Source organism: Mustelus asterias, chromosome 4, assembly GCF_964213995.1.
Source record: "Mustelus asterias chromosome 4, sMusAst1.hap1.1, whole genome shotgun sequence".
NCBI classification, from domain to species: domain Eukaryota; kingdom Metazoa; phylum Chordata; class Chondrichthyes; order Carcharhiniformes; family Triakidae; genus Mustelus; species Mustelus asterias.
The window spans coordinates 124650671-124707810 of NC_135804.1; the positions used below are offsets into that span (position 1 = coordinate 124650671).

The 57140-nt window shown below is 43.2% G+C and overlaps 1 protein-coding gene across 3 annotated transcripts; it reads right to left on the reverse strand.

Moving 5' to 3' along the window:
- Positions 1-7295: 7295 nt before the first annotated feature.
- On the reverse strand, positions 7296-56182 carry LOC144492975 (UAP56-interacting factor-like). 3 transcript variants are annotated; one of them, XR_013497659.1, is made up of 10 exons: positions 55997-56182; positions 48725-48871; positions 46910-47076; positions 46701-46816; positions 41937-42027; positions 38531-38574; positions 33809-33883; positions 30681-30801; positions 9422-9595; positions 7296-8866 (listed from the first exon to the last, which is right to left on the reverse strand). XR_013497659.1 is itself a non-coding variant. In XM_078211713.1 (9 exons), exons 1-9 carry the CDS (start codon positions 56067-56069, stop codon positions 8771-8773), a joined length of 870 nt encoding a protein of 289 aa, XP_078067839.1. In that variant the 5' UTR covers positions 56070-56182; the 3' UTR covers positions 7296-8770. The 3 variants fall into 3 exon arrangements, 2 of the variants coding, with proteins under 2 accessions (XP_078067839.1, XP_078067838.1); XM_078211713.1 differs by lacking the exon at positions 9422-9595 and having other exon boundaries at positions 30741-30801; XM_078211712.1 differs by lacking the exon at positions 9422-9595.
- Positions 56183-57140: the final 958 nt, after the last annotated feature.

The window sequence follows — 57140 nt, forward strand, 5'->3', positions numbered from 1 at the left end:
AGATCCAATTCCCATTTGAAAGTTGCTGTTGAATCTGCTTCCACCACCCTTTCAGGCAGTACATTCACTTACATTTTGTTGCAGATCAATTCACAGAATCACAGAACTGTTGTGGTGCAGAAGGAGACCATTCGGCCCATCGTGTTTGCAGCAGCTCTCCAACTGAGCATCATGACTTAGTGACATTCCCTGCCTTTTCCTATACCCCTGCACCTTGCTTCCATTCAAATAATCATCGAATAACCTCCTGAATTCCTTCAATGATCCTGCCTCTACCACACTTCCAGGCAGTGCATTCCAGACCTGAATCACTCGTGTGAAAAAGCATTTTCTCACATCACATTTACTTCCTATGCAAATCACTTTAAATCTGAGCCCTCTCGTTCTTGGTGCTTTTACAAGCAGGAGCAGTTTCTCTCTATCTACTCTGTTCAACCCCTCATGATTTTGAATATCTCTATTAAATCTCCTCTCAGCTTCCTTCTCTCCAAGGAGAACAGTCCCAACCTCTCCAATCTATCCTCATGACTGAAGTTTCTCATCCCTGAAATCATTTTTGTAACGCTCTTCTGCGCTCTCTCAAATGTGTTCACATCCCTCCGATAATGTAGTGCCCAGAACTGTACACAATGCAGCTGAACTTAATACCCTTGTAAATGTCCCTAACTTTGGACTGATATTCATGCATTATGAGAACATTTACTGATCTCTGGATCATCTGATCTCTTGGGTGCAATCCTCAGTGCAGCTCAATTAGCAATTGATAACCACATTGAACCAAGGGGACTCAATTCTATATACAAGGCTTTGATAGACACTATCTGTTTCTCACAGATCCAGTAACAATAAACTGAGGTGATAAATCTAGCTCCAGCTTATTAAAGTCCACTGGCTGGTGCAGTATGTCAGAGAAAGGCAGTAATTAAAATTAATTTGTTTTTTTTGCATTATTTACATCTTTCTCTGTAGACGCACCTAGAGTTCCATTTAATTACAAAGTAGATCAAGACTAATTTGTTGACTGGTGGTTATCTGACGGATGGCAGCGTTATAACTACGCTGCTAAGGCCTGCTATGTTGTGCTAAATTAAACCCAGTGACAGTGCTGCCTTGGATCCTGAACAGATCTGTTCCCATAGATATCACAGGTCTTGGCAGCTGCATAAACACTGGTCCCAATTTTGCTGTCACAGAAACAGTGAAGCTTGGTGAATTTAATGTCATTAATGCAAAAATGCTGAGGCAACTTCAGATGAGCAGCGAGTGCACGGTTAAATGGCAAAAGTCACCATTCATGTTTTGCCACTCTGCTGTTAAGCTTAGCAAACATGGCAGTTCCCAGGCAACGTCACCATCAGAATGTATTGAATGGCTCGAAGATGTAGCTACAAACTAAACTCTCCACAGAAAGTTGAGTCTGTCATTAATTACTTTTTCTGAATGGAGGTTGGTCACCAGTGGAGTGCCCCAGGGATCTGTTCTGGGACCCTTGCTGTTTGTCATCTTCATAAATGACCTGGATGAGGAAGTGGAGGGATGGGTTGGCAAGTTTGCCGACGACACGAAGGTTGGTGGTATTGTGGAAAGTTTGGAGGGATGTCAGAAGCTGCAGAGTGACATAGATAGGATGCAAGACTGGGTGGAGAAGTGGCAGATGGACTTCAACCTGGATAAATGTGTAGTGGTCCATTTTGGCAGGTCAAATGGGATGGACGAGTAAAATATCAGGGGTAAGACTCTTAGCAGTGTAGAGGATCAGAAGGACCTTGGGGTCTGGGTCCATAGGACTCTAAAATTGGCCTCGCAGGTGGAGGAGGTGGTTAAGAAGGCGTATGGTGTGCTGGCCTTCATCAATTGAGGGATTGAGTTCAGGAGTCGGGGGATAATGATGCAGCTTTATAAGACCCTTGTCAGACCCCACCTGGAGTACTGTGCCCAGTTCTGGTCGCCTCATTACAGAAAGGATGTGGAAGCCATAGAAAGGGTGCAGAGGAGATTTACAAGGATGTTGCCTGGATTGGGTGGCATGCCTTACGAGGATAGATTGAGGGAGCTCGGTCTTTGCTCCTTGGAGAGACGAAGGATGAGAGGTGACCTGATAGAGGTTTACAAGATGTTGAGAGGTATAGATCGGGTGGATTCTCAGAGGCTTTTTCCCAGGACTGAAATGGTTGCTACGAGAGGTCACAGGTTTAAGGTGCTGGGGAGTAGGTACAGAGGAGATGTCAGGGGTAAGTTTTTCACTCAGAGGGTGGTGGGTGAGTGGAATCGGCTGCCGTCAGTGGTGGTGGAGGCAAACTCAATAGGGTTTTTTAAGAGACTTCTGGATGAGTACATGGGACTTAATAGGATTGAGGGTTATAGGTAAGTCTATTTATAAGCCTAGGTAGGTAGGGACACGACCGGCGCAACTTGTGGGCCGAAGGGCCTGTTTGTGCTGTAGTTTTTCTATATTCTATGTTCTAAAGGTGCAAGTACTGTTTTAACAATGTGATAAATGTAAATTATTGCCAATAATCATCACTGAAATTGAAAATTAACTATTAGAACTGAATAGTCTCATTCATTACTTCAGGTATTAATTGTTGTTGGATATTACAAAAAATGTAAAATTTAATTTTTTTGTTTAACATTTTCTTTCTCTTCTGTAATCTAATGTTTCCTTCTCTTTGTTTTTCTGTGCCAGATACAAGACTGAATCCACTCATTTTAACTAAGCTTCTTTCTCCGTCCGTCTATTGTTTGTATCTCAATTCTTCAATCTGGTTGGTTAAGGGGTTACCTTGGCAATTGTTCTGAGTGCTCAGATTCCAGGTGCCCTGTTTTGCTCATCGAGCTGCTATCGGTTTGCACTTGCAGCAAATTAATGGGCAAAAATATTCTATGTTGAAGGGTCGACACCTTTAGGTGCCCTGCTCCAGGAAAATCTGGCCCATTGTAGTTAGAGATGAAGGTGACCAGCACGGCTCATTCTGCTGGGAGAGGACAGTGAGGTTGTTTGGGGATCACTCACTGCATTTCTGTAGCTACGAGTGTGGTTTGTCCACATACAAGTTTTGAATCACAATTGCATAGCAACTGCACAATTGGTTTTTGGGTTCACTGTGGAATCCATTTGGATTCACGACACACGACAACACAGAATCGCTGAGCAGAAACTGATAGCCAAGTTCTGCACACATGAGGTCGGCCTCAACCAGGATCTTGGGTTCATGTCACACTACATGTAACACCCGCGACTTGCCTGGGCTTGCAAAATCTCACTAACTGTCCTGGCTGGAGACAATACACACCTCTTTAACCTGTGCTTAACCCTCTCTCCGCTCACATTGTCACATTTAAGACTTGATTACCTGTTCAAGACTCGCATTCCAACTATTATCTTGTAAATTGAGTTTGTGTCTATATATGCTCTGTTTGTGAAGACAACTCCCTCTCACCTGATAAAGGGGCAGTCCTCCAAAAGGTTGTGCTATCAAATAAACCTGTTGGACTGCAACCTGGTGTTGTGAGATTTCTTACTGTGCTTACCCCAGTCCAATGCCAGCATCTCCACATCATGGAATCCACTTGGCACAGGGTCCCACAGGTATGTTGCTTGGACCACTTCTTTGAATTGTACAGTGTGTGTCAGGGAGATCATTGTGTATATGGTTTGCAATCAGAGGATAAAACAACAAAGGCTCAGTGGTGCCTTTGTCACCTGTATGAACAGGCAGGTTTGTTTAAAATTCCATCCAAAGAATAGCACACCCAACACAGCAGAACTCCCTCACTACAATGAAGATTCAATTTTTTGCTTGATCTGCTTTGGTGTGTCCTGGTAATAATTTCTCTCATGCTGGGGAAGAGGACTATCAGTTGACCAGAGAGCTAACAGAACCTAGGTTAAACACAACTGATGAAATGTCTGGTTAAAATATAATTGTAGAATTAATTTTAATGCTGATTTGCCTCCACTGGATTCCTCTTTGAAGATACCGTACTGACCTCTAGTGGTCATTTCTGAGGTTAAATGTTTGAGTGTTAAATGCAAATGTCAAACCCCATCTTGTTACAGCATTCACATAAATCCATTTCTTATAACTTGCAGCACTAAATACAAAGTAGGACTGGCAACATATGCTGTAAGAAGTTTAACAACACCAGGTTAAAGTCCAACAGGTTTATTTGGTAGCAAAAGCCACACAAGCTTTCGAGGCTCTGAGCCCCTTCTTCAGGTGAGTGGGAATTCTGTTCACAAACAGAACTTATAAGACACAGACTCAATTTACATGAATAATGGTTGGAATGCGAATACTTACAACTAATCCAGTCTTTAAGAAACAAAACAATGGGAGTGGGGAGAGCATCAAGACAGGCTAAAAAGATGTGTATTGTCTCCAGACAAGACAGCCAGTGAAACTCTGCAGGTCCACGCAACTGTGGGAGTTACAAATAGTGTGACATAAATTCTGATTCTAGGATCGCATGATAAAGACTCAGGAGGAAAAAAGCAGAAATATTTATGTGAAATAGTGTGACATAAACCCAATATCCCGGTTGAGGCCGTCCTTGTGTGTGCGGAACCTGGCTATCAGTTTCTGCTCCGCGACTCTGCGCTGTCGTGTGTCGCGAAGGCCGCCTTGGAGAACGCTTACCCGAATATCAGAGGCCGAATGCCCGTGACCGCTGAAGTGCTCCCCAACAGGAAGAGAACAGTCTTGCCTGGTGATTGTCGAGCGGTGTTCATTCATCCGTTGTCGCAGCGTCTGCATAGTTTCCCCAATGTACCATGCCTCGGGACATCCTTTCTTGCAGCGTATCAGGTAGACAACGTTGGCCGAGTTGCAAGAGTATGTACCGTGTACCTGGTGGATGGTGTTCTCACGTGAGATGATGGCATCTGTGTCGATGATCCGGCACGTCTTGCAGAGGACGGCCTCAACCGGGATATTGGGTTTATGTCACACTATTTCACATAAATATTTCTGCTTTTTTCCTCCTGAGTCTTTATCATGCGATCCTAGAATCAGAATTTATGTCACACTATTTGTAACTCCCACAGTTGCGTGGACCTGCAGAGTTTCACTGGCTGTCTTGTCTGGAGACAATACACATCTTTTTAGCCTGTCTTGATGCTCTCCCCACTCCCATTGTTTTGTTTCTTAAAGACTGGATTAGTTGTAAGTATTCGCATTCCAACCATTATTCATGTAAATTGAGTCTGTGTCTTATAAGTTCTGTTTGTGAACAGAATTCCCACTCACCTGAAGAAGGGGCTCAGAGCCTCGAAAGCTTGTGTGGCTTTTGCTACCAAATAAACCTGTTGGACTTTAACCTGGTGTTGTTAAACTTCTTACTGTGTTTACCCCAGTCCAACGCCGGCATCTCCACATCATAACATATGCTGTACCAAAGAACCAAGAAACAACTGAAATTTTCTTTATTCTGAAGTACATGCTATTGCAGTCATTGGGCATTAACCTTTTGAAGATTGAAGAGGTGTTTCTATCTAATTAAGTTAAGAACAAAACAGCCCATCATCTGAGCTAATCACTAAAAGACATGGTACCGGCTTTCTTGAAAACTGATTCTAATCTGAAAACAGGAGGAAAATGTGTTTTTCACTTTAAATATAAAACTCCTTACAAGTCAGACAAATAATAAACTTAAGACAAACAATAAATGGTTAGGATGCCAGATGAAAAGGTGGAAAAGTCCAGAAAAATTAAGGAGTCACACATTTTTAATTGTTTTCAAGTTGAAATTCACTTCACAGGATCGGAGGATTTGTACAGTGCAGAAGGACGTCTAACGGCCCATTCAGCGGAATTCTACTGCCCTGCCACCATGGAATCAGAGCGGATGAGGGGCAGACAACAGAAATGTCCGTTGACCTCAGGTGGGAATTTCTGGTCTCGCTCGAGTGAGTCCACAAAATCCCACCCATTGCGTCTGTTCTCTGAATGAGCAATTCACCTTGTGCCATTCTCCCACCTTCTCCCCATAACCCTGCACATCACCCCTTTTTCAAATAACACTCTAATTCTTTTCTAAATGCTCGATTGAACCAGCTTCCACCACACTCTCAGGCAGTGCATTCCAGACCATTAAACACCCACTGCCTGATAAAGTATTTCTCATATGACTGTTGCTTCTCGGGCGGCTCGATGGCACAGTGGTTAGCACTCCTCCCTCACAGCGGCCAGGGACCCGGGTTCGATTCCTGGTTTGGGTCACTGTCTGTGTGGAGTTTGCACATTCTCCCCGTGTCTGCGTGGGTTTTCTCCGGGTGCTCCGGTTTCCTCCTGAAAGACGTGCTGGTTAGGTGCATTGACCCTGAACAGGCGCCAGAGTGTGGCGACTAGGGGAGTTTCAGTTACTTCATTGCAGTGTTAATGTAAGGCTTACTTGAGACTAATAAATCAACTTTACTATTTTACTTTGCTTCTTTTGTAAATTACTTTAAATCTGAGCCCTGTCACTATCAGTCATTTCACAAGTTTTTCATGTGTTTTTCATTTAAAAACCTTCTTCGCTGAAGCTTTACTGAAGGATCACCAGAAAGTAAGAAAAAATGTATTTCTGTCTTTTGTGACAATCCTTCAGTTTGAGTTTAACAGAAAAACATGTCAATTCGGTGGAATTCAAAAGTTAACTTTGGTAACAATCATCATTCAAAAAGGCAGAATTTGAGAAGATTTTAACATTGGTTTCTAACTGTGGGCAATGGATTCTGTAACTACTCCTGGGACTGGTTCATATTTTACAGGATTTCTTTGCACTACCCTCTTGGGAAGTGTATTTTCCACCTTCCCAGCTTGGTTCAGTAAAACTATGGTTGTTTTGCCCTCAAGGTTCATAAACAAAAAAAAACTACTATACCCATTGAATGCACAAGTAATCTGCTTCACCTCAAAAAAAATTGAAACTTGCAGAATTTTCATTTCAAATAATTATTTGTAAATTAGGAAAAAACCTAATGTGGTGATTGATGCCTTGTCCCAAAATTTCATGCATCAATGCACTGATGGTGCTTTTTTATTCACAATGTTAGACGGTTGTATTCCATAACCGTAAGGGGGAAAGAATTATTTCAGCTTCCGGGTATTCTAATTCTCCTGTCAATCACACCTGGAGGCTGCATTGCTGAGAGAAACTGGGATTGATTTTACGCACACAATTTTCATCTACTCACTGCATGTTGCTGGAACAATCTTCGTCTTTTTATCAGAAGAAACAAAAGCAACTGTGTTACCCACAGAAATTTTGACAATGAGGGAGTTGCAACCATGGAGATAAAATACTTGGACTTCAAGTACAATGTAGCTTAGATCCACTACAGTCCTTCTTTATTTTTGATACTTTACAAGTTTACACGTGTACATCGGACAACAGTGAAAACAACCATAATTTTTTTTGGTTTTTAAACCCATCTCTGTTGCTGGCTCCTTTATCCTGGGGATGGAACAGCCTCTGCATTTGTAAACTGCAGTTACACTGCAAACACATTGTACTTACTTGGCCCTGCAAAGCAATGCTTTTTACTGACAAATAGAATAGCAGCTATGTTAAAGTATGCTCTTTCTGTGTGATGCAGTGAATAAGATCCATATAATTTCAACTTGAACAACAGTTAATTTAAAAATAAATCTATAAAAGGATTCCTTTCTTGTCTAGAAACAGATCCAGGAAATTGATTTTTTACACAAACTGAAGGCCATTTCATTTTCAGACATCATCGAGGACTTGACCTCTTGCAACTACAGTCACCCTATTATCGTATCAGGATCAAGTTACAATCGACTGTATATACACTCTGAACCATTCTGAACTTGTTTAGATTATCAGCTGCATTTTAAAATAAAGCCAAGAAGAACATGGCTGTACTAAATTGAGCATTTGTACTAGAACAGCGCTGATCCCAATTCACATCCAGTTAAACCATAAACTTGCGGCAAAACTAAATGAAACTAAATTTGTGCGCTTGAGCAGAGTTCGAAAACTTTGGGCTTGTATCAACATAGGTGTTAACAACACCTATCGATTGAAGTACATTTTGGTCAGCTGTGACTATGCTATAAGGTTAATTTTAATGCATTTTGTCGAATTCCCAAATCAAGCATTTTTAACACATTCTTGGTCTCAGAGCTATTACTGCCTCTCTCATCAATTGGCAATAACCTCAGCAACTCTGTTTAGCAACCTCCATCTTATTCTTAGACGTGTCCCTAATAAAACAGTACCCTTACTGCTTGTTACACCACGGATAGAGGCTCAGTCATTAATAAATTACCCTACAAAACTTTCTCTTTGTACTCAACCCTTTGCAATACTGTGAGACCTTCACTCTTTGACTGTCAAATGCATTGTTATAGCTGGGTGTCCACTCAACATTAACATAGAACATAACCCCCAGCTATGTGGGCCATTCTCATGTAACAAATATTCAACCACGGTCTCTGACTTTAACTTCAAGATACATCAATTAGACTTAACTATTCATTTTTTTTTCAAGCAAGAATTCTCCCTTATGCTGGTTTATTTAACTTACTTAATTCAAACAACTGGATAAATCAAAGTAATTTGGGGAAAAATGACTTGACAGCACATTTGCTCACTAAAATGGAAGTAATCTGCACAGAGCATTTGAGATGTTCTGTGTGCATTTAAACACTCTGTTTGCATTTTAAATAGTTCATCTAAAAGCATTGCTAATAATAAATAAATAATGTCTCTTTTTTATATATTTGCATTAAAACCATAAGCAAAGCAACAAAGGCAAATATTAGCCCAGAGTGACGGTTCTGCCTCCTCTTCTTGCTGCTGCACTACGCCGACGGATCTTCATGGAGGAGAAACGGTCATTCAGGGTCACATTTGTCTGCAATAAAACATATTCTGTTAGCATTAAATAAACTGGGAGGACAAGTATGTTCTGCTCAAAGAGAGTCAGCATGGATTCACCAACAGTAGGTCACCGCAATAACCTAGTTGAATGTCTGAGCCGGCTAGTGGGTAGAAAAGTATCTGCTGATGTGGCAGCATGAACTTCCTGATGTGCTATCAATTAGGCAAAAGACTACTTGTGTGCCAATACAACTGTAGGCTTTTATTCATTACAGATCCAGGAGCACATCCCAACAGATAACCGACCCGAACTGAACAAGGAGGAGGAAACAGCCACCTTTATACTAGGTGACAAGGGGAGGAGCCGAGCCAGCAGGGGATGTGTCCAGGCATGACAAAAACAACGGTGGTCCAAGCAGGACAAAGGCACAACTGAAGTCCACCACACTTCCAAAAGGCATTTGAAACTTATACGGTGTAACACAGGCGAACAAACTGTAGATATCCAAGGTCAAATGCAGTTAGGAATGTGGTCATTATACAGCAGAACATAAAGAGGAATTTTGTTCCTTTTGGAAGAATATCTGACCTTTTACACAATTCTTCTGTAGATTTGATATCTGTCATAATTTTCCTGTCAATTTTGTGTGATATAAACTCACTAGTTGGAGCAATGGAAGAGAAGCTGATCATGCTCAGTTGTCCTAACGTTGCCGCACTTCACCAGCATCATGGATGGCACTTAACCAGAATATCTGTCCAACTGCAGAGTGCACAAAATGAAGCAAACTTTTGCATTTATGGCTCAGCATCATCCCATTCATAAAGAAACAGAAACATTGCAAATAGAAGCAGAGAAGGCCATTAAGCCCCTCAGTCTGCTCCGCCATTCAATATGATCATGTTTGACTCTCTATCTCAACGCCATACTCCAGTGCTCTCCCCATATCCTTCGAGTCTAGAAATCTATTTCCTTCTTCAACACATTCAGTGACTTGGCCTCTACAGCCATAGGTTTACCACCATCTGGGTGAAGAAAATTCTCCTCAGCTCAGTCCTAAATGGTCTACCCCGTATCCTGAGACTGTGACCCCTTGTTCTAGATAGCCCCAGCCAGGGATAACATCATCCTTTCAGTCAGTCTGTCCAGCCATGCCAGAATTTTAGAAGTGTCTATGATAAGCTCTCTCATTCTTCTAAACTCCAGTAATTATAGGTCTAGTTGGACCCAATCTCTCCTCATACAACAATACCAGGAATCAGTCGAGTGAATCTTTGCTGCGTTCCCTCTATGGCAAGTATATCCTTTCTTAGGTAAAGAGAACTAAACTGCACACAAAACTCCAGGTATGATCTCACCAAGATTTTATACAGCTGCAGTCAGACACCCTTGTTCTGATGATGGCACTTTCCAAAATAGCACTGCAGATATGTCTTCCTTCTTCCTCAATCGTGGTTTTCCACCCACTGTGGTTGAAAGGGCTCTTGACTGCCTCTGACCCATCCCCCAGGCCACTGCTCTCACCCCCTCCCCTCCTTTCCAGCACCAGGTTAGGGCCCCCTTGCCCTCACTTTTCACTTCACCAGCCTCCGCATTCAAAGGATCGCCCTCTGCCATTTCCACCAACTCCAGCACGATGCCACCACTCAACACATCTTCCCCTCAACCCGCCTGCTCCACCCCATCATCATTCCAGAGGCACACCCTGGTCCATTCCTCCATCACACCCAACACCTCACGCCCTGCCTATGGCACCTCCCTATGCAATCGTAGAAGATGCAACACCTGCCCCTTTACCTCCTCCCTGCTCACCGTCCCAGGTCCTAAACACCCCTTTCAGGTGAAGCAATGCTTCACATGCGCCTTCTTCAATCTGATCTATTGTATTCGCTGCTCCCAATGCCATCTACTCTTCATCGGAGAGACAAAATGTAGACTTGGTGACCGCTTTGCTGAACACTTTCGGTCTGTCTGCAAGCAGGACCCAGACCTTTCTGTCGCTTCAACACACCACCCTGCTCTCCTGTCCACAAGGCCTTCCTTGGCATTTTGCAGTGTTCTAGTGAACTCCAATGCAAACTAGAGGAACAGCACTTCATCTCCTGATTGGGCACTTTACAGCCTTCTGGACTGAACATTGAGTTCAACAACCTCAGAGCATGAACTCTCCCCTCCACCTTTCCCCATTTCCATTTATTTTATTTCATTTTGGTTCTTCTTTTCATCTCATTCATCCACTTTTATCATCCTTCTTTCTCTCTTCCATTTTTTCACTTCTCCATTCCTGAATTCTCCCACTTCCCCCATTCACCCCTCCCCGCCCCCCCACCCAAAACCTCCATCAGGCCAACTGCCTTAACCATCTGTACCTCTGTTCTGCCATTCACTCATTCAGATCTCTTAAGGGGTACTTTTAGCTCCTCGCCTAGCTGTCTTTATCCTCATTTATATTCCCTTTGTCCTTTTACAGCCCTCCCCCACTCCCATAGTATAAATCTTTTCTGATTTTCTTTGCCCTTCGCTCTGACAAAGGGTCATCTAGATTTGAAACATTGGCTCTATTCTCTCTCCACAGATGCTGTCAGACCTGCTGAGATTTTCCAGCATTTTCAGTTTTTGTTTCAGATTCCAGCATCCGCAATAATTTGCTTTTACCCTTGCTCCTGTAGTCAACATACCGAGTGAAATTTTCCCAAAATTTGTTAAGAATGTCTGGCTCTGACTGAAAACTGGCCTGTATCTCCCTAGATGCACTGCCAAGCTTTCAAACCAGATCTTGAGCCACTCTGACAAAATAAAATCAATGAGTGGGCAGGATTTCTGCCATCAGTTTGGCAGAATGGAGCAGGGCCTGAGCCTCTACAGAGATCAGGGTGCCATCTTTAAAGGGTGCCCTGATCAGAAATGAGGTTAATCTCCCCCCAGCCCTTCCCACCTTCCTCCCTCTGCCATGAAGGATCAGGAGCTCCCCCTCCCACTGCACAATTATCAATGGCTTTTGCCTCTCCATTGGATAGTTATTGGGGACTTCCCTCCCCCCGCAGCAGTATCACTGACGCTGACTGTCACTGCCAGGGCATGTCCCTCTCTCCACGGAGGCCTGTACTTACTTTGGCAACCCTGGCATGATCCCCTCAATCCCCGCCTTCATAAAGCTGTTGTGAACCTCAGTGAGGGGAATCATGTGATCGGTAGGCCCTTAAAAAATATGCAAATTAATTCAAATATATTTAAGTGAGGTCCCCATCTGGAACCGGCAAGGGGTGGGGAAGATTGGGAAACAAGATTTCGCCAGCAAGAATTTCGATCCCCAACTCTCTCAGGATTATGTGCCAATGTTGCCATTTGCGCTTGTGGTGCTGTTTGCAGGCACAAAATCACCGCCACCATCTCCTTTTCAGTAACTGGCATACAGGGACAACCAGAACGCTTTGTACATCAACAAGCACTGCTGCTTCACAGCTCCCGGGACCTGGGTTCGATTCCCGGCTTGGATCACTGTCTGTGTGGAGTTTGCACATTCTCCTCATGTCTGCGTGGGTTTCCTCCGGGTGCTCTGGTTTCTCCCACAGTCCAAAGATGTGCGGTTTAGGTTGATTGGCTAAAATTGCCCCTTAGTGTCCTGAGATGCGTAGGTTAGAGGGATTAGTGGGTAAACGTGTAGGGATATGGGGGTAGGGTCTGGGTGGGATTGTGGTCGGTGCAGACTCGATGGGCCAAATGGCCTCTTTCTGCACTGTAGGGTTTCTATGATTCTATGATTCTAAAAAAACATTTCCAATTTATCACTACTTAAGTAATACGCTGCTACTCTGTTTTCCCTATCGAAGTGGATAATTTCACATTTATCTGCATTATACTGCATCTACCATGTATTTTCCCACTCACTCAACTTGTCTAAATTGCCTTGAAGCCTCTTTACATCCTCCACACCATTCACATTCCACCTAGTTTTGAATCTCCAGCAAACTTGGAAATATTACATTTGCTTCCACCATCCAAATCATAGATCTCGATTGTGAATACTGATCCGTGTGGACCAACCTGCCAATCTAAAAAAGACCCATTTATTCCTACTCCTTTTCCTGTTTGCTAATCAATTCTCAATCCATGCCAATGTATTACCTTCAGTCCCATAGGGGTAACTAACCTCTCATCTGGGACTTTATCCACTCATGTGGGAGTTGATCAAATGTTTTCTGAAAATCCAAATACACCACATCCACATCCTATGCCCTCAAAAAAACGCAGTAAGTTTGCCAAACATGACATTCCTTTCATAAATCCATGTTGGCTTTGTCTAATCCTATTGATATTTTCTAAATGTCTTACTATCACTTCTTTTGTAATAGACTCCAGCATTTTCCCTACTAACAATGTTAGGCAAACTGGTCTGTAATTCCCTGTTTTCTCCTTGGCTCCTTTTTTAAAAAAATAGCGGGGTTACGTCTGCCACCTTCCAATCTGCCAGGACTGTTCCAGAACCTACAGAAATTTGGAAGATGACAACCAACTTTTTCCATGGCTACCTCCTTTTACCCCTGGGATGTAGCTGATCAGGCCCTGAGGATTTACCAGCTTTCACTCCCATTAATTTCTCCAGCACTGTTTTTTTAAACTAATATTAATTTCCTTCAATTACTCCTTCACACTGGGTCCTTGGGAAAAGATAGGCAAAGATTCTTGACCATTTTGGTGGGCTCAAACTGTAAATTTAATGGGAGTTTGTTGGAACATTTGCTAACTCTGCTGGGATCTGATAACTATCAAATTCAATATACGTGCAAGGTGTACTGACTTTTGGAAAGGTGGAGATGTACCTGAGGAGTTGCAAAATATGAAGAATACTATCACTTACAGAGAGCTATTTGGAGGCGGTGTGTGTGTTTCTGCAGGCCCAACATTCCCACCTACATCCTGAGACTAGCAGCCAAAGTCTATGTTTTCTGTTGGTCTCGAACACGAGTGCTAATTAGATGTTCTCCAAATTCTAGCACTGGGAGATATTAGTGTGCATGATCCTGGCACAAGTGTCAAGAAATAAAATTCACTGACATGAGGGAGCATGAAAGTGTTTATTATTTTATGTTTTTACACAAAGCCGAGTTGTACTGATTGAACTGACTGAGTCTGATTCTCATTGTTACTCTGTAGCTTCACTTGCTTTCCAAGAAATGGAAACAATTTCTATCTGGCCTTGTTCAAGCCAATGCTTTCGCAGTCTCTTTTTGAAAAAATTGGAAAGATGCACAATTATCCAGCAATGTAACAGCTCATCTTCTGTTCTTTCATTCTGCAACAACCTTTGATCAAGAAACAGCAAGGAACATTTGTAATTTCTTTAAAATGTCGACAGAAACTGTAATTGTTTTTTTAAAAATTCAAAAGGGACTTTTAAGTGTTTGCATCAATTGTAAAGGGATCAATTGTAATTTCCTTGGCTAGTAAGAAATACTGTGACCTGACAATCCGTGACCTGGAAGCAATACCAACAGATAGGAAGTTAAGGTACAGGCAGTGTCTGGCCACCTAGACTGTTGTGAACCTAGCTAAAAAGGTTCTGCAGGAGTGTGTGCACTATGTGGATGATAACTATCTCCAGGGGACTTGGAAGGAATGGACCTACTGTTGCCAGTGACTTGAGGGTCAAATCCATTGAGAGAGAAAAGTGAGAGATCCAATGTACCCGAGGCTGAGTTGGAGAGACTGAGATTGCACTTAATGCCACATTTATGTGTGGAGTAATGCAAATGCTTGTAATCTCATGATATAGTCTCTGTTTTAGCTGCTAATCCATGTGTAATTATAGTTCATACTAACTGTAATTATTATTCTATGCTTAATTGACACCAACTCTGATTTGTTTTAAAAAGTAAAATTTCCATTTGGTAAATTTGCTTATTTTGGTTTAGAGCTTTCCCATGGAAATCATGACAATTTGAATCAAATGGACTAGTCCTGAAATCATTTACTATATCCTCTCTATTTAGATTGTAACATCATCCTTAATTAAAATTACCCTTCCCCCTTTCTCTTTAATCTTTGGCTGGATTTTTCCGGGTTGAATTTAATGCAGCCTGTCACAGGGGGTAACATAGCAGTCGTGCCCACTTAATGGTGGGACAAGCCCTACAATAGCACCCCACCAGCGGCAAAACATATCCTGATTAAATCGCAGGGCGGGAGGGACTGACATGAAATTCTGGCAGTGGGATAACAATAGGTTTATTAAAGTGTTAATTGACACCCACAAAGCAATGCAATTTAATAGTGCCTCAGGAATTAAGTGGGGGCCGCAGGGTATCCCTGTGGCTTTGGTAGTCTGTGTCTGGCCAAGGGATCTGACATTGGGAATGGGGGTGGTGGCTGTTAAAAGCCACCCTCCTGCTGTTGCCTCTGGCCCTCTATCACTCCCGCTATCCTCATCCCGCCTGTACTCACATTTTTAAAATTTATTTTCTTGGGATATGGGTGTCGCTGGCAGGGCCAGCACTTGTTGCCCATCCCTAACTGCCGTTGACTGAGTGGCTCGCTAAGCCATTTGAGAGAGTAGTTTAGAGTCAATCACATTGCTGTGGGTCTGGAGTCACATGTAGGCCAGACCAGGTAAGGATGCCAGATTTCCTTCCCTAAAGGACATTAGTGAACCAGATGGGTTTTTCCAACAATTGATGATAGCTTCTTGGTCACCATTATTGAGACTAACTTTACTAATTGACTTTAAATTCCATCAGTTGCCGTGGTGGGATTTGAGCAGTAGACTGTGCTTCCAGATTACTAGCCCAGTGACATTACCACCATGCTATCATCTCATTGATCTGGGGGTTCAACAATGCGCCTGGGCCTCTGTTGGGTGTTAATGCCTCCAGCTGCTGCCGCTCCTGCTGATTTTGATGAGAAGTTTGCGGTCGGCAGTTTTTGGCAAACAGGACTTCAGCCACTGGAGATCTCAATGGCAGGGACGAGCTGATGGTGGCCACGTACCTGATTTACCATTGGATCTCCCCAACAAGACCTGCGTCAGTCCAACAGAATCCCAGCTCTTATCTATTGTTTCTGAAATCACGGTAACCAAGAATATTGGTTCTACTATTCCTGGCCTTGTTTGATCTATGTTTCTGTTAATGCAGCATGTCATAATCCCACGTGGCGACCTGTGACTGCAACTCACCAACCTTCTTTGTTATACTGCGGATGTTGATGTGCTTCCTTTGTACGTTTTGCTATGCGCCTCATTGGGTTCCTGCAATTTTTGGTTTATTTCTAATCTTACCCTCGTAATAGTATCAATTAACCTTTCAGTGTTAACAGTGATCCTCTTTCTTTTCAGCTGCAACACATCTATATTGTACAGGGGCCATTCCCCTAGAATCAGACCCATCGCTGCAAGAATCTGAAATGTCTCTTCCTGCACCAGCTTTGCAATTAGCTGCACTCCTGTTTCTACAATCACTAGCGCACTGCGCCGGGAGTCGTCCCGAGATTACTACTTTTGACATTTTCTTTTCAATTACTTCCTGAAACTGTCCTTAAAGGATCTAAACACATTTTCTACCTATGCCATTGGTTACAATATCTGACTGCTCATCTCTCCAGAGAATGTTCTACATCTAAATAATGTTATCCTTTACCCTGGCACTAGGGAGGCAACATGCCATTTGAAAAATCATATTTGCAATTGCAAAGACGTTTACTGTTTCCCAATTTTCCTGCATAAATGTGTGGGGGGGGGGGGGGGGGGGGAGATGGGGTAAAATGCAAAATCTGCAGAGGAAGTCTAATCATGAGTTATGAGCACTGAGTAAATGAAGAGAAATCCAGAGGAACGTTCAAAACACAATAGATATGATGGAATGCACTTACATGAGCTTAACTAAAAAAATAACAAATACAGCAGACTTTGCGAAGTGCACCAGTGAGCAGGGTTCCCCACTGAGAACACATTCATAAAATCACCCTCATAAATCAATTTACACATCAATGGATTTCACAGCTATGGTATTACAATACATTAGAGCATGGAACCATATGGAGGCATAGACTATTTTCTAAATGGAAAATGCTTAGAAAATCAGAAACATAAAGGGACTTGGAAGTCCTTGTTCAAGATTCTCTTAAGATTAACTTGCAAGTTCAGTCGGCAGTTAGGGAGGCAAATGCAATGTTAACATTCATGTTGAGAGGGTTAGAATACAAATGCAGGATGTATAAGGCTCTGGTCAGACCCCATTTGGAGTATTGTGAGCAGTTTTGGGCCCTGTATCCAAGGAAGGACCCTTGGATAGGGTCCAGAGGAGGTTCACAAGAATGATCCCTGGAATGAAGAGTTTGTCGTATGAGGAACGGCTGAGGACTGTGGGTCTGTGTTCGTTGGAGTTTAGAAGGATGAGGGAGGATTTTATTGAAACTTACAGGATGCTGCGAGGCCTGGATAGAGTGGACGTGGAGAGGATGTTTCCATTCGTAGGAAAAGCTGGAACCAGAGGGCACAACCTCAGGCAAAAGTGACAATCCTTTAAAAGAGAAATGAGGAGGAATTTCTTCAGCCAGAGAATGGTGAATCTGTGGAACTCTTTGCCACAGAAGGCTGTGGAGGCCAGGTCATTGAGTGTCTTTAAGACTCTTTAAGAGATAGATAGGTTCTTGATTAATAAGGGGATCAGGGGTTATGGGGAAAAGGCAGGAGAATGAGGGATGAGAAAAATATCAGCCATGATTGAATGGCGGAGCAGCCTCGATGGGCCGAGTGGCCTAATACTGCTCCTATGTTTTATGGTCTTTATATAATGAACGTGCAGGTGGATAGTAAGAGATGTAATACAAACCGCCATACAACTAATACCTGGAAAACTTTCAACTGCCTTCAATGTTGTGCATCTCTGTTCAATGTTGTATCTCTTCAAACTACATCTATTGCTAATTGTCAACTGCCAAAAACCGCACCCGGACGTATACTCATCTACACATTCAAATGGCAAATCGAGTAACTCAAATCTGTGCAAAAGTCCTTTAAAGACATGCTAGGACTCAAGTGCAAAATAATTTGTCTACATCTCTTTTTCCACATTTGTTAAGTATGCAATTTCTAATTGGAAGTGACCCTTTGAAAAGAACAGCAACAGATGTGACAATTGTTATGATTCAGGGAAATCCACAGCCTCACATGCTCTTTGGTTTGATTGTGGCAGCAGTAGAATGTGACTTTGCTTCTACTTTCGATTAGATTGCAAAACCTTCTTTTATGGCTTGGTGTAAACATTGCCTGCCACTGCTGCCAACATTGTTAGTGTTTCATTGTTTTAGTTTTGACTTTCAGTCTTTGTCTAATTCTAGGTAAAGACTCTACCATGCCCTCAACCACCCCACACTTCTTATATTATTCCCCTCTAACAAATTGTGGTTGGATCCTTCTACAGCTCCCGTCACAGATTTGTTTGTTAAGATTGGGCAGTGTTGCAAAACTTTAGCCACTTTAATTAAACATCAGTTAAGAGCAGAGGGCTGGCACATTAGCAAGTTCCCCCCACCATGCGCCCTGATTTCCATCACCCCCCCCGCCCCACCAAACATGGGCAAATGTTTTGGCCCATCTTCCAGAGAATGCTTAACCTCCATTTCCAATATTCTGTTTTAAAATCTAAGTTGAAACCAAGAGCAAAATTGTAAAAATAAAAGAAACCAAGAAGCAACTTCAACTTTTGTGACAGCAATGAGTCTTTAGCTTTCAACACGTAATAAACATACATCAACATGCTGCCATCACATTCAATTATTGCTGATCTTTACTGGTGTTGTTCAGAAGTAGTGTTGAAAATAATGTTTTAGCCATGGAATTCAGCAGTGTGGCGCTGTTATGCAGGTTACCTTGCTTCCCCAGGGGCAAGAGGTGCAACATTCATGACACTTGCAGCATTCTCCAATGATATGGATGCATATTGTGTAACCCTAATGTCACACAGCGTAGCAGGTTGATGTGATGCCAAGTACCAAATTTGGATAGTGTGGGTCCTGGCAACATCTGCATTATTCACAACTAATAAAAGAAGCATGAAGCAACATTAGCGGCCCTGCAGAAACATTCATTCAAAGTTCAGGTACCTTGTTTTCAGGCTAGCAAAATCTATGGAACTTGTTCTATTGAAGAGTGCCTGAAAGTATTCAAAGAGTATTTTTGCACATGTTTTGGCCCATCTTCCAGAAAATATTGCTGATTCCTCACAGATACAGCAGAGCAGTGTGAGATCTCTTCAAACCTCAAAGGCTCCAAACGGTATGGGGATAGCAGTATAGTGCCACTGGATCCACGCACTGTGGGGTGTACCTACATTATAACAACTGCTACGGTTCAAGGCGTGGAGATGCCGGCGTTGGACTGGGGTAAACACAGTAAGAAGTTTAACAACACCAGGTTAAAGTCCAACAGGTTTATTTGGTAGCAAAAGCCACACAAGCTTTCGAGGCTCTGAGCCCCTTCTTCAGGTGAGACACGGTTCAAGGCAGCAGCTCACCACCACCTTCTCAATGGCAATTATGGATGGGAAATAAAAAAACATACTGGCCTTGTCAGCAATACCCACGTCCCATGGAGGAATAAAACAAACAAGGCAGATGGAGCAAAGTAGTGGGAGGATAGGTAATCTGTCTGCCAAATTAATGTGCCACTGTGCCATCCTCCTTGATAGTGACAGAAGGCAATCTGGCAGGCCAATTTACCCAGCATCTTGTCTGCCACCTTGCGCTCCCATGAACTGGCAAGTGCACCTTTACCCTGGCATAGCTGCAAGCCATTTGTGCCTGGTGACTCATCATGTGCTGATGCTTACTCTATACAAGCTTTCAGGCTAAACACAGTGTCAGTATCTGTGCTGGTGGCTGAGTGTCTGACCCAGTGATCAGGCTTCTTCATCCTTGCTGCGCTGCTCTCTCTCTCTCTCTTCCTCCTTGGGACACTATGATTATGCAAATGCTATTTCTTTGGTGTCTGAAATCAGGAAATAAGAGATAAGTTCTTGTCAGCAAAGCAGGGTGCCAGGTGAGAAGCAAAAGGTCCATGGTCAAACGACAACTTGCTCCCCATTCCAGATAGCAGGGCGAGGGTGAGGTGGGAGTGGTGAAGAAACAAAGCAGGAATACACTGCCCTCCTCAACGTTCTCAGTGATATCAGCTATTGCAGCTAGCACCATGATGGCACAAACCATCTCCGCTGCAGGACTCAGGAGATTCAGTTGTCCTTGTCCCCTGCTGGATCTGCTCGCTCCCTTCTGTTGTATGCCACATTGTCCTGCAAGAGGGCAGAATGTCAGTGGTTGTTTAGGACTGTTATTGGGCGATGTATATGAAAGGTGAGCATGAGGCTGCCAGCATTGGTAAGTGTGAGGGTGAGTTGCAGTATCTAGCTATTAGGCATGAGTCCTCTGTGTCAGAAAGTGATTCTAGATTAATGCTGGGCTTTGAGCAGAATAAGTGGCTGGGTAGATGGCATGAGGTGGTGCATTCATTGGCATTGAAACCCATGTCATTAGAGGTCTTGTGGCTCTGCCTCCAGGTCTTTCTGGCCAGACTCGGGAGTTGACCTTCTTGGTCAGCTGTCTGCACTCCCTTATGGAGGGTGGTCCTTGAGGGTCTTCTGTCACCTTGTGGGATCTTGGCTCACCTGCACCATTAGTGGCTCCAGTGCATAATCCCTCCATGCGCTGTGATGTTCAGACTGTATGAATTTCCATGGCTGTAATCTTCTTTTCCATCTTCCCTTTAAGAGAAAGCAGGCTGCCGGTTGTGTAGCTGCATTGTCAGTGAATCCTGACACATGCAACGTGTTGTCAAATGTTCAGATGAAGAGACCAGAACTGAAGATCTGGAATTGCATGTCTTACCCACCTCTCTCTCAACCCAAAGGGGCACGTCACAAATCACAGTCCTCATGTCCACAAATTAGGGCAAATGACTTTTGTGCCCTCTTGAAACATATAAGATGATTAGAGGTTTAGATAGGGTGGATAGTGATAGCCTTTTTCCTCTGATGGAGAAATCCAGCACGAGGGGGCATGGCTTTAAATTGAGGGGGGGTAGTTATAGAACCGATGTCAGGGGTAGGTTCTTTACCCAGAGGGTGGTGAGGGATTGGAATGCCCTGCCAGCATCAGTAGTAAATGCGCCTAGTTTGGGGGCGTTTAAGAGATCCGTAGATAGGTTCATGGACGAAAAGAAATTGGTTTAGGTTGGAGGGTCACAGTTTTTTTTTTTTTAACTGGTCGGTGCAACATCGTGGGCCGAAGGGCCTGTTCTGCGCTGTAATGTTCTATGTTCTATGTTCTATGTTCTAACTCTGAGTTCCCACTGAATCGGTGGGCAGCAGAGCCTGAATTAGCCAATCTTTGCTAGCACAAGACTAGTTGCATTCTTGAGGAATCAACAGGTGGGATTCCCCACCATGGCATGTTTTACAGCAGCTCGCATTTGGACACTGGTGGGACCTTCCGATCCTGCTGGTGTCTATGGCATTTCATGTGGCCTCGTGCCAGAGTAGAAAGTCCCACCCAATGTCACTGAATTAATGTACATGCTTTATCTATTGGCAGAATATTTACCAAACATTGAATGCCTGTAAAATTCAATCTTTGTGAATACGGTCAATATTTTTCCTTTTTGCATTCATGTGTGTGATGATTAGAAACATAGAAAAACTACAGCACAAAACAGGCCCTTCGGCCCCACAAGTTGTGCCAAACATATCCCTACCTTTTAGGCCTACCTATAACCCTCCATCCTATTAAGTCCCATGTACTCATCCATAGAGAAACATAGAAATAGAAAAACTAGATTCTCTAATTATATTTGGAGCACAATCATCCTAAAATCTTCCTAGATTTCAATCTGAATAATTAGAACAAAGAAATTCTCATTGATACTATAGTGCCATTCTGGAGTTACTTTTCTTACTTCCGTGGTTGGAATTTTTTAGTGAAGGTGGTGACCCCGCCCACTGGCTGAAAAGTCAATGGCGAACCCACCTCAGGCAGGCCAGGAAGCTGCAACCAGATTTTATAGTCAGCAGGGAGTTGACTTCATGTGATCATGACTTCCACCCACTCCATGGAGGATGTCCCACCTCCAGAAGTTGTCAACTAGGGGTAGCCATGGCCAGGACTGGAGTCAGTCTCCAGAAAGGAACAGTGATGGAGGTCAGATAGCCAGGTAAGTGGGGTGTCTTTGCCAAGGCCAGTCAGATAGGCTCTGGTTAGGGGGTGGGAGGGGGGGAAAAAGGTAGGCCAGCCTTTGCTAGTTAATGAGAACCTCCATTGAGCACAGGGTGCCTTAGCAGGAGGGTCACTGACCTGATTCCACAGTCATGTACCTGGTGGGCTCGCCACGTGGAGCGGACATCAACACCACTCATGACCATCTTTGGTAAAATACCAGAAGTAGCAGGAAGAGTCTCTCAAGTGACTATTAATTGGCCCGATACGTGCCCCACAGCTGGTAACAACCCAACAGAGATGGGTAGGCGAAGAGCAAAACAACTAGTCTCCCCACAAACCACAGCCCCATCCGCCTGCTAGTCCACAGCTGGTGGGCAGCACGGTGGCACAGTGGTTAGCCATGGTGCCTCACAGCACAAGGAACCCAGATTCAATTCCAGCCTCGGGGGACTGTGTGGAGTTTGCATGTTTCCCCGTGACTGCATGGGTTTCCTCCGGGTGCTCTGGTTTCCTCCCACACCTCAAAGATGTGCGGGTTAGGTTGATTGGCTAAGCTAAATTGCCCCTTAGTGTCAGGAGAACTAGTAGGGTAAATATGTGGGGTTACGGGGATAGGGCCAGGGTGGGATTGTTGTCAGCGCAGACTCGATAGGCCGAATGGCCTCCATCTGCATTGTAGGAATTCTATGATTCTATCCTATGGTGGGTGAGCAAAAGTCCGGCCTGCATGTCCTAATACCTATAAATAAATGGTGAGGATATCCTTGGATTACTCCTATTTTTGGACATTCCAGAAATAAAGATCCATAAATTCCATGGACCTCAAATCACAGTCAGATTGGTACTCCGTGCCTTTTACTTGCACTAAAATGAAGCCACACCACTCTGACCATCTGACTCTGACTGGGTGAGAAAGGTGCAGTGCAGTGGATGACCAAGGCCTTGATCAAGGCCAGTAAAGGCAGGGTAAAGGAAGGCACGCCCAATTTATTTACACACAAACTGCCGTATGGGTGCGGGAGATCAGTGGGGAGAGTCAGGTGGTCAGAAGAGGGGTGGATGTTCATGGGGGTGATCAGTGGCAGGGATGGTCGCTCAGGGTAATTGCAATTGGGGAGAGAACTTGACAGGTAGGGCATAGTCTGGATGTTGAAAGAGCAGTCAGAGTGGTGTGTGGGGTAGCCAGGGTGTGGAGGGAATTGGCAGTAGATCAGGGAATCCCTGGGGACTCAGGAGGGTAGTTTTGTGGTCCAGTGGGGGGTGGGGTTGGCTGAAGTCAGTGTGGAATTATAAATGGTTTTCATTCTTCTAAAGTTTCCTGGTAACTGTTTCTGTAGGAACCATCCAAGAGAGAGCAATAGAGCAATTTAGAAACATAGAAACAGAGAAAACTACAGCACAAAACAGGTCCTTCAGCCCCACAAGTTGTGCCGAACATATCCCTACCTTTTAGGCCTACCCATAACCCTCCATCCTATTAAGTCCCATGTACTCATCCAGGAGTCTCTTAAAAGACCCTATTGCGTTTGCCTCCACCACCACTGACGGCAGCCGATTCCACTCGCCCACCACCCTGTGTGTGAAAAACTTCCCCCTAACATTTCCCCTGTACCTACCCCCCAGCACCTTAAAACTGTGTCCTCTCGTAGCAGACATTTCCACCCTGGGAAAAAGCCTCTGACGAGTCCACCCGATCTATGCCTCTCAACATCTTATATACCTCTATTAGGTCTCCTCTCATCCTACGTCTCTCCAAGGAGAAAAGACCGAGCTCCCTCAGCCTATCCTCATAAAGCATGCCACTCAATCCAGGCAACATCCTTGTAAATCTCCTCTGCACCCTTTCAATCTTTTCCACATCCTTCCTGTAATGAGGCAACCAGAACTGAGCACAGTACTCCAAGTGGGGTCTGACGAGGGCCTTATATAGCTGCATCATTATCCCCGGACTCCTAAACTCAATCCCACGATTGATAAAGGCCAGCACACCATACGCCTTCTTAACCACCTCCTCCACCTGCGGGGCCGATTTTAGAGTCCTATGGACCCGGACCCCAAGGTCCTTCTGATCCTCCACAGTACTAAGAGTCTTTCCCTTTATATTGTACTCCTTCATCCCATTTGACCTACCAAAATGGACCACTACGCATTAATCTGGGTTGAAGTCCATCTGCCACTTCTCCGCCCAGTCTTGCATCCTATCTATGTCCCTCTGTAACTTCTGGCATCCCTCCAGACTATCCACAACCCCACCAACCTTCGTGTCGTCGGCAAACTTACCAACCCATCCCTCCACTTCCTCATCCAGGTCATTTATGAAAATGACAAACAGCAAGGGTCCCACAACAGATCCCTGGGGCACACCACTGGTAACCGACCTCAGAATATCGGATGGTTCCCAATGCTGGAAGTTTGAACTTCTCAGGCAATTACCATGCGATCCTTCTATGAGGGGGTGGCCACTACATCTGACCCCCCAGGTAAAATACCCCAGCGATCAGAAATTATGGGCCAAAACAGACCTATTTTGACTTCAAACAAATATTGGTGATTGGTTTAATGATTAAAAGGGAACAGTAGCAAAAATAATCAATTTTAAAAATTCATTCATGGAACGTGGGCATCGCTGGCTGGCCAGCATTTATTGTCCATCTCTAATTGCCCTTAGAGGACAGTTCAGAGTTAGCCACATTTCTGTGGCTCTGGAGTCACATGTAGATCAGACTAGGTAAGGACAGCAGACTTCCTTCCCTAAAGGGCATTAGTGAACCAGATGGGTTTTTCTGATAATCGACAATGGTCATCAGTTGATTCTTAATTCAAGATATTTTTTATTGAATTCAAATTCTATCATCTGCCATGGTGGGATTCGAACCCAGGGCCCCAGAACATTAGCTGCCTTTCTGGATTAATAGTCTAGGCGGCATGGTAGCACAGTGGTTAGCACTGCTGCTTCACAACTCCAGGGTCCCGGGTTCGATTCCCGGCTCGGGTCACTGTCTGTGTGGAGTTTGCACATTCTCCTCGTGTCTGCGTGGGTTTCCTCCGGGTGCTCCGGTTTCCTCCCACAGTCCAAAGATGTGCGGGTTAGGTTGATTGGCCAGGTTAAAAATTGTCCCTTAGAGTCCTGGGATGTGTAGGTTAGAGGGATTAGCGGGTAAATATGTGGGGGTAGGGCCTGGGTGGGATTGTGGTCGGTGCAGACGCGATGGGACGAATGGCCTCCTTCTGCACTGTAGGGTTTCTATGATGATAGTGATAATAGCAGTAGGCCATCGCCTCCCCTGAATATGACTGGAATAGTAATCCAGGTGCTTACACTGATGCTGTGGAAACACGAGTTCAAATCTCACCACAGCAGTTGGGCTATTTTAATTCACTTAATTAATGCGCAGCATGGTGGCACATTGGTTAGCACAACTGCCTCACAGTGCCAGGGACCCAGGTTCAGTTCCAACCTCGGGGTCTGTGTGGATTTTGCATGTTCTCGGGGTCATTGTCTGCGTGGGTTTCCTCCGGGTGCTCCGGTTTCCTTCCTCATTCTGAAAGGCTAGGTGCATTGACCTGAACAGGTGCCGGATTGTGGCGACTAGGGAAATAGAACATAGAACAGTACAGCACAGAACAGGCCCTTCGGCCCACGATGTTGTGCCGAGCTTTATCTGGAACCAAGATCAAGCTATCCCACTCCCTATCATCCTGGTGTGCTCCATGTGCCTATCCAATAACCGCTTAAATGTTCCTAAAGTGTCTGACTCCACTATCACTGCAGGCAGTCCATTCCACACCCCAACCACTCTCTGCGTAAAGAACCTACCTCTGATATCCTTCCTGTATCTCCCACCACGAACCCTATAGTTATGCCCCCTTGTAATAGCTCCATCCACCCGAGGAAATAGTCTTTGAACGTTCACTCTATCTATCCCCTTCATCATTTTATAAACCTCTATTAAGTCTCCCCTCAGCCTCCTCCGCTCCAGAGAGAACAGCCCTAGCTCCCTCAACCTTTCCTCATAAGACCTACCCTCCAAACCAGGCAGCATCCTGGTAAATCTCCTCTGCACTCTTTCCAGCGCTTCCACATCCTTCTTACAGTGAGGTGACCAGAACTGCACACAATATTCCAAATGTGGTCTCACCAAAGTCCTGTACAGTTGCAGCATAACCCCACGGCTCTTAAACTCCAACCCCCTGTTAATAAAAGCTAACACACTATAGGCCTTCTTCACAGCTCTATCCACTTGAGTGGCAACCTTTAGAGATCTGTGGATATGGACCCCAAGATCTCTCTGTTCCTCCACAGTCTTCAGAACCCTACCTTTGACCCTGTAATCCACATTTAAATTTGTCCTACCAAAATGAATCACCTCACATTTATCAGGGTTAAACTCCATTTGCCATTTTTCAGCCCAGCTTTGCATCCTATCTATGTCTCTTTGCAGCCTACAACAGCCCTCCACCTCATCCACTACTCCACCAATCTTGGTGTCATCAGCAAATTTACTGATCCACCCTTCAGCCCCCTCCTCTAAGTCATTAATAAAAATCACAAAGAGCAGAGGACCAAGCACTGATCCCTGCGGCACTCCGCTAGCAACCTGCCTCCAATCCGAAAATTTTCCATCGACCACCACCCTCTGTCTTCAATCAGACAGCCAGTTACCTATCGAATCGGCCAACTTTCCCTCTATCCCACACCTCCTCACTTTCATCATAAGCCGACCATGGGGGACCTTATCAAACGCCTTACTAAAATCCATGTATATGACATCAACTGCCCTACCTTCATCAACACACTTAGTTACCTCCTCAAAAAATTCAATCAAATTTGTGAGGTACGACTTGCCCTTCACGAATCCATGCTGACTATCCCGGATTAATCCGCATCTTTCTAAATGGTCGCAAATCCCATCTCTAAGGACCTTTTCCATCAAATTTCACAGTAACTTCATTGCGGTGTTAATATAAGCCTTACTTGTGACTAATAAATAAACTTTTAACTTTATTAACTTAATACATTTGGAATAATCTCAGCAATGATGATCATAAAATGACCTTATTTTAGAATCATAGAATCCTTACAGTGCAGGAGGAGGCCATTCAGCCCATTGAGCCTGCACCAACAACAAACCTACCCACACTGTATCTCCGTGACCTCATGTATCTACCCTACTAGTCCTGATGCTAAGGGACAATTTAGCGTGGCCAATCGACCTAACCCACACATCTTTGGACTGTGGGAGGAAACCAGAGCACCCGGAGGAAACCCATGCAGACACGGGGAGAACATGCAAACTCCACACAGTGACCCCGAGGTTGGAACTGAACCTGAGTGCCTGGCACTGTGAGGCAGCAGTGCTAACTACAAAACCAAGCTGGTTCACAAATATGCTTCATAGCTAGTAATCTGATATCCTGACTTGGTTGGCCCACATGTGACTCCAGACTCATTGCAATGCGTTTGATTCTTAACAACAAAATCACATCCTGCAAGTTGTCCCACAACCACAACAGATGTTCATGGGGGTAATGCCCATGTCCCGGACTCCTCCATCACCATCCCTGGGTACACCTTTTCTCACTGGCATAATAGACAATGAGAGAGAGTGCCACAGTAATACACAATTAGGAAAGAGTGTTCAGGGAGTCCTCCAAAGGACCCTATCAAATCTTGTGGCATCAGGTCAAACATGAGTAAGGAATCATCCCGCTGATTCACACCTACCACAGTGGCACAGCTGATGAATCAGTATTTTTCCATGCTGAACACCACTTGCAAGAAACATTGAGGACAGCCAGGACACAGAATGCATGCTGAGTGGGGAACTTCAATATCCATCACCGAGAGTGGCCAGGAGCACCACCACTGCTGTTCATGCTGGTTGAACCCTGAAAGATATATAATAGACCTCGTAGCTAACATTCATGCCGAGTGCCAGGTAATGGCCACCACCACCATTTCCCATTGACAATCAATGGCTGAATCCATTACCATTGATCAAAAACTAAATTGAACCAACCATATAAATGCCGTGCTACAAGAACAGGTCAGAGAATGGGAATTCTGTGGTGAGTAACTCACCTCCTAACTCCCCAAAAGCATGGTCACTATGATCACATGGTCCATGATAGCCCATAGACATATTTGACTGTTCGAGAGAGAAAAAAAGAGAGAGAGAAAAAAAAGGGAGAAAAAAGAGAGAGAAAAAAAAGCGAGAGAGAAGTGTTTACAAATCTCCACATGAAGCATGGCAAGGAAGCAACCCTCCTTGAAGTGCTACATCTGGTATGGGGATTGAACCTATGTTGTTGGTGTAGCTCTGGAGCACACTCTAGCCATCTAGCTAAATGAGCTAACCAAAACCTGGTCACCGTCCACAAGGCATAGGCCAGGAACATGATTGAATACTCTTCTCTTGCCTGGGTGAGTGCAGCTTCAACAACACTCTGGGGTAGTGCCGGCTGATTGGAAAACAGCTACTGTTACCCCGCTGTTTAAAAAAAGTAGACAAAAGGCGGGTAACTACAGGCCGGTTAGCTTAACGTCCGTAGTTGGGAAGATGCTGGAGTCCATCATTAAAGAGGAAATAGCAGAGCACCTGGATAAGAATGGTTCGATCAAGCAGACGCAGCATGAATTCATGAAGGGAAAGTCGTGTTTGACGAATTTACTGGATTTTTATGAAGATGTGACTAATACGGTTGACAGAGGGGAACTGGTGGATGTGGTGTTTTTAGATTTCCAGAAGGCATTCGATAAGGTGCCCCACAAAAGGTTGCTGCAGAAGATTGGGGTACATGGAGTTGGGGGTAAGGTGTTGGCGTGGATTGGGGATTGGCTATCTAACAGGAAGCAGAGAGTTGGAATAAATGGGTGCTTTTCTGGTTGGCAGTTGGTGACAGGTGGCGTGCCGCAGGGATCGGTGCTGGGGCCTCAACTGTTTACCATTTACATTGATGATCTGGAGGGGGGGACTGAGTGTAGGGATCAAAGTTTGCCGATGACACAAAGATGAGTGGGAGAGCGAATTGCATGGAGGATGCGGAAAGTCTGCAGAGAGATTTGGATAGGCTGAGCGAGTGGGCGAGGATCCGGCAGATGGAATATAACGTTGGCAAATGTGAGGTTATCCACGGGAAGAAATAATAGTAAATTGGAATATTATTTAAATGGAGCAAAACTACATCATGCTACTGTGCAGAGGGACCTGGGGGTCCTTGTGCACGAATCGCAAAAACTCAGTCTGCAGGTGCAGCAGGTGATCAAGAAGGCGAATGGAATGTTGGCCTTTATCGCGAGGTGGATAGAATATAAAAGCAGGGAGGTCTTGCTGCAACTATACAAGGCACTGGTGAGGCAGCAACTGGAGTACTGTGTGCAGTTTTGGTCCCCTTATTTGCAAAAGGATATATTGGCCTTGGAGGGAGTGCAGAGAAGGTTCACCAGGTTGATACCGGAGATGAGGGGTGTAGCTTATGAGGAGAGATTGAACAGATTGGGTCTGCACTCGTTGGAGTTTAGAAGGCTGAGGGGTGATCTTATAGAGACATATAAGATAATGAAGGGGCTGGATAGGGTAGAGGTAGAGAGAGGTAGAGGGAAACCAGAACTAGAGGACACAACCTCAAAATAATTGGGGGCTGGTTCAGAACAGAGTTGAGGGGGAACTTCTCTCAGAGGGTAGTGAATCTCTGGAATTTTCTGCCCATTGAAGTGGTGGAGGCTAACTCGTTGAATATGTTTAAATCACGGGTAGATAGATTTCTGATCGCTAAGGGAATTAAGGGATATGGGGAGCAGGCGGGTAAGTGGAACTGATTCGCTTCAGATCAGCCATGATCTTGTTGAATGGCGGGGCAGGCTCGAGGGGCTAGATGGCCTACTCCTGCTCCTATTTCTTATGTTCTTAACACTCAAGAAGCTCAATACCATCCAGAACACATCAGTCAACTTGATTAAGTATGTCAATCTCCAAGTTCAACATCACTCCCTCCATCATTGACAAACAGTTGCAGGAGTGTGCACCATCTAACAAGAAGCACAGCAGCAGAAGATTGAGGCCGAACTTCAGAGTCAAACATTTGCTGTCAGAGAACCAGGAAAAACCACAGCAATGAAGCTGGAGCTTCAAGTTCACATGCACAACGTGAAGTCGATTCCAGAGGAGGAGAGAAGTGACCATCAACTCACCAAGACACACCTCAGGAAAGCACAGGTGCACATTAAGACAAAGAGTGCAGCATTTGAAGTTGAGCTCAAAGGTGAGGAACATACAATCATAAGGGAGGGAACTTGTCAACTTACAAGACTCCATCAACAGTATCTTCCAAATTCACATGCTCTGCCACCTAGATGGACAAAGACAACAGGTGCTTGGGCACATCACCACCTCCAAGTTCCTCTCCTAGCCACCCATCATCCCGATTTGGAACAATATTGCCAGTGCCTCACTGTCACTGCTTCAAAATGCTGGAATTCCCTTCCTAGCAGCACTCTGGATATACTCTCACTACCGCAATGGTTCAAAAAGGGGGTTCAACTTCAACTTCTCAAGAGCCATAAGGAGTAGCAATGAATGCTGGCCTTGCCAGCGATGGTTAATTTATCCATTAACAATAAAACAAATATTCAATTACATTCTCGTACCTGATTAGCTATGCTCTTAAAGTCAAACCCAAGATAAACTCCTTTTGGTTGATTCCTTACTGCTTTTGTTGCCATCCTCTTTCCTCCATTCAAAGTTGGGTGCTGGATCCTTTGTCTTTGGCTGTGAATGTAGAATATACTCCAGTTAAGTCTCTGCATCATTTAATTCAATTAATTTGCTGTATATTATATGTAGGATTGTATATCCTAAAGCATGATAAAATTATTACTTTATGCTAATTAGATGTAAGAGGCTGCATTTTAAAGCGGTTGCATTTTTTGAATTCTTTACAGCATAATTTCCCTCGCTTTGCATGTTAAACGTAGTATTTTTAACCATCATTCCTTGACAAAGGATGAGTCAGTAAGTGGTGCTAAAAAGTTGCATGTTGATTGCAATCAATATTATTAAAGATATTATAGGATGGAGAGCTGTCTACATTTTACGATAATTTAAACCTTCATATTGGAAAAATAAATTTGTTCTTGAGCATTGGCAACATTGACAAGGCACAACTTATTGTCAATCCCTAGTTGCCATGACAACAAGTTCAATCACACATAAGCTGCACCATGTAAAGGTACAGCTACCAATGGTACTTGGATCAATGGGAGGGCCGGGGGCTGTGGGTTGATGGTGGATCTGTTACACATCAGTAAGGAAAGGCAAATGTGGACATGACATGTTGCGAACACTCAATAAGCTCCCTGCCTGTACAATGCCCATTTCTGCTTTGAAGCAACAGGCCTTGGATTTGGTATGATTCCTGAAGGATGGTAGTGTGGTGGTTGGGTTTTACAACAATCAAACAGCTTTCATAGCTATTTTCTGGTGCTAGCTCACAAATGACCAAACGTATTGAATTTGACAGCGTGCATTCTGCAATTTAAACTCTCAGACTCTGGGTTGCTGAACCAGTACAAAGGCCACTAGAAGCCATACCCAATTCAAGGTCAATTTCAACCTGCAAAGCAATAATGGGTTTAGTAAGAGTAGGAAACAGAGTGAGTGTGTGTATCTCCATATCGCTTTGCCTTGCTGATCAGCCCACTCTCAGTTCCATTGATCCAGATGCCAACAGTAAGGTTGCTTACGTGGCTACGTTAGCCATAAACCATACAGATGTATACATATTGTACCCTGGTGTTGTTACATAGACATAGAACAGTACAGCACAGAACAGGCCCTTCGGCCCACGATGTTGTGCCGAGCTTTGTCTGAAACCCAGATCAAGCTATTTCCTCCCTATCATCCCGAAGTACTCCATGTGCCTATCCAATAGCTTCTTAAATGTTCCTAAAGTTTCTGACTCCACTATCCCTGCAGGCAGTCCATTCCACACCCCAACCACTCTCTGAGTAAAAAACCTACCTCAGACATCCTTCCTATATCTCCCACCATGAACCCTATAGTTATGTTGGATGTAAATTCATGTGCAATTTAATTTAATGGAGTGAAGAGCTGAATAAAAAGGGGTTAATACCATTGAGGGCATGAAGTAGTAAAAATAATTAAACAGAATGCTCCTGATACACTTCTGGCATCATATATAGAGAGCTTTATTATGAATTAAAAACAGAAAATGCTGAGGCTCAGCAGGTCAGATTGCATCGAGGCAGAGAGAAACAGAATTGATGTTTCTCATTAGTGTTCTGATGTTTCATTGACCTGAGATATTGGGCCAACCCTTCCTATCTCCAGGTTGTCAGAGACCCGATGTATGACTGAAGATATGCACTGAGTATCTGTGAAGGTTTGATCTTCCAAGGGCAATTCCCTTGCTCCCCTAGACCCTTCACAAGTGTCTCCAAATCTGAGCTAGAGATAGTTACCCAAGAAATGACAGGCAGCTGAAAAGCTAGTCTAACACCTGGGTAACTCCACCACCCGCCCACCCCCCCCCCCCCGACCGCCCCTCACCCATCACCCCCTCCAAATCCCCACCAACCATCTGACCAGACTACCTGTCTGGCCCGACTACCACCCCCTTCCCCCAATTATCCAAGCATCCCCCCGAGCCGGCCCAACTATTCCCTTCCACCCAACTACCCCCAGAACTGGACCAAAATTCCCCGACCACCACACAAACATCACCCCCCCCCCCCCCCCCACCCCGCCACCTCGCTCCGGGTCCCTACCTATCCCATTCACCATCTCATTCATTCGACTCATTCACCCATTCGACAACATTCAGATGTTGGACCTTTTAATCTTATTGTACAGCAGCTGGTGTAGTAAAAAGGAGTGTGTCCTGTCTTCCCCCTGACTCCACTCTTCTGGAATTCCCTGAGGGATGCCAAGTCGTGCACCTCTTTGACAGTTGGGATTGAAAGATTCTAGAAGAAATATGTAGCACCGTCAAGTCAGGTAAATCTGTGAGCGCAGTGGCAAAGTGCTCATCATTGCCTCTGCTTGAAGATCTAGGCCATTAACTCTGTGGCCCTCCCTGTAGATGCTGCCAGTCCTGCTGAGTATTTCCTGGAATTTTTGTTTTTATTTCAATTTGCCAGCATCCACAGTATTTTGCTACTGTATTCTGAATGCCTGCTTACTTTCTGCTGCAAGATGGTGCAGATCTGGTGGAGATCTAAATATACATCTAGATATATTTAAACTTTCTGGAAACCTCCTGCCGCACTCACCACATGCTGTCATAGGTTCTCAATGACACTTTGCTGGTAATATCCTATTATGCGCAATATATGCTGTGACTCACATGAGCAACAGCACAGAATATATTCCAATTCCCTTCCCACACCTAATGGTACCCTTTGGCTATTTCCATAGGTAGTAATTCCTGGAACAGGTTGGTAGTCTGTCACAAGGGGCTTTCAACTTGAGGGGTGCCATTCCACATCAAGCGTGGCTGACCAGGAGTCTCCCCACTCTTATCGCCTGCCACTGGTGTGTTCAAAAGGATTTAGAGATTAAGGTACAAACTTTTTGACCATGCTACGAACGCACCTTCCTTGACCATCAAGTCTTGGGGCGAGACTTGAACCCAGAGCTTCTGGTCCAGAGGCAGGGATACTACCCATTGTGCCACAAGATCTCCCACACAGAATATATCCTGTTTAGGTTTAAATATTTTTCTGACAAGGTCAGACTCTTGGTATTTTAAACTTACACTGCTTGCTGGTTGGCCTGTGGATTGGGTACAGATACTGTTAAGATGGAGCTAGAAGTTGACTGCTTCCTCCACCTGAAAAATCAAAGTTAGGTATGCAATGATCAATCTAGAGTGTAATTCCATATCAAAGTATATGTGAAATGATTAATGCAACGTAATAACAAGATTCTCACACGAGTTAGATTTGCAAAGTGTACATGGTTGGCACAACCTAAAATAATTTTCTACCATCTTGGAACTATCTTATTTTCAAAAGGGTTTATCTGACCCCTGCCAAGTAAACCCATTTTCTATAGGATACTGGATGCATGATGTCAGCTTTGGTTCATTGGTAGCATTCCTGCATCAGAAAGTTACCAATTCACGCTCCATTTCACAAACTTGAGGACATTATCTAGGCTGACATTTCAGTGCTGCACAATTCAAGGTGCCCCCTTTCAGATGCAATGTGAAGTCAAAATTCGAATTAGACTAATGGAACATCAGCCTTTACCTCAAGTAGCTTTGGATACAGTTGTATTGAGCCTTAGTCAAACCCCATCTGAAGTACTGCATTGGGTTTTGGGCAATGCACTTGAGTGAAGACATGACTTTGGAAAGCGTGCAATGTAGGTTCACCAGAATGAAATGAGCGCTGAAAAAATTAAATTAAGATGGCAGGTTGTAAATTTTTTTTAAAAATACGCCTTGAATTTAGAAGATCAGGGAATGGTCTAACTGGAGTTCAAAACTATAAAGGGATTCATTCAATTGCATAAACCATTTTCTCTGCTAAGGGAATCAAGAACAAGAAGCATAATCTTAAAATGAGCGCTAGACATTTAGAAATAAAGTCATAGGGGACTTTCTCAAAGCAGTGTGTCATGGAAATCTGCCCACCCTTTGCCTCATAAGATTGTAGATTCTCCAATAATGACAATTTTCAAGTCTGAGATTAATAGATTTTTGTGAAGTTACTGAATCAGAGGATGTGATGAAAAGACGTAAATGGAGGTGAAGTATAGATCAGCCATGACTTAACAGAATGGCTGAACAAGCTTAGACGGTTGAACAGCCTACTCCTGTTCTGATGTGAATGTAAAAGATCCCATCTCAGTACTTGACGAAGTGATAGGAAGCTTTCAAGTATTGTGGCCAACATCTATCCCTCAATTACCACCATTAAAACAGATAATCTAGCTATGTATCTCATTGATTTATTGTGGGACCTTAATATGTACTAATTGCCTGCAGTGTTTACTGACATTACAACAATGACTAGACTTCCAAATTAATTATCTGTGAAGTACTGTGAAATATGAAAAGTGTTATATCAAGTCAAATTCTTTAATGACTTGCATGAATGGATCATGGTGTGGGATTAAGGGAGTTTTTTTTCTCAATTTTACTTCCTTAAAACATGTGCCAAAATATAGCAGCCGCAATAAGTATATTTCCTAGCCTTAAAAATGTGCCTTATTATAGTTCTTTTCACCATCCTCAAGATGCTGTTAGAGTTATAAGAAATCGCATGTTGTAGTAAGGCTATATGTTGTCTCATGAAGAGGTCTAGAGGCTTGTGTGGTTGAAAAATAACTTTATTAAATGACATATAACTATAAACATATAGACAAGAGACAGTTGACTATACCTTACTACTCCCATGCGATTCTCTACATTATAATGAGTGGTACCGTTTCCCCAGTCCCATATTAACGGTTACAGTCTCAAACACCCTAACACTGCAACTGCCCAATCACCGAGTCTTTACCCAAATGCATTTACAATAATATTTACATGCTACCCAATGTGCCCCTGTCCTCCCCCAAAGTCTCTGACTTTACAGATTCAGACTATCTTCAAGTTTTACAGCTCTTTCATACCTTGTTCTTTTCAAGTTTTGGAGCAGCACAGTGGCACAATGGGTAGCACTGCTGCCTCACAGCGCCAGCGACCCGGGTTCGATTCCCGACTTGGGTCACTGTGTGGAGATTGTACGTTCTCCCTGTGTCGGTCCTTTGACTAGGCTTTCAATTGGGTCTCACAATGGACCTCCACATGGCTTTGGTGGAGTCCTGTTACGCTGCACAACGGCTCTTTCTTCTGCCCTCAGTCTCTATGCCTGTAATGCAGCTTATTAGGCAATCTCCAGCTGTGTCTTTCAGTGAGGCAGACTTCTCCTATATTTCATCATTCTTAGGGGTTTTGGTGTACTTCACATGCTGCCACCAGGTTGGATGGTTGCATGTTGTCTCATGAAAATGTTTAGAGGTTTGTATGGTTGTACAATAACTGTTTATTAATAACACATAACTCTATACATATATACAGGATATAGTCCTGATTAGGTGCCACCTTTATGCTGACTTCTACCAGACTTACCACTACGCGACTTCTCCCAGGTGTCTATCTACATCATAATGTGGGCCATACTTATTCCCAATCCCGCATTAACATTTACAGTTTTGAACACCCTATAATACAAACATCACACTGACAAGACCTTTAGCCTGAAATAGAAAAGTACTACTTCCGGAGATGCTTCGTGGCAGCAGGAGGTGGCATGTCACTTGCTGGCGAGAGGATCTTATGGTCCTGCCATTGTCAATGGGTTTTGCACCCCTCACTGCCAGGAAACCACGGCGGTGGTGCATTGTCGGTGGGACCGTAAGATTCCGCTGGCGTGAATGGCAGCAAGATTTTGGCAATTATCTTATTTGTGGTATTATTTCTACATTTTTGGACTAATGAAGAACATGACTGTAGTCACGGTAAAACGCTTTTCATTGATAGTTCACTTTATGCCGGTTCTTGAGAAGATTTAAAAACAATTCAATCACTTTTAAGAGTACGAAGTGGTTTATGGTGTGTATTTTTATGAAAGTAGTGTCAAGTTCCCATCTGATTCCCAATCGTGCTCCAGGAATCTGATTCACACTTTGTAAAGTTTGCATCCAATTGTGGAGCTGGTCCTAACTCATGTCATTATTATGCAGCAGTGGAAAATAGCTGTGATGTTGTTCTTGGGAACTTGTAAAACTTTGTAAGAAATGCTTTAAAAGCAGGTAGAAGGCTGCTGCTCCCACCCACACTTTCCTAATATGTGAAAAAATGTTGAGGGTGTCACTCTGAACACGGTAAGTGTGAACAAGCAGAAAACTACTTTGAGGCTAAAGCCAGCAATGTACAGTTGGCTGATTAGTGAATTGCTGACAGCACATCATATTCCACAGGTATCAAGTCAAGACAGGCAAAAATCATGTAATTACAGAATATATTACACTGCTATTTTGACAGAACAGTAATGAAAATTAAACTAATTTAGGATTAATGATAAAGTAGAGCATGTTAAAAGATTCAGATAACATCACAAACCACAACAGCAAAGCTTAACTGACTTACCAGCTACATTACATATTTGGAATGCACTTCAATGTAGGTTTAATTTTACATAATTACACACAGGATAAAAAAAGACTCCCACAATTATGTCTCAAGTGTATTTTTTTTATCTCCAGTGCTTTCAGTGGAAAGTTACATGTGTTATATGCACACATTTGTAATTCCCCAAAGGCCAGCGATTCCCCACATGCCGTGAAATTTTAACTCCATAGCACACATATGATGTCTCAATAGGTCCTCTGCCCAGAAGTCAGCCTGATTAACAAATAGGCTTAGCTTTCAGTCGGACCATGAGCAGGCTGGGGGAGGCTGCAGAATAAGGAAACTCTGTGCCACAGTGAGCTTGTGAATGCTGGTCCAAAGAGTGAAGGGTGTTGGAGGCCTGTGTGTTAGGGTCATGGACCAGAATCCCGAATTACATTAGGAAGCCGGACAGAACCAACAATTTCTCTATTCTTGCATAAATGTGAGGATAGGATGCTTCACTCCAAGTAATTCCAATGACAAATTAGGGATCTTTTATAGTAAAGCAAACTTTATTTAATAACAAAATTTAAATATAACTCTAACAAAATGAAGCAGCTTGACTATTAACAGTTGAACAATATTTTGAAAATGAAAGGAAATAACTTTAATTTCTAATATGTCGCTGTTTCAGTTCCAAAGAAACAACAGTCCTCTTACTGACTCAAAATTCCATTTTACAAACAGTTAGCAACCATAAATATACTGGCTGTAAGGAATGTACACCTGAAGCAATTTTAAGTTTCAGAGCAGCTTATTTACCTTTTGTCTTCAAACAAACCCCAGCCAGAACTGAACGCTGTTTTCTCTCCTACAGACCTAGTTCATCCCATAACCACCTTATTCATGACCCTGTCATTCAACCTAATCAAAACCCCCAGGAGGAATCTTCATCTATAAACAAATATCCATTAGCTCTATCCTAAGTAAACACTACATGGCTAAAATGAGTAATTATCCTGCTCTGCCAGCATCTGAGCCAAATGTTTTTTCAGACACACTGACTGCCTGCAGAAAAAACTGAATCTATAAACATTCCCGAAACATTTTTAAAAATTGCATTTATAGCAATACCATCATCACACCAGGTATGAGGGATTCAAAGACTTGGGAGGGGGAATTAATATCGCAGGATTTGATGAGAAAATTAGAGACCTAAAAAATTGTGGAAATGGAAGCTTTGCCATTGAGTTGTCAGTGGGAGATAAAGGTTACAAGGAATGAGTCTTCATTGGGAAGGTCAGAGACCTGGGCTAGGATGTACACACACACACATACACGTTGGATATGTTTTTCTAACATGCATTTACTTACATTCTCGTCCTCTTCTGCCCAGTTCTTGGACCCATTGGTGGAAACTAAAAATTAGACACATACGGATAAACAAAACAAATCAAATTCTATGGGATGGATTTTTATGGAGTCAGGGGTCTCCATGGAGGTGTGACAATGGCAGCTGGGGCCCTATTCCAGATTTTCATTCCTAGATTTCTGAATTTCAGTACAGCCTTTTAAGGGTGTGGGCTGGTTAGGGTTGCTCATGACCTGGCTGGCTCCATGGTGGGGATAGGCATGCCCCAGTTCTCCACAATTTTTATGGAGTCAGGCCAGCTTCTTAAAGGTCACCTCAGAGGTGTCATGAAACATAATCTGCATCATGAAAACTTTTGAAAGGCAGGTTCAGAAGGTACTCCTCATATGACTCCCCTCAGTGCTAAGATATGCCCTCTCTGTCCAACCTCAATGACCTCTCATTCCAAAGTACATCCCCCACTCATGTTTGCCATTTACATGCCCATACAGTATATAGAACCAATGGACCATTTAGTGATAATAAGACGTGAAAAAAGTCAGTCATTAATAACTTTCCATTTCCTTAAAAAAAAACTCCTTTCTATTACAGGCCAATAAAAGTGGCAATCAGACCCTTTAAAATGCCAATAACAGAAACTTTCAAGCACTTGAAAGCACCTTCATCTTGTGTAAGTAAACACTGTGCAGTTAACAGAAAGGATGAGAAAACCAGAGCAATCAATCAAGCAACATTTTCCCTGGGGCTCAGGTGTTTCACTATTCTAATAGATTTCTGGGTTGTCAGCCAAGAATGCATAATGTGGAGTAGTAATGACATTAAAACTCTAGTCGATAACTTTCCTGTCCCACTAACCCAGTCAATCCCGTTGTTTATAATTTTAAAAAGGAGGAAAGAGAAGTTTGAAATTATTTTTGTTGTGTCCATTCATGATTGTGATCCTTCCCCCTCACCACTGCTATCAACACTTCCACTCTGCACTCACCTTGTGGTTCAATATTTTCTATCTGATCATTAGTGCAACTTAATCTGGTTAGTTGCATTGGGCCATGTGTTTGGCACCCACAGCCCAAAGTCCAACTGTAAATGATGCCAGTACCATAAAAGCACAGCCATCTTTCACTGTGGGTATGGACAATCATCCAACATGCTTTGCATCTGACAGTTCAAAAGTCAGTCAACCCTTTCATGTTTGAGTGAGGAAGGTGAACTCTGTCTAGCTATATGGCTGTTCAGGGCATCACTGCCAAGCTTGGTTTTGTCTTCTGGTATTCCCCTAATCAATTGTTTCAGTAGGAAAAGGAATCCAGGCTGATTTCATTATTTTCCAATTAATTCAATTATAGTATTTCTTCTATTCCAACTCACATCACCAAAAATATAGGAATTAAACTTACATCTTTCATAGTCATTTTGCCTCAGTTCCTTATACATAGAAACATAGAAACCCTACAGTACAGAAAGAGGCCATTCGGCCCATCGAGTCTGCACCGACCACAATCCCACCCAGGCCCTACCCCCACACATTTACCCGCTAATCCCTCTAACCTACGCATTTTAGGACACTAAGGGCAATTTTTAGCATGGCCAATCAACCTAACCCGCACATCTTTGGACTGTGGGAGGAAACCCACGCAAACACGAGGAGAATGTGCAAACTCCACACAGACAGTGACCCAAGCCGGGAATCGAACCCAGGTCCCTGGAGCTGTGAAGCAGCAGTGCTAACCACTGTGCTACCGTGCCGCCCCGTGCCATACCAATAGATACACTTACCAACTCATCTATCAGGGAAATGTCTATCCTACAGACTATTTCTTTCCTAATGTCAATAATTTTTGTCTTACTTGTTTATTCTTTCTTGGGATGTGAGCATTGTTGGAAAAGCAAGTGTTTGTCACCATCCTTAATTGCCTATGAATTAAGTGGCTTGCTAGGCCATTTCAGAGGGTAGTTAGTAATCAACCACAGGGCTCTGGATTTGGAGTCATATGTAGGTAAGGATGAGATTTCCTTGCCTAAAAGAACACTAATGGACCAAATGGGTTTTTTACGACTGATGATAGTTCCATGGTCACTATTACTGAGATCAGCTTTCAACTGCAGATTTTTATTAATTCAATTTAAATTCCACTAACTGCTTCAGTGCGATCTGAACACGTGTTTTGAGAGCACTACCTTGGGCCTCTGGATGACTGCCCCAGTGACATTACCATTACATCACTATCTCCCCCATATAAACCAAAATTGCCTCTGACTGCAGTGGTAAAGGCTTTCTCTTCGATATCTGCTTTTTTTCATCATTATTAATAGGTTAAAGTCAAAAGCAGCACAGCTTATAAATGAGCAATTTGTGGAAACTAACAACACACCACTCATCATTCTTTTCCTGTTAGAAAAGTTCACTGTGTCGTTTTTTTATCCTTGTTGCTCTAAACAGACTCATTATCCTGACAATGGAAATAGACAAACCTACAGCCAGGCTGTCACTCCTAGCAGAGCTAAAAGCAAAAATAAACTGTTCCACTTAACTCTTCTGGAGGAGAGGTGGTCTACTACAATCTGGCAGTAACTGTGAAAAATAGCTGCTTCACAATGTTAGGGTAAATTCAACAGTCTGTGCTCTCAGTGGTGAGCAGTAGTCGAACGGAGCATGGATTAAACATAATGCATTGTAATGCTGATTCTTCAACTATTTTTTATTAGTTCATGGGATGTGGGCGTCACTGGCTAGTCACACATTTATTGCCCATCCTTAATTAACATGTTCAGAAGCCATTTAAGAGTCAACCACATTACTGTGGGTCTGGAGTAACATGTAGGCCAGACCAGGTAAGGGTGGCAGATTTCTGTCCCTAAAGGGCATGAACGAACTAGATGGGGTTTTACGACAATTAGCATTAGACATTTAATTGGTCACCATTAGACATTTAATTCCAGACTTTTTTACTGAATTCAAATTCCACCATCTGCTGTGGTGGGAGTTGAACCCAAGTCCCGAGAGTATTACCCTGTATTTCTGAATTACTAGCCTAATACCACTGTGTGACCACCTCTCAATAATGCTACTTGGCTTGTGATGGAGTAGCCAGGATTAGTGAATTTATCTTGTAGAGTCCAATAGTATATATTTACACATTTCAGTCACCCCTTTTCTAGCCTTGACAGAAGCTAGTGAAACTGAACTAACTGTGGTGTAAAAACTAGAGCTAATCAACCTACTCTTGTTCATCTTTGGGTAATGGCACTTAATGGGTTGGAGCTATTCCAGAAATGTTATAAAAATGTACTTTATTATCTTTTTAGGTTTTTTTCTCTTTGCAGTTGGGTCTAACTGATTACTCTCTGGAATCAAATGCATATTTCCAAATCATTTTCCAAAAACTGTCAATGCAGCGAGCAACATACCCCTCTGTTAATATTGACTCTGGTTTGTTGTCCTTGCCTCTGTGTTTGCAGTTTCTTCTGCTGACTTGCCCCTCTATTCAGGAACATAATCCTGTAACAGCAAAGGATAAATTAAAATTGCAAGGTATTTTGAAGAAAATTGCTAAACAGTATTTTCACAACTACATTTTCAGCTATTGGCATTGGAGAAATGTGATCCCATTCAGTCACTCAATTGGAGGAATAAAGAGGTCACACAATGTATACTTGACAAGCACATTTATTTCTGAAACTGTGTCCACTCTTTTCCAATCCTACCTCTTTCTTCCACTTATTCACAAGACACTGTTAGATTATAACAACAACTTGATATTATACAGTGTCTTTAACATAATGATGCATCAAAAGGTCATCCAGACTCGAAACATTGGCTCTGTTCTCTCTCCACAGATGTTGTCAGACCTGCTCAGATTTTCCAGCATTTTCAATATTTGGCAGGGAGCCACATAAAGAAATATTTGGATGCTGACCAAAAATTGGGACCAAGATGCATAATAAAAGAAGAGATGGAAGTTGACAGGGTGAGAGTTTTAGGGAGGGAGTTCCAGAGTTTATGACTTAGCCTAAAGGCACAGCTATCAATTTATGGGTGACTACAGAGATACAGAGGGCTGAGTCAATGGAGTTTTGTGAAAACAAGGATGAGAACTTTAAAAACTGAGGCGATGCCAAACCAGAAGTCAGTGAAGGAAAGTGAGCATAGTGGGTGAGCAGATCTCAGTGCCAGTGAAGATATTGGCAACAAGAGTGTTATTTGAACTCAGGTTTATGTAAGATAGAAGATGGAAGGCCAGCCAGAAGAAACACTTGGAATAGTCAAGCCTAAAGGAAGTAATAGATGAGGGTTTCAGCAATAGATGAACCAAACCAGTGGTGTGCCCCAGGGATCTGTTCTGGGACCCTTGCTGTTTGTCATTTTCATAAATGACCTGGATGAGGAAGCGGAGGGATGGGTTGGTAAGTTTGCCGACGACACGAAGGTTGGCGGGGTTGTGGATAGTCTGGAGGGATGTCAGAAGTTACAGAGGGACATAGATAGGATGCAAGGCTGGACGGAGAAGTGGCAGATGGACTTCAACCCAGATTAATGCGTTGTGGTCCATTTTGGTAGGACAAATGGGATGAAGGAGTACAATATAAAGGGAAAGACTCTTAGTACGGTAGAGGATCAGAAGGACCTTGGGGTCCAGGTCCATAGGACTCTAAAATCGGCCCCGCAGGTGGAGGAGGTGGTTAAGAAGGCGTATGGTGTGCTGGCCTTTATCAATCGAGGGATTGAGTTTAGGAGTCCGGGGATAATGATGCAGCTATATAAGACCCTCGTCAGACCCCACTTGGAGTACTGTGCTCAGTTCTGGTCGCCTCACTATAGGAAGGATGTGGAAAAGATTGAAAGGGTGCAGAGGAGATTTACAAGGATGTTGCCTGGATTGAGTGGCATGCCTTATGAGGATAGGCTGAGGGAGCTCGGTCTTTTCTCCTTGGAGAGACGAAGGATGAGAGGAGACCTAATAGAGGTGTATAAGATGTTGAGAGGCATAGATCGGGTGGACTCTCAGAGGTTTTTTCCCAGGGTGGAAATGTCTGCTACGAGAGGACACAGGTTTAAGGTGCTGGGGGGGGAGGTACAGGGGAGATGTTAGGGGTACGTTTTTCACACAGAGGGTGGTGGGTGAGTGGAATCGGCTGCCGTCAGGGGTGGTGGAGGCGAACTCAATAGGGTCTTTTAAGTGACTCCTGGATGAGTACATGGAGCTTAATAGGATGGAGGGTTATAGGTAGGTCGAGAAGGTAGGGATGTGTTCGGCACAACTTGTGGGCCGAAGGGCCTGTTTGTGCTGTAGTTTTTCTATGTTTCTATGTTCTAAAATGGGGCGGAATTAGGTGACATTATGGAGGTAGAGGTAGGTAGGCTAGATGTGTACTTGGAAGCTCAACTCGAATTCAAATGCAACATTAAGGCCGGAATTTTACCAGCACACTCGCTCCGATTCTGGGGAAGAGCGAGGCTCAGAGAACGGCATTCTCCGTTGGCCTCGGAGGGATCGTACAAACCTCGGGCGGACGTGCCAGTAAAATTCCACCCTAAGGCTCTGAATGATCTGGTTCAGTTTAAAATGGGAAAGGGATGGAATCAGTGGGTGAAACAGGATATCAGACAAGTAGTCTAACAATTAAGAAGAAATAAACAACTAAAAATTGAAATATGGCATTTTCTGTCTTGTCAAAAAAGTGTAGATTTGCATGTGGTCATTTAAGGTAAAGTGCAGATAGCCTAGTGAGGCCATGGTGGAATGTGTTGATTGTACATGTATTCACAACAAGATTATGGTTTATCAATTCAATTTATCTGGTAATATGTAAATGGAATGAAGTTCAGTAGACACAATGGATTTTACGGCCTCGCTCAGGCGAGACCGGAAATTTCCACCCGAGGTCAACAGAAATTTCCATTGTCGGACCCTCGCCCGCACTGATTCTGTGGCGGGTGAGGCGGTAGAGTTCCAGCCAATATATTATTGTGTTTAACTGATGATAGGAAACTGTTTATAATCTCTGAATTTTAATATTTTTCCATTTTATTTCAGAAACATACCTACTAACATTAAAAAAAGAGGCCACAATGAATTTATATCTCTCACACTTTACTTTCCAATAATGCCACCATTTTAGTTTAAAGGTTCCTCTTTCTCCTCTGTGTAAATTAGGAATTTCATCTATCCCTGATTATAATACATCTTCATTCCTACACTTACTTTCTTTGTTCCTCTTCCTGATCTTTGACCTGGGACCATTATGCTGCCTTCTCAGCAACTACATTCATTAAATGAAAGTTAAGTTCTACAGCTGGCAGAAAACCCATTTCCTCAGCTACCACCCAGGCAGCAAATGCAGTAATTTATCCCCATCAATCTTAATGCTGCACTGTGAGGTTCTATATTTCCTTATTAGGGCAATAGAAGTCCATCTGGTTTCTGGTCAAATCCAGACTTTTGCCACCGTAAAACTATCCAATCTGTCTCTTTCAAAACTGGCTTTGGATCAAGGCAAATCATTTCAGGGATTGTATGAGAGGAGCAAGAAAATCAAAAAAATATTTATTTGTTTCTTGTATTCCATTCTCAATCCTGCCTAATTCCTCACTTATTCCCACTGCGAACAGAGTAACAAAACACCAGAATAAAAGCACTTTGTAAAATGAAAACCAAAAGGTATTCTGGCCTCAATATATGCAGGGAAGCAGGGAGAGTACTGTGGACCAGGAAAACGCAACAGAAAATCTGAAGACCAGGGACATGGATGCACTGTTGAATTTTACTATTCATCCCTGGGACGTGGGCATCAGTGGCAAGGTCAGCAATTATTGTACATCCGTAATTTCCCTTGAGAATGTGATGGTGAGCTGTTGTCTTGAATCACTGCACTGTGGATGATATAGGTACATGCAGTGCTGTTAGGAAGGGAGTTTCAGAATTTGGACCCAGTGTCAATGAAATAAACAACAATACATTTCCAAATCAAGATGGTATGCGATTTGAGAGGAATTTGCAGATGAAGGTATTTCCATGTGTGCCTGCTCCACTTGTTCTTCTAGTTGGTGGAAGTTAAGGGTATGGAAAGTACTGTTGAAACAGCCTTAGCGAATTACGCACTACATCTTGGAGACAGTACACACTGCAGTCACCGTGGGCAGTGATGGAGGAAGTGAATGTTTAAGGTGGTGGATAGTTTGCCAATCAAGTGGATACTTTGTCCTGGGTGGTGTAAAGCTTCTTGAGTGTTATTGGAGCTGTATACGCCCAGGCAAGTGGAGTGTATTCCACCACACTCCAGACTAGTGCCCGGTCAATGGTGAACAAGCTTTGGGGAATCAGAAGGGGAGTTACTCACCACAGAAATCCAAGTTTCTGACCTGCTCTTGTAGCCACAGTGTTTATGTGGCTGGCTCATTAAGTTTCTGATCAATGGTAACCTCTATACATGAAGCTTGCTGCATGTCGACACAAACTGCTTCACCAGTGAATGGAACTGAACACTCTCCAATCATTAGCAAACATCCCTACTTCTGACCCTATGATGGAGGGAGGGTCATTGTTAAAGGGCTGAAGATGGTTGGGCTGAGAAATTCTTGCAGTGATGTCCTGGGGCTGAGATGATTGGCCTACAACAACCACAGCCATCTTCCTTTGTGCTTGGTATGACCCCAACCAGTGGAGAGTTTCCCCCCCACACCCCGCCGCCCCCCCAATTTCCATGGACTTTGGTTTGGCTTTGGCTCCGTGATGCCACACTCAGTTCAATGTCTCATTCCTTGTTGTGAAGGGGAATCTCTCTCACCTCACCTCTGGAATTCAATTCTGTTGTCCATGTGATGACTGAGGCTGCAGTGAGGGAGGGCTGGAGCTAGATGGTCCTGGAGGAACCCCAAACTGAGCCTTAGTGAACACCTCAATTAGGAAAGACTTACTTCATTATAATTTTTTTCTTTACTTTCCCATCTGTCAGACAGTTAGGTTGACCTACTGACTGTTGGACATGAAAACCAGTAGACCAGGTATCTGAAGATCATGGCAATCATGATATGGGGGGGGAGGGGGAGGTGGGTGAGGGAGACCAGAGATTTCCACTTTCTGGTGGGGTTGAAGGAAGAGAGAGAGATCATTGCTGCAGGATAAGTGGCATTTGGAGGGAGGGAGGTTATGTGTCAGTTAGTTTAGTTATTACCTTTTTGGAATTTGGGGCCACTGTCTTGTTAGCCGGAACCTCTTTTGGGCCTGCTGTGGTCTTCCCCTCATGATCCATTGAACTCCTTTCCTAATGGGTGCAATTTGTTGCAAATCCTAAGAAAATTTGAAATCAATTAATTTTCAAAATCATGGTACTTTTCAAGCATAAATGAAGGTTGATATGGTCAGCTGATCGGTTTGTATTACCATGCGAACAGTGGCTTTACGATTCAATGGGCTCACTCCTTTGGCTGCTACAGTAGGTCTTCTTCCATCTGCTCTTGCTCTGATATTCTTAACCTGAGTCTGCCAACGTTGATTAGCCCTGCCGTACCCTTGGAATTCTGAGGTATTTCTCCGCGGCCTATTGGATCCTAATTAAATTGATACAAACAAATAATCTGCTGTATACACTTGGTCACTTTTTACGAACCTTACAAAACTGTTGCCTCTGCAATGCAGCATTAGGGTTAATGAGTGAACTGACTGAGGAAAGGATGGATCTTACGAGGGAAAGGCTCCTTGTCTGGAGTCACACTACACAGGATCACATTGCAGAGAATGGAACTTGGTTGCCCTCACCCGATTTGCACCACAATGGGCTTCTGGGAGGAGTGAGACTCATAAGTATAACCTCTGTACACAAAATGATTTCATGCACACAATTCACAAATAAATGATAATCAAAACTGCTGAGTTAACAACATCTACTGTATCCACAATTAAACAGTTTGAAACAGATACTCAATCAAATTAGAAGTACTTAAAACAATGGTTCCCAAAGGGTGTGGCGCGCCACACTGGTGCGGCGAGAGAGGATGGCAAGTGTGGCGGGAAGATTCAAGGACAATCAAAGAAACATTTAAACATGGATAGATATTTTTCCAAAGTGAGAGCAAGAGCATCGAGTGATGCTGAGGACGATGTCCCATGATCATATTATAAAGTAGTTGTGTTCTATGTTATGAATCAAGCACTGCTAGGAGTTGTTTTCTTTTGTTTTTGAATGTATTTCTTATCAATAAACAATTTGGTGAGGCGCGAACAAATTTTTATTCCGAAAGTGCGGCGCAGTGAAAAAGGTTTGGGAACCACTGACTTAAAAAGTCATATTAATGCACATCTCTACTCTACAACTTGTGTTATAATTTTCCATTTGTTTGGTTTTTATATTTCCCTTTTTAGCATCTTGCTATAAACATTATAATACTTTACTTTTTATTCACTTATCTGACTTCACAGTTGTCCTATACCCCATTTTTCAATCTATGTTGCTTTAAAATTTCCCACCTTTGAGTTACGTTTTTCTGTACCATCGAATACAAGGATTTCCCTTGTGCACTGACTTAATAAATAGGCTTTCAAGTTGATAATGTTCTTTGTTCTATTTTGAGAACTTAAGCAAAAACAAACTTGTAACATTTTTTCAAGAATTTGTCAAACTGGCACAGTGGTTAGCACTGCTGCCTCACAGTGCCAGGGTCCCGGGTTCAATTCCCGGCTTGGGTCACTGTCTGTGTGGAGTGTACATGTTCTTCCCGTGTCTGTGCGGGTTTCCTCCGGGTGCTCCTGTTTCCTCCCCCAGTCTGAAAAATGTGCTGGTTAGGTGCGTTGATGCGAACAGGTGCCGGCATGTGGCAATTAGGGAAGTTTCACAGTAATGTCACTGCAGTGTTAATGTAAGCTGTACTTATGAATAATTAATAAACTTTACTTTAATTTTTTTCTGGCTATTGCGCCACTTCATTCATTCGCCTTCACTCAATGATGGGAGGGGAAAAGTGTGCTTAATGTAGCTTGATCATAAATACGTTCTTCACAAATGGGATTTCAACTTTGCTTCAGCTAAAGTGGAAAGAAGCTCTCCCCTTGGTCACTAACCTACAGTAGACATCAGGTGTTAGCAGTGGAATATCATAAATCTGGCAATAAAAATGCATGGTTAGATATTTCCTGGGCTTGCAGTTGTCAGCACGTGCTATCGGTTAATAACGTGGTTAGCTTTGATGAATTTAAGGTCACCTTGTGCATTTTGCTGCGCTCCTCTTCCAAAACGATTTTGCAGCTTACGAAAACGTAAATTCTGCTGCCTTTGCTGTTGTTCTCTTGCCCTACTTAATGGAGTTGTCGTAGAGTCGGTTTCCCTTTTATTGAGTTCAATAATATCATCTGAAAAATGTAAAAGCATGATTTAGATAAAAATTAGACTGTTGGAAAATGTTACTGGATCGGTTTGCTGCATAAAATTGGATTGTGCTTGGAAATATTTAAGAAATGCAAAAATGCAATATTTTCTCTACCTTGGTGTGCTAAAGACAAAAATGGGAATATTGGAAAATGGGGCCTTTTGCCTCTTTGTGCCAAGTGAGATTTGTCAAATGCATTTAACTAAAGAGTGGAAGCTATTGGATATTATGTACAAAAAGGCTGCACAATATGTCACAGCTTCAACTTCAGAACACTGTCCTACAATTCCACATCACAAGCTCTCTATTGAAGTAATGGAAATTTTACATTTCCCATTTATTCTAGTAGCCTTATTGAGAGAGACTGCAGAACAAAAATGCTGCTAAATTGGAGGCAATTTTAATGTTGAGGACTCTCAACCCACTGGGAGATTAAGTAAGAGTGCTGTTACATATTGCTTTTAGTGTCCTGCACAGCTATTGGAAAGGGTAAACTTTCAGCCCAACTGGAGGCATCTGCATTGGCTGAAAAGAGCACACGACAGAAATTAAAATGATAAACCCCCAAAAATACACACATTTTCTCATTCAATCAAATTATGTACATCAAACACACATGTGTACAACACAAAGGCAAAGTACTGTTTCAGAATGCTGGAAATCTGAAAACAGAAGATTCTGGTACTGCTAAACAGGACAGACCGCATCCATGGTCAAAGAAAGGGAATTAACTGCCTGGATTTTCAGTGAGTCAGGACAACATAGGAGCCCTTTAAAATTGACATGTGGGACCTGATTCCGGAACTCTTGCCCATATGACGGTTTCTGGCTATTTCCACTTGTGCATGATAAGGGTGTAGGCACAAAACTCTCCCACCCTTGCCATCTCCATTGTGTCGGTGAGAAATTTAAACCTTCCCTAAATTTCAGTGGAATTGGGCCCCTTCATCAAGAAGGTATGGCTCAGATCCTCTCAGAGAAGGTGTGAACCACAAGGGTACCATAGAATCCCTACAGCGCAGAAGGAGGCTACTTGGCCCATCGAGTCTGCACCTACTCTCTGCAGAGAATCTTAGCCAGGCCCACCCCCCCACCCCATTCCCTTAACCCCACGCATTTATCCCGTAATCCCCATACCTATACACCTTTGCACCTAAGGAGCAATTCAGCATGCCAATCTACCTGATCTGCACATCTTTGGGTTGTGGGAGGAAACCGGAGCACCCGGAGGAAACTCACGCAGATACGGGGAGAACGTGCAAACTCCACAATCACCCAAGGCTGGAATTGAATCCGGGTCCCTGGCACTGAGGGGCAGCAGTGATAAACATTGTTTAGCACTGCTGCCATACCACCCCAGCTACCCCTCAAAATATAGTTACCTGCTCCTGGAATTATTTCATTGACAGACTTTGAAATGCAAAAAAAAATTATTCTTTCAGTTTCAACAGTAAAATGCTGTATTGTAATTTAGAGGTGTTTTATATAGAAGAAGATAGAAGCAGGAGGCGGCATTTGGGCGTTCGAGCCTGCTCCACAACACTTTTTACTGTGGTGGTTGATTACAGGGCTCTGTCCTGATAGGATACATTGCATTTTACATTGATCAGAAGTGAGCAAGTTGAGAGATATATTAGCATACTTCTCCCATTGGGAAAAGTGTTCTTAAGCTTTCAAAATTGAAGATAACACTGCTGGGCGTCTCCAGTGTGATAATCTGAAATGGTTTATTTACCAGAATCCATTTAAAATGAAAAACAAACCTTTAGTAGATATCATTTAGATTTTAAGAAAAGCCCCCACATGCTCCAGAATGCTTTGATTGACAGGACATGTGCTATCTGTGATTTTACTTGTTCAACAGCTTTGTTTACATTTCCCAAATGACTGCGTGGTTGAGTTTCAAAAGGTCCGGAAACACTTATCTCAGTTGGGCGCATTGTTCTCATTTTGACTTACAGTGCTAAAAGTTCATTAAAGAATTCTCTCTCTTTAATGTGATTAACAATATATGTTTATTTCAGGGGATTTAAATTTTTGAATGCATTTTATGAATGAGAGTATTTTTCAGTGGAAGTGTACTTGTCCGACGACTCTATTAGATTGTTGGAAGTTTAATTTTTTTTCATCTCCATTTCAAAAATATGACTCTGGAGGTGTGCCCATAGGGGATACCGGGTGAGTGGCTATGGAGGATGCATGGGGCATGAAGTTTTGAAAGCCTGACATTCATCTTTAAACTCGGCTTACATCCAAATAAACAGGGGTAGGAATTCTAACATGCCAGCCTCTTCAATCCTGTCACTTTGGGCCACCTACCTGGAAAGAAAATATGTGGGTGGCAGCCTTCTTAAATAAGAAAGCTTTGGGTCCCAGCTCGACTTTCCCGCCTCCTCATGAAAATCCAGCCCACGTTTCAGGTCAATGGCCTTTCATGAGAACAGCATTTTTATATTGTGCTTTCTCTTCCCAAATTAGGACACTAACCTGTATGTCACAGAGTTAAGTTTAATAGAATTAAGGGGTAAATATTCCACTGGTCGGAGCCTTACCTAGCAGAAAGGAAGATGGTTGTGTTTGTTGGAGACCAATCATTTCAGCCCTAGGATGCAATCACAGGAAGAACTCAGGGCAGTGTCCTAAGTGCAGCCATCTTCAGCTGCTTCACCATGAGCTTTCCGCCATCATAATGTCAGAAGTGGGGATGTTCATGGATGACTGTGCTGGATTTAGTACCATTCACACAACTCCTCAGATATTTAAGCAGTCACGCTCACAAGCAGCAGGACCAAGACCACATGCAAGTCTGGGTGCATAAGTCGTATATAAGTGTCAGGAAAGTGACTAACTCCAACAAGAGTGACCCTGGAGAGTCATTGCATTCTACCAAAAACTTACCTGGACCAGCCATATGAATATCAAGAGTTAGAAAGTCAGATGCTAGGTTTTCTGCAGTGGGATATCTCCCCCCCCCCCCCCCCCCCCGCCCCGGCCGACTCGACTCCAAAAGGTTTTTCCATCATTTACAATTCTAAGTTCAGGAGTGTGATATACTTCCCCACTTTTCTGGATGAGAGCAGTTTCAAGAAAAGTTACAAAGTTCTCATCTCCAGAACAGAGCAATCCATTTGAGTGACTCTCTATCTCCTGCCTTAACCATTCACTCCCTCTACCACTGCTGCACAGTAGCAGCAATGTACACCATCTACAAGATGCACTGCAGGAACGGAATGCAGCTTCTTTAACTTTCCAAACTCTACCACCGTGAAGGACAAGCAAAGCAGATGTATATCACCTGCAAGTTCCTCACCAAGTCACTCACCATCCTGACTTGAAAATATGTTGCCGTGCCTTTGCTGTCAAAATTCTAGAACTCCTTTTCTAACAGCACAGTGGGTCTACCTACACCACATGTAGGCAGTGGTTCAAAACAATAAAGGGGCTCACCAGCTTGTACTCAAGCCAATTTAAGGATGGGAACTCAGTGCTGGCCATACCAGCATTGCCGACACCTTACGGATTAATAAATAGCAGAAGCTAAACAACCTCATCATTATATGTGAATGGGAAAAAAAATCAAAAATACTTGAGTGCATTTTGCAATAAGGCCTTTTCCGACACCACATGATTGGGATAAACCAGTTGCTCTTTATTATGGTTTAGAGACCTTCACCTGGCTTCAGGTAATGCTGCCTCCAATCCCATCAATTAGTTTATATCTCACATTAATTGCAACATTCAGGCTGAGGCTAAGTGGCAAGTAGCATTTGTGAAATACAAGTGCTGAACAATGAACATCTCCAAGAAGAGAGAATCTAACCAGCTTCCCTTAACATTCAATGGCCCTACTATTGCAGAATCCCCCATTATCAACTTTCTGGGATGGGTGGGTGGGTGTGTTGTGGAGGGCAGCTCGCCATTGGCCATAAACATAACTAGATTAGGCACAATAGCATAACAGCTTGTCCACCCATGTGAGATCCCTGTACTTTATCTAACACTGTTGTCATGATGTTAATGCGAGACTCCAATCATTGATCTCCCTGGCAAAAGGTCTCACTCCTTCCTAGGCTGGTGTGTGAGGGCTTCCCGCCCACACGATAAAACATAGTCTCCCTCCTCGACTTTACCTCGTTCACCAGAACAGTGTGGCTAAATCTGGTAGCAGTACTCCCCCCACTCCTTGTGTGCTAGGCTGTTGTGCTTCCCATAATCTTTCCAACCGATAGGCCAGCACTCTTCACTTCAGCAGTTCAGTTGCCCTTTACACGAGAGTCTGCCTTTAAGGAGGAGGGTTGATTTAACCACATGGTTTGCTAATAATGGTGCCTGCAGTGCTTTCTCACATCCCATCACCTCACTCCGCTGCACCCACTTCCTCACTCCGCTGCAGAATACAAGGGCCACAGGTAGCATTTAGGAAAGAAGAACAGCATGGGAATATTCTACTACACTGCATTCATTCAAATTCAAATGTTGCCTACCTTAATCTGAATGGGAAGGAGTAAGTTGCGAATCATCACCCCAAACCTAGCCCAAATTATTTGCTGTAAAATTGCTATTTTACCAAATGTAAATCAATGTATTTGCCATGGAGGGAATGCAGCGAAGATTCATCAGACTGATTCCTGGGATAGCAGAATTGTTGTAGGAAGAGAGATTGGGTCACCTAGGACTTTAGAGGAATGAGAGGGGATCTAATTGAAACCTGTAAAATTCTGACATGGCTAGAAAGACTGGATGCAGGAATGTTGTTTTCACTGGCTTGAAAGTGGCTGGAACAAGGTGTCACAGTCTCAGGATTGGGGTAGGCCATCTAGGAGTGAGATGAGGAAAAGCTTCTTCACTCAGAGGGTTGTGAACCTGTGGAATTATCTAGCACAGAAAGCTGTGGATGCCACGTCACTGAATATATTTAAGAAGAAAATAGATAGGATTTCTAGACTCTTGACTTGTGTCAAAGGTTATGGGGAGAGCAGCATTGAGTTAGAGGATCAGCCAGTCATAATGAATGGCACAGCAGATTTGAAGGGCCAAATGGCCTACTCCTGGTCCTTTTTTCTATATTTCTAATGTAGATCAACAGTTGGTTTATAAAGCATATGTCAATGGAAAAAAAAACTGATGAACAAGATGTCACTTTTTGCAACTTTCACTGTAATAAACCAACTAAAATCAACATAATTCAAACATTACTTAATAGGCATAAGATATTTCAAATAAAATGGTAAATTTCACTTTCTTGGTACCCAAAGTTATGCTTCATGTAGTTAACAAGTAGCTGCATCACTTCCTGCACAATTCTGACATCATGCGCAATCTCAGTTTTTCCAATTTATCCTCTGGTAAGTACGATCTCTCACTTCCCACTCAAATGAATTTGGACCCCAAGTCCCTTTCATTGGCAGCTACATTCTATTAAAAGTTCCAAACACGGTCGACCCTGACAGGCACATACCTATGAACCCCTTCTCACTCAGATCATGACAGTCCTGATGTCATACCTTTTCAACCAACCAACGCACTCAGTTCATGGTCCGATCCTCAGATACAAATACACATCTTCCTCGTTCCTTACTTTGCCAAGAGCCTCTGAAGTTGCATTTTCTTCTTATAGACAAACAGCCTGCTGAAAGCTTTGCTCGATTCCTCTCACACGAATTCTGTATTCTAATCTGCAGGTCCTGAGACCAGCTGTAATTTGATCCCAATTAGCTTTTTACCCTTATATAAAAGCAAAATACTGCAGATGCTGGAATCTGAAACAAAAACAGAAAGTGCTGGAAAATCTCAGCAGGTCTGACAACAGCTGTGGGGAGAGAATAGAGCAAATGTTTCAGAGCTAACAAAGTGTCATCCTGACTCGAAACGTTGGCTCTATTCTCTCCCCACAGATGCTGTCAGACCTGTTAAGATTTTCCAGCATTTTCAGTTTCTGTTGTAACTATTTACCCTTGGCTTTTTAACTTTTATTCCCAGAACCACCTCAAGTCACATGGGGCAGCATGGTAGCATAGTGATTAGCTCTGCTGCCTCACAGCGCCAGGGACCCGGGCTCGATTCCCTACTTGGGCCTCTGCCTGTATGGAGTCTGCACATTCTCCCCGTGTCTGCATGGGTTTCCTCCAGGTGCTGCATGGTTTCCGCCCACAGTCCAAAAGACGTGCTGGTAAGTTGCATTGGCCATGCTAAATTGTCCCTCAGTGTACCTGAGCAGGCGCTGGAGTATGGCGATGGGTTGTGACAATAATAAATAAACTCACTTATCAGAAGTCTGAAGCCTAAAGATCTCATACGCAGGAAATCTAATTATCCTCCTTTCCAGAATTATCCAAGCTTCACTTTGGGTCTTCAAGGCATCATCCCAAAAGAAAATGTAGGATTTCCTCAAAACACATGGGTCATGACAGAAAATAAAAACTTCCCAATAAAAAAGATTGTAAATATTTGATCATTCAGCTGCAAAATAAATATTTTTTAAATGAAGCGACAGGTGCTGGCTGCCAACTCACAAAGCAACCTAGTTGCCTGTGGTGGTTTGAACTTTTCATTAAAGCCACTACATCTGTTGTACGTGCAAGTCCTCGAGAACACCGACCTTTCACTTGCAGCCGGACGATCTCTGAGATTTCGAGTTGAACTTCACCGCTGGTTGTCTGAGAAAGTTGCTGTTTAATAATACTGATAACACTTTAAAATGCAATGAAATGGGCGAAAAAAGATAATAAAAACATGAACTAGAAACGCAATTCTTTCCAACCAACAATTAAGTCACATTTTTTTCTGGCAACGCTGACCTTCTGTCGCAGTATTTCTAATGGCTGTATGTGACGCTACAAGTATTTAATATCACTGTTCCATATTTAGTACTGACTCCAACGAATTGGATCTGCATGTTCTTACACTCACTATTCCTGACACTTTACTCCTCCCCCGCTCCCCGCCAGATTTCATTAAAAGTACAAAATAATCATTCAAATGAGTGTTTGATTATACACACAATATTTCACTTTACCTCGGTAATAATCAGTTGCCCCCCACCTAGTATTTCCATGCCGATAACTTTAGAAGAAAATACACACGTGATTTTCGCAGAACGCATACTTGCCCAAAGACATGTCAATTTTTTCTGAACTTTTTTCCACTTCCATGGGAGCAGGTTCAGCCGCGAACTGGGTCATTTTATCTCCTCCAGTGGGTACTAATGAATAACGCAAATATTAGTAAAGTGAAGAGGACACTTAACAAAGTTAGTCACTTGTCAGTTTCAGCTGGTATCCAATAGCGCATGTGCGGAACGCTGTTTCTGTCCTCTGGTACTGACAACGTGACCTGAATTGCCCATTATAAAGGAGCAGATTAAATCTCCAGGGACTGCAAGAGGTTCCTTCCTGTATTTGGATTTTGCGAGTTTAAATGTGGATTAGAAGGCAGATTGCAAGAGCATTGTCAAACAAAAAAATCGACAAGACACAATAAGATGTCCGGGGAATGTCTTCAGGGTGGAGAGATTTAGTAAGAAGTCTCACGGCACCAGATTAAAGTCCAACAGGTTTATTTGGTAGCACAAGCCACTAGCTTTCGGAACGCTGCCCCTTCATCAGGTGAGTGGGCTTGTGCTACCAAATAAACCTGTTGGACTTTAACCTGGTGATGTGAGACTTCTTACTGTGTTTACCCCTGTCCAACGCCGGCATCTCCACATCATGGAGAGGTTTAGGCAGGGGTTCCCAGAATTATAGGGCCTGGGCAGCTGAAAGCATTGCTGCCAATAGAGGAGTATTGGAAATTGGGGACATTCAAGAGGCCAGTTTGGAGGAGTGCACAAAATAGTTCTTTGCTATACATCACTTGAATGTTGCTGAGAAAAGGTATTTTTTTGAAGTTTTCCATCTTGCACTCATCAGGACAATTGCAAGAATACATATTTACTGCATATTCTTATTTTTCTACTTCTAAAATCTTGCTTTCCATCTCGTTTCACCACCCCACCTCACCCTGGCCATCTGCCACATTCCTACACTTTACATCATTGTTTTATCATTTATACACTCCAATCTCTTAATGGACACTTTTAGCTCCAATCCCTAGTCTTTATTATCACAATTTACATTCCCTTTGTACTTTTGTCTATGCCATTCCTATCAATTACAGCCCCCCACCCCATCCCTGACCCAAACAGTATAAATCTTGTTCTACCTTGTATTCAGCTATGACGAATAGCCATCCCAAGTTGAAACATTGACTCTATT

What these genes read in the sequence shown, in the direction of transcription:
- LOC144492975 (XM_078211712.1), bottom strand. Translation starts at nt 56,069, where the DNA reads ATGACCCAGTTCGCGGCTGAACCTGCTCCCATGGAAGTGGAAAAAAGT. An exon ending in AGCGCAGCAAAATGCACAAG is followed by an intron (nt 47,077 to 48,724) that starts GTGACCTTAAAT and finishes CAATTTAATTAG; the next exon opens with GATCCAATAGGCCGCGGAGA. An exon ending in TTAAGAGCATAGCTAATCAG is followed by an intron (nt 8,867 to 30,680) that starts GTACGAGAATGT and finishes GTTTTATTGCAG; the next exon opens with ACAAATGTGACCCTGAATGA.